Below are 72,089 nucleotides of genomic sequence, written 5' to 3' on the forward strand. Positions count from 1 at the left end.
TCCCGCATTCATCAGGCCCACAAAGCAACAGATTTTGAAAGGTCCTCAAAGAGGAAGATAAATCCCCGTTAAATACAGAATATTAGATAGAACATTGACGCTAATACAGGGTTTCGATTCGAAACGTCGACAATTACTTTAACCTACAGACCATGCTCAATCTGAGTCCTCCTTGAGGTTGTATGCTGCCATGGAAATCTTGACCTTGACCGAGGTATTGCGTCCGATAACAGGCATAGTACCTCAGGAAATACTAGGAAGTTACCGGACTGTATCTTCCGTGGATTCCTGAGAAACGGTGTTCACTTAGTGCAGAGTCAGTACATGACAGATCATACCAACAGAACAAGAAGCATTTGAACGGGTGTAAATCAGATGACGGACCGGACAGCTGGGAATGTGTGAAGTCAGTGGCAGCTGCTGGAAGAAATATCGTGTTCATTGGAAGGTGGAAGGTTTACGGTATCGTGGATAACCTATGGGGAATTGGGCAACCGGTTGAGTTTGGTGGCGAGGTGTAGAGTCATTGGGAAAAGTCGGTATGAATGGGGTCAGTGGGATCTGTTGGGGCTGTGGTCCAGTGTGAAGGTATGGTTTCAATGGAACTATGGCGAATGTGCTGTGTTGGAGGAAGCTGTTGGAGAGGAGGATTCGGAACGGAACATTTTGTCGAAGATTGGGTCAGTAGGAAATATAGTTGGAGGTGTGCTGGTGGAATATCGATCAATGGAGTGGCCGACGTGTAATTGCCCAATCAGGGGTTAATGTGGCGGCGTAACTGTTGGAATATTGGGGTCAGAGGGAAAATCTAATGGGGAGGAATAGAGCCATTGTCATACGTCGATCTTGAAGAAGTGGGTTTTGAAGGTATTTTAAGGGAGGCGGTGTGATAATTGGGCTTGTTTAAAACTTTTGGAGTCCGGAAGTTCAATGGCAAGGACCCGTGGTAATGGAATGGACTCGGTTGCGTCTCACTGGGAAGAGATCTGGCAGTGACGTCTGGTCATTGGGAGTGGGTAGAGGGTGGGTGTGTTCAGTGTGAGAGCGTGGGTCATTGATGGAGGCTTGTTGAAATTTCCGGATCAATGGGTTCCGGTAGGGTGCAAGGCGTTGAGGGATTGGAAGAGGCTTGTGGAGGAGATGTGGTGTCCGTATTGTTAGCTGATGCCGAGGTCTATGTGTCTAGTTGAAAACATATTTCGTCAGTGCAAGAATGTGGTGCAAGAGGCGTGGTTTCTTATCGGGATTCATTATAAAACACTGCTTAATCCTCAGTGTTCAATTTTAAATGCAATATTTCCTGTTACTCTATTACTCGTACTGCATCACTTGGTTATTCAACTCCAGACTTACTCAGCTCTATATTAATGTTAAGAACAACAATGTTCTGCTGCAACTGATCTCTGAGGAAATCGATTGTAACTCTTCCACCAGTCCAGGAAAAGGGAAACATAATAGTGTTCTGTTTTGTTTCTGTACAGAAACAGTTTCTATTATTCCAAGATATTTAATCTTTCTGACACCCAATTAACTTGCATCCTGTTATATACCTTTTGGAAATCAGGACCTAACCCACTTGCTTATTCATCCGCTGTATCATTGGAGGATTCTGTCCCGTTTTGTTTTTAATTTTGGAAGGGATTTCACTTTAGAAATGCAAATTGTCGAAGTGACGACCGATAGACTCCATTCGCGGCATTTCATTCCTCTGTTTCGAATGCTGTTCTGAATCGAGACGCGTTATTTGTATTACCCGAGACTGACCGTTCATATTGCGATCGGAAACAGTCCATGGTTCCTGCGCTTCATTTTTACATATTCACTGACAGATCCCTCACGTCTTCCATCTTTCAAGGATAATCTAATCCCTACCTCTCCAAACCTCTCATATAAATGAAAGTCAAGTGAGTTTAGCAATTGTATTGGAAAATTTTGTTTAATTGGCAAGAAATGAAGGTTTAACATGAGTAGTAAAACTTAATACTGTGATATACCTTACTAAGGCAAAATTGATAGTTTTACGTTAGTTCCGCTGAAGATAATATGAAGTACCCCAAAAATCATTCATCCTCATAACAATGAAAGACTCATGACTACCGCCTTCTGAATAGTTGGAGTATCGCTTGTCCCGCTCGTCCAATGTGGTCACGGGTGACGGGCTCATGCTCGCGCTTCCAATTCACTTCCTTCAGCAGACCGGCAACAGCTACAATCGTAGAATAAGTGGATCAGCTGCAGAACTTCCTGCTGTATCTTTGACACTGTGGAATAGAAACATTTATAAATCCATGTTGTCCGTCCTATTCACGGATCATGGTGGAAATTTGTTTTTATTCCGTCATGTTGTTAATACGCTTGAGTATCGGGGAATCTGTTCATAACTCGACAGCGTTTCCGACAATTGGAATTAAACTAAGTAAACCAATAGAATAACCCTCCCCCCAACACACACACACACACACACACACACACACACACACACAGAGTTGGGAAAGTTAGTTCCACACGAACATGTGGCTGTATATATGTATATATCAGTTGGGTTACTAGGGAGGTTCAGCTGTGTAAATCTACGGTCCGGCCTGTTCCAGGCCATAAAAAACGTAAAGACATTCGCTGCCTACTGACAAGTACAAACAGTTTACTCAGTGCATTTGTAATTAGGCTCTGTGATCGTTGCCGACCCGCTCAGGGATACCGCACCCCGTAATGGGAGATATGGATCAACGGCTTTGCAGTGCAAGGAACCGGAAAAGTAAATGCGGGAGCCCAAATAACTCGGGAGAATCTGAGTTTAATTGATTTCATCTGTTTTCAATGCCGGATTAGCGGTCAGATCGCCATTGCCAATATGATTGTGATACATTCTTCAGGTCTGCTATCAGTTTTAATCGCGGTAAACAGTCATGTAATGGGTTTACGTTTGTTCGCATCACACTGATACTCGCTAGCTTCAAACGCTACTTCCGCGGGTAAACTCTGCGAGAGGGTCTGCATTAACTCCGACAGATCTTTTGATAAAATAGTTCAATATTAAATGAGCATTCATGGCTAAATGACATTTAGCTCCATTGGGCCATTACGCAGCACCATTACAGATCGTGCTCTGCGCATTATACGGGTTGATCACAGAAGGAGTATTATAAAAGGAGCAGCGGGAGAGTCAGCAGCTTCCAGAAGCCACAGCAATATACGTGTGAGATACGTCTTTGTCCGTCAGAGACGGATTCTCACGTTAGGGTCCAAATACGGAAATTCAAATGTCTGAATTTGAAGGCAATCATCAAACAGTGATTGCACCCAGAAGCAGATACGAGTTCCGGATTGCTAAACTGATTTTACGCCAAACACACCCTGTCTAAAACATTTCGTTCAGAAAAGGCTAATGTGAAACAAAGTGGTGCAACCTTTGCAACAATTTCGGGACGGTTGTGATATTTATACAGATGGAAACTGTATAAATTAATAAATTAATAAATTAAACTGTATAAATTAATAAATTAATAAATTAATGTTTTAAAGTGCTGTAGCGATTCTGGATTGTACGGTACGATTCCAGACATCCTGATTTAGACCATTTGAATCGATATGTTCTCCATCAAGCAGCCAGCTCAATATGACATGGGAGACTGATGTGTTCTCAAATTACAGCGATATTGGGCCGAAGCAAAAGCATATCTCATTCAGAGTGTGGGTTCCGATTTGTGCTGAAACTAGAGGGGTCTATTCAGACAGAAAAAAAGGCAGAAAAAAGTCTGCTAGTAAAATGCTGCCTATAGTAAGCAAACTGTAACATTAGGTAAAGGGAAATACCAAGCAATACAGAAAGGGATTGGATGTCGGGATTGGCAGCCACGGCCAGTCCATTCCAAAGGTTCAGCTAATGAACGCTTCGAGAATGGATCGATGCGTTTTCAACATTGGATACTCGGGTGAGATAACGTGCAAGGTAAAATACATTTTACAGAAGGACAGTAAACAAGCAACTGACAGTTATATAACACCCTGGTCAGACCCCACTTGGAGTTCTGTGCTCAGTTCTGTCCCCCTCACTACGGGATGAATGTGGAAACCATGGAAAGGGTGCAGAGATTTACAAGGATATTGCCTGGATTGGGGAGCATGCCTTATGAGAGTAGTTTGAGTGAACTCGGCCTTTTCTCCTGGGACCCGACAGAGGATGAGAGGTGTACAAGTTAATGGCAGGCATTGATAGTCATAGTCAGAGGCTTTTGCCCAGTGTAGAAATGGCTAACACAAAAGGACACAGGTATAAGGTGCTTGGAAGTAGGTACAGAAGAGATTCTAGTCGTAGTTTTTACGTGGTGGCCAGTGCGTGGAATGGGCTTTCGGCGACAGTGTTGGAGGTAGATACGACAGGGTCTTTTAAGAAACCCCGGCATGGCTATATGAAGCCTAGAAAAATTTAGGGCTTTTGGTATCCTGAGGTAATTTCTCAGTAAGTACATGTTCGGCACAGCATTGTGGGTCAAAGGGCTTGTATTGTGCTGTCGGTTTTCTATGTTTCTATGTAAATTATAGCAGGAAATGAGAGTATTTTACTGAAGAAAAGGGAAAGCTGAACTGTTGGGAGCAAAGGTATTGTTTGAGAACAGGAACGTTTTCAGAGAGCCCAATTTATTCATGGCTGATGTGGGATTATTTTGCACGACACCTGCCGGTGACAATAAACCTGATTCTGATTCCGAAACGGGGAAGTTATCTGATGCTTTCTCCTGCGCGGTATCGACTTCCAAAAATCTTCAAAACTAAATTAGCGGGGGAGAGCAGAAGAGCTTTCATCTGCTCTCTGAATCTGGTCTGGGTCACTCCGTAGATAAATGTATTCGTGCAGCTGCTGAAATTCTGAATCACAGAACCCCAAAACTGTGCCTTAAAAAGCCGGACTGACGTTTCCAAGTCTGTGTAGAGGCATCGCATGAGAATGAAGGCCAGAGTGGTTGTCGCCCAACAGAGAAGGAAACTCACCGACAGGCTGAAGAGCAGAATGATGGATTGTCTCCGACTCTGCATCTCCGGATCTCGCTGTTTCCCGCAATTTCCCCGTCCCTTCAGTCCCCTGCGTACTCTGCTCGCCGCCAGTATCTGTCTGACGGTCAGAGCATTGAGGGTCAAAATGAGGAAGAAAGGAAGTAGCGGATTCAACAGACGGTCCACCCAATAAAATCCCTCAAACGATCCCGAAATAAGAAATACAATCCTATCGAAACAGACCCAGTTATCACTCGTCAACCATACTGTTCCTCCCATATATATGAAGTAAAATGGGATGTTTTTTAAACAGAAACCGATAGATATTGCGCCGATCACCAAACTCGCAATTTTGGAGATGCAGTATTTCGTTTTAAATTTAGCGGAGCAAATGGCCACAAAGCGATCGAAAGTGAAAGCGACAGTAAACCAAGCGGAACAGTCAACGGCCACGTGACACAGGGCGTAGTGGACAAGGCAGGACGGAGCGTTGTCCAGGATTCCGAAATGAAATCCGTATGCTCGACTCATCTGGTAAAACAGGACTTCGATAATCACCACCATTAGATCCGCCGCAGCCATCGCCACCAGGTACCGCGTGACGCATTTGGAGAGACCGCAGTTTCCTCGGCTGAGAATGATGATTGCAACAAGGTTAACTGCAGTGAAGCAAAGATGACCAACAATAAGAATAAACAAAATCAAACGTACTTTTTGGCAGAAACACAGCCGTCAATTGTTCTCTTGAAATTAAATCTCTGCTGGACATTATCAGTGGAAGTAAAAAGATACTTTACTTGTTTGAACACGTGACCGCAGCATAAAGCGTTTTACAGTTGCGCATGCTCACATTAATCTCTTCACGTTCACCGATGCAGCAGCGATGAGCAAAGTCAAAGAATGATAGAACACAGAAACGGGTCCTTCGGCCCAATATCTCCATGCCGACCGACGTGGCCATCTGATACAGTTGTTCGTGATTGGATCTGATTCGTCAAACTGTCCACGTGCACTTTAAATATTGTTAACGACTCTGTTTCTCCCATTTCCTTTGTCAGGCTGTTCAATACACAGAGCAACTTCTATGTGAGGAAACGTCGCTGGGAATCCAGCTACATTTCTGCCCTCTGAAAAATCTACCGCCTTTTGTTCACGATTCCCCTACCCCACGGAGTTGAATGGTTTAATTCACCTCGTCCGCCAGTCACCTGCCTTTTGCAATAAAATGCCACTCGGCCGAACTTCTCCCTGCAACTCAATCCCGAGATTCCCTGCAGCAACTCTGTGAATACTGTCGGCACCATTTTTAGCGGACTTCTGCCTTTCCTATAACAGGGCGACCAAAACTGTTCACAGAACTCCAAGCGCGGTATTTCCAAGGAGAGGGGTAGTGTAATTGAAGTGCGCACCTACGCTTCTTTCCGAAAGTCTGAGTTTGATTCGATTGCAAGGTCAGATTCTGAAAACAAGATCTTGCACCGCAGCAACCTACCCTCTCATTTATTTTACTGCTTCGGGGACAAACCGTTGCTCTGAGCAGAACATCGTTACCCGGTCTTAAAAGTGCTCGGCACTTGTAATGTTGTTTAAATCTGTAATATGCAATTCAAACCATGACAAAACATAACACACAAGACGCGTAAACACTGTCAGGCAGTCACAATTGACAGGGAGGATGCAACAGTGAAATGTTCTGACGGGACGGCGATGGTGGTTTCTGAACAGTGAGCGACCGACTTCCATTCTGTCTTCATTGTGACCATTTGTGACAGTGTTGTAACTTGAAACAATGACAATGCACGTTCGCTGAAGCTAAAATGTTTCACTGTAAATGTGGTACGTTTAGTGTTTAGCACATTTATGGATTATATTCATTAATACAGTTAAATTCATCGTTATATTACCAAAGTTTTCGAAAGATTTTCGCAAAATTTCAAAATGATGTTAGCATCGTGTAAAAGAAATTCCAGCTGCTTGTCCACAAATGCCATGTTCGCGGGGGAGTTTCAATTATGACGAGGCTGCGCACCCCCGCATTTTAGAGGGAACTGTGCTGACACCAAGGAACATAGCTCAGAATTTGGTGACGGGAAAAAAAAAGGGATTTGTCAAAGAATAGAAAACAGATTGGCCGTTAATTGAACAGTGCCTGGAGAAAGAGAAGGGGGAAATATGAGTTTACTTTTCAGAAGGAGGGAAGAGAATTTGTTTTTGGGGGGTGGGATTGGTGAAGCAGTCCAGTGACAAGTCTGCACGACCCAGGTTAAAACGACAACAGGGCAGGAGGTTGAGATGAACGGAACAGCATTTTAGGGATTTTTAATAATCACCGATTAAAATCACATCAGCAGTAGCTGAGAGCGGCGTGAGGTCTCTGCTTTCGTATAAATATTCGAAAGGTACTTACCCGGGATACCGACAATTACAATGACTGTGTAACAAATAGCCCTCTCTAGAAACATTGTTGATCCAAGGCTGTTCCGTTTGGAATGTTCCCAATTTCTAATTGTCTTAGAAATTGTAAATAGCTAGTAAATGAACTCAAACAGTTATAAAAAAGCCCGGAGAGCACATTTCCTTTGCGGCTACTGAGTTAAACTCTTCACGGATCACACGTTGTTGAGAGTCCACCGCGTCTGGATGTTTCCGTCCTCAATGTAGCTGAAGCACAAAATGACGTACTTATATAGAAAAATCGGTCACCAAAAATGAAAACAACTTGTACAGTGACTGGTGCTAATTAACGCTAGATAGCAAAAATATCTCTGCTCTAACGAACCGTAATGCCAGTGGGGAAATAACACGCCTTATTTCATTCAACTGAACTCAACACCTGTCATGAAGCCTCAAGAGACGGCCGATGCTGGGCTCGCAACACCAAATGTGATGTTGTCAAACTACTCCGTGTAATGACAGGACATTATCTGACCATCGATGGTGACGACAGTAGTCTGTAATCCTGTGGGTGAGTCCACCTCATCAGCGCTGATTCCACACTCACATTGCGAGTGGAGTCTATGTCTCGTTAATTCCCCGTGATGACACACCGTTCATGTGATTCACTGTCACTTTGCTTGCGGGGATTGAATTTTAATGGACATTAACATGAATGATTTCTGGCGCAAACCCTCACTGTTTGCACTGTTACCGGAGTCAGTCGCAAACACAGATGTTGGCGAGTATGCGGCGCGAAATGCAAACCAGTGAACCCAGCATTACAGACATTGTCCGCTGCTGTACCAGACAGACAAAAACAGAAAATATTGTATCAACACCGGTCTTAATGCAAACAAGTAGCACTGACGATATTAAATATGTTACAGAGTTACTAGATGATATTCGAAGTTGAATTTCAGAAAGAAATTGATTCTGGGAAAAAAGTGCGTATTGAACTGCTAAACAGAGATGAAGTGGGTAATGGGGCATAAATACACGGACACAGTAAAGCATCGGGATAATTAAACCCATCTATTCCTGAAGCACGCTGCTCTCGTGTTTAGATAGTGAAACATGGAGAAGCAGGGGGTCGGGGGTTCTTTGGCATTTCATAAAACATGATTTGCAACAGGCCAATTGCGTCACTTCGGCCACAGCACGTCAGGAGCAGAGCGAGGGTCCAAGGAGAGACGCATTGGAAATAACGCAGCATTATGAATCAGCATCAAGAACTGAGCTTCCGCGCGTGCACTGGCTTCAGATTAGAGCCGCGCAAATATCTGAGTGCCGGGGAAAGCGGATTGATGGTAAATCAGGAAGGATTCTGGCACTAATTGTCGAACCCCTTTCGATGTGCATGAGAATAAAATGGTTAATTGTGCGCAGCGATCCCCTCCTCGAAGATCTGAATACCATGGATTCTATGAAGAGTCGAGATAAAGTGTCTCGACCCGAAAAGGCAACTGTCCATATTCCTCTCCTGATCCTGCCTACATGATAAGTTCTTTCACCATCGTGCCGGTCGCTCAGTGATTCAGTCACCGGAGTTTCTGAGCTTACTCAAGGCCAAATCAAGAGCCGCCAAATTCAGAGGATAATTCCAAATTGCTTTCTGCAATATAATATGTCGTTTTACCAAATTATTGCTGAACTGAGTGAGTAGAATTGCACAAATGTGCGGTAATTATTTCTGCCTACAGCAGACTATGAGAGAAATGGTCAGTGGTCCCATATTGATGCCTCGCCACACCCGGCCTGACGGGAGTACCCTTACCCCGCTGGGGAACATCCCGCAGTGGCATTTGGTCACAGAGTCATCGAGCAGTCCGGCACTGAAACAGGCTCTTCTGCTCATCCTCCAGCGCCGAACTGATCCTTCCCCTAGTCCCGTGGACACTGCACCTGGACCATGCCGTCCATAACCCTCCCATTCGTGTCGGAGCCAACCTCCTCTTCAATGTTGAAATCGGTCCCGCATCCGCCATTTCCGTTGGAAGCCCGTTCCACACTCTCGCTGCCTCAAGAAGATGTTCCGCCGCATATTGCCCGGATATATTTCACCGTTCACCCGTAGCTCACTATTCTAGTCAAACCTCAGTAGAAAATGCCTGCTTGTATTTAAGCTATCTACACCCTTCATAAATTGGAACATCTCTTAAAAACCTTCCCTCTTACACAGACGCTTGGAGTAATACGAACCTATTCCTAACCTACTCAATCCTTCCCTCCAACTCCCCTCCTCATGTCCCCGCATCATCCTTCTAATTTTTCTATGCACTCCGTCAAGATTATTGATATCGTTCATGTAGGTTGGTGACCAGAACACATACAATACTCGATATTAGGCATTTCCAACTGTACAACTTCAGCATAGCATCACAACCCCTGAACTCGTCGCTTCGATATCTGAAGGCTGATGTGCCTATAGTTCTCTTTACAACCCTATCTGCCTGCGACGCCACCTTCAAGGGATTATGGATCAGTCTTCCCAGGTCCCTCTGTAATACCGCAGTACTCAATGCCCTCCCTTTTACAGTGTAAGCCGTCCTCCCAAAGTGATACACCACACACTGACCTGTATTCCAGACCATCAGCCATTCTCGCTGTCTACCACTTATCCAATATCGGGATCATTCGCAAATCTGCAGAGTGAATTTATCAGACTGTTGGTCAGATCGTTGATCTATATAACACACAACACTGGACGCAGAGCAGCACCTGCTGTACACCAGTAACTACAGGCCTCCAGTTAGAGAGGCCACTACCTACTGCCACCCTCTGGATTCTGCATCTAGGAATGGGGCTCCAATATTTTTATTGCATGGAGACCGACGATTGACCGAGGGGTCCGTGGATACAAGGAAGGGAACCCCTGCTGTAAGCCAATGTTGCATCCAATTTACTACCGCATTCACAGTGACAAAAGACAGAACACTCCGGACCAACCTCTCAGGCCCGACATTGACAAAGGCTTTTTCTAAAGTCCAGGCGGACTTGACCCACCGCGATTCCTTCATCATCTTTCCTGGTCACCTCCGCGAAAAACCTTGTAAGATTGGTGAGGCACAAGGTAACACGTACAGACCTAATCAGACCTGGTCTATCCAACAATTTACATATTCGAACTCTTAGAATATCTGCTAATAATGAACCCACTTCTGACGTCGTGTTCAGCGACTCAGACCTAGAATCTATCTTAGCAACAGAATATATTAGCAGCCATCCAGTTCTCAGACACCTGAGCCGTGACAGACCGCGGCAGACCCAAATGCGGTGGAACCAACACGCTGGCAGATTGTGAGAATGAAAGCATGCTGAAATTTGATTTGGAATTATAGACTAAGGAGCCGTTTGCCATTGGTTTTCTAATCTGGGCTTGGACTGCGCTATAAATCTCAGCAATGAGTGCAGTATTGACCGGTTGCATAGCGGCCCGGAATGGGAACATCAATGCCGCAGAACGGAAACACCTGCACAAGGTAGTGGATGCATCCCATCCCATCACAGGAAAAGCCCCGCACACCCGACAGGTGAAAACACAGGAAACTAGCGACACAGCTATAACGTGTGACGTCACAAGGAAGCAGAAGGCATAAACAAGAGCTTCCACCTTTCAGGTGATTCTCTTTTACCCCGGCTTCCATAGGAAAGAGACGCAAGACCAGGTTTAGGAACAGTTCTTCACTCCGACCATCAGGCACCTGCAACAACGCGGATTACTTCACTCATCGCAAAACTAAACAGATTCCACAACCATGGACACACTTTCAATGACTCTGAAAGTCATGTTCTCGTAATATTGATGTGATGTATTCATCTATCAAGTTGTCTATTTTTCTGTCTGTCTAAACCTCTAGTTACCTATATCTATCTATCTATCTATCTATCTATCTATCTATCTATATATCTATCTATCTATCTATCTATCTATCTATCTATCATCTGTCTACGTATGTATGTATGTATTTATTTATTCATTCATTTATTTGTTATTTATTTATTTATTTACTGTTTTCCATTATTATTGACTCCCTCCATTGGCCAGTGTCTACCGTGGATGATGCGACCGAGTTGTCTCCCTGATACACAAGACAATATGAAAGCCATCAGAACAGAATACACAGAGCACGCCGAGCTCACGTATGTATTCCATCTTTTCCTTCTTAATTATTTTAGTTGCATTATGTTGGTTTTTAAAAGGTTCCCAATTCTCTAACTTCCGAGTAATTCTTGCTCTATGCCCTCTCTTTGTTTCTTGTATTCTCTTTAATTTCTCTTATCAGCCACGGCTTTGTCACCTTCAGAATACTACATCTTCTTTGTGATGTATATATCGTGTGCCTTCCTAATTTCTTCCAGAAACTCCAGCTATTGCAGCTCTGTTTTCATCCCTGTCCGTGTTCTTTTCAAATCAATTTTGACCAATTCTTCTGTCTTGCTCTCAAATTCTCAAATTCCACCTCTGACTTTAATGTCAGGGTAATATTAATGTCACCTTCTCTAATGTCAGGGTGAATTTGATCGTATTAAGATCACTGGCCCATAAGGGTTCTTTGAACTTCAGTGACCTAATTAACTCCGGTTCATTACAACACACAATCCAGAACAGCTGATCCCCAAGTGGGCTCAACCACGTGCTGCTCTAAAAATGCATCTTGTAGGCATTCTAGGAATTCCTCCTCTTGAGACCAACACCATCCTGATTTTCCTAATCACCTGTATGACAATCCACCATGACTATTGTAACATTGCCCTTTTGGCACGCATTTTCTATCTCCCATTGTAATCTGTGGACCACATACTTACTACTGTTTGAGGATCTCCATACAATTCCCATCAGGGATTTTTTTCTTCACATTTGTTGTTCCTTAATTCTACCCACAAAGATTCCACACCTTCTAAGCCTTCTACACTTTCTACTGATTTTATTTAATATTTTAACAACACAGCCACACAGCCTTCAACCGGCTTGTTATTTCAAGAGACACATAAGTATTTGGGAAACAGGATGAAGATGTTAGAAATCTAGAAAAATTCACACAATGCGCTGGAGGAGCTCAGCATGTCAGGCAGCATCTATGGATGGGAATCAGCATTTAGGGCCAAGACCCTTCTTTGGGACTCCTGATACCCACGTTTCAAAATAAAATCAACAAGCAAAGAAAATAGAATATAGTGCGACGAAGGGAAAAGTTTGGAGAAAATTTAGTTCAAGGCCGAAAAAATAACCTGCCAAATAGAGCTCAATAGTTAACAAATACAACAAAGGCAATACACACTGTCAGCAATATCGATATTGACTTCTTAATGGAAATATCTTGGTTCTATTTCAATCAGTAAAATTCACAAAGATTAATAAGAACTGAAATGACAACTTTAGGAAAGTCTATTTTCAGTCAGACCCACTTAGATTAGCAACTACCTCGGACAGAAGGAGGAAGAAGAACAACACACATAAGAAACAATCACACAACAGTCAGATGAAACTTTTAAGTATATATTTTCATAAAAAATTAACAGGGTTCCGCACTCCATGTGTGTATATGCAATCGTGAATAGAAATACAGACCAGAAAACTTCAATGAGAGGCCATCTCAGAAAAATAAATCATCACTCTCGAAGAAAACATTAACCAGTCGAAAGAGTATGACCCTCCACGAGAGACATCCCAACGATCTGAGCAGAATCGATGGTGACAAGGAAGCATCAAGCACCTGACTGAGAGTTGTAGACCTCTTCCCAAAAACAGAGGGGTTCATGTGGAAATACAGGACAAGGTGGTCAACAAAAAGAAAAAAATTGCATACAATAAAAAAGAAGGCAATCAATGCAGAAAATGCCAAGAGAAACCAGACGCAGTCCAACATATTCCAGGACCCTGCAGCAGTTTAACTCAATCTGATTACGTATGCAGGTACAATCAAGTGGCAAATATAATTCACCTCAATCTTGCTTTAAAATACAAATTATAAATGACCACCATAACTTCAGTATGGCAACATAAATTCAAGCCTGATCCAGTTCGGGACAGAATCTCACATTTTATATGACAATCAATACATTATTACAGATAGGATAATCTAAAATATCCACACGAATATAATATTATAGGATTACCAAGCAGGAACAACTCCCTCAATAGATATAACCTTTCTCAACACACACATGTGTCTCCAGACAATGGGGCACCTCACCACAGGCATTGTTTGTGTCATCAGTCAGACAAACAAAAGATTTTCTCTGTCAATCTGCTTTCAAATGTTGCTCTTCTTTCATTCGTTGGCACGCCCCGCTGCTGATTCCCTTCTCCTCATCACGTTCTTAACCCGACCATCGTCCAGAACCCCAAACTCTACCTTGTGCGGACCCGCCTCTGGTTTCTGAACCTGGTCCGTTGAACATCCAAACTGAGGGTTTCCCATTCCGATTTCAGTCTTTGGGACAGTGGTGTTCTCTAGCAACCTTTCAGAAGCAGAGAGAATGCCCCATAATGTGCAAATGAGCCACGAATAAGGAGGTTAAATCCCTATGTCATTCTTCCTCGGTCCGGAGATTTGAGGGGCAAACAATATCTCAGACAGAACTGCAGTCAGATCGACTTGTTCAGTCTGCAGCAAATTCTAGGGAATTTCACCCACGGAATGGTGACTGGAACCCGTCACCACAAGAAGCGTGACAGATGAACAACAGGGGAGGATTGATAAAGACTGTCGTGGGACAGAATCCCTGGCCGGGTCCAGCAGGCCTGAGTACACTAGCTGCGTTATAAATTCACTAAGTAGCAAATCCAGAGATTAAAATAAACTGACTTATTTGTCACAGATCCAGAATATTAAACTTCAGTCCCATTAAAGTTGAATGTGCAGCAGAAGAAACTCCTCCCATGCCCAGTGACCAGGGTGCAGAACTGGGTGTGGTGAGCAGCAGAAATAATTGCAGAGTTCATCACCGACAGTCACTCCAGAAATTGCATTCAGCAATGGTGATGGACACATATCCCGCACGCAGCTTACTGAAGCTTTAACGCCAGTGTGAACTCGGCAGTGTGTCACAAGGTTTCACTGCTCACGTAATGGCCTCTCTGTAATGTTTCACTGCTGAGGTAATGGTTTCTCTGTAGCAGCAATGTTTAGGTTACGAGTAGAGATAACAGGCTTTTGGAGTGCGGGGCTTTCCAATGACAGAGGTATTATTTCTTGTGAGTCTGGAAGAGATATTACAGCGGTCCTTTGCGGGGAGCGATGAGCAGATGCAAATGGAGAGAGTCAGCCCTTCTTCTATTCTTTAAATTTTCTTTAATAATGCTATGGTCAAAGTAAGAATTATAAAGCTCAATCGTCTAATCACATATTGTGTACTGTCTGTTATTTCGGGGTACTGATTTGTAACAGGGGACACATCAAGCAGCATCCACCCAAACGATACTGAGAAGCCTCAGTATCTCGAAGAAATTTTACTGGTACCGGGGTTGACCCTTCATTTACCAATACAAACCTATCTGACATAAAATGATCGAATCCCTTCTTAACTCGGTCAGACCTCTCAGTCCGTAACTGAGCCTCATCAGAATGTTCAGAACCCTGTGGGTTTATAGGTGCTTCAACATACTGACCACGGGCATTTGGGACTGCGTCCCATTGCTTTTTCTTCTTCAGGACGGAACAATTAGCCATCATATAACCAGCTTTCTTGCAATCGTAACATGTAAGACCAGAATATGTCTCCTTCAACCGTTTCCCTTCATCCTTACTCTTGCCAGTAGTCACAACTTTAATTTCTGGTTTACCCTGGCTATCCCTGCAACTCTTTTGGAAACTCTTATTCGAGGTAAACTTAATCTTATGAGTTAAAGCAAACTCATCTGCTAATCTACCAGACTCCTGCAAAGTGGCAGCATCCTTTTCATCTAAATACGTCTTTATGTCATCAGGGACACACCTTTTGAATCCTTCAATTAAAACCAACTCTATCAAGCTGTTAAAATTATCATTCACATTTTTATATGTGAAACATTGGGTAATACACATAATCTTCTCATAAGCAAGTTCCATATAAGTCGGGTTCACAGATTTCCTTACATTTCTAAACTTCTGCCTGTATGCTTCTGGGACCAACTCGTAAGCTTTGAGCACAGCCTGTTTCACTATGTCATAATCAGCTGCTTAATCAACTAACAAAGCAGAATAGGCTTGCTGAGCCTACCCCTTAATCACACTTTGTAAGAGAATAGGCCTTTTTTTTATTTGTTAAGAGGAGTTGTGGTTTCATGATTATATTTGTAACAGTGTAACATTCTACTTCAAGTCAAGTCAAGTAACTATTATCGTCATTTCGACCATAACTGCTGACACAGTACATAGTAACAATGAGACAACGTTTTTCAGGACCATGCTGCTACATGACACAGTAAAAAAACTACTTATCTGATTTTCACAATATATACTTTTGTTGCCGTTTATACGTCTTTCGTATTATCTGTTTGCTAAAACCTCCTCTGATTTGTATATATTATTGGAAAATCAATAAAAAGATTGAAAAATGAATGAAATGAGAATAGGCCAACTCTCGTTTGGCCACTTTAAACTCTGAGCAACCTTCTCTAAACGCTGAAAATATTTAACAACCTCTGCCTCGTCAAACGCAGGTTCCAATTTATCTTCCCGACTGGCCTCAAACCTATCACCAGAATACCTTTCCTGCAATCTTTCTATCCTTTCCAGCTCGAGCAGCCTCTGTCTTTTTGCTTCCTCGCTGTGTTTCTGCCTCTCTACCCTCAACTTGCCTCTGTCTTACTGTAGCTTCCATCATTATTTTTTCTAACTTCTACGGGAGCTCAAGCTCACGAGGTTTACTTTCAGGAAACACCTCCAACTCCTCCACTTTAAACACACCCTCAGATACATCATGTTCAGCTATTACACTCTGCATCTGATCCCTCCACATTGTCGATTTCACCCTGGCAAGTTTTAACCTTTTAGCAATACTCAACAACTCAATCCGTCTGGCATCCTCTAATGCCTCAGAGGTTGGCGCTTACACAAACCTAACAGCATCTGCTGCTGCTTTTCCACACACAATTAAATCAAGAGGGATTTCCCCAATGAAATCGATAATAAATCAATCAATACTCCCCAAATGTGTTCATATTTCGGATGCAGGCCCCAATTTTATTACGAACAGTAAAACTTTAGAAACAAACCAGCAGCAATAGAGTTCACACTAGAGTCTGTTTTTTTTTTGTAAAAAAAAACCACTCTCTTTATTAGTATCTACTTATTATATAGAAACTTGAGCAAGATAAACAAAACTTAACAGAGTACTGTGTATATATGTGTGTAAATGTAACTCCCAAACTATTGATATTAGGGGAATCAAGGCTTGGAGTCTTGAGATGGTAAAGTACGAAAGTTCAGTACATTCACGGAATAGGTGATGTGAGAAAGATATTTTTAATCCAGGGTATATGTCGAGAGAAGGCAATAATGTCGAATCCCACAGGATCCACGGTGGTAAAACGAGACAACAGTCGCTGTAGATTTTATCCGTCGTTCCAAATCCACATACAAATGATCACCGAAAGTGACTTGTCACAATAGGCATTGTCTTCAATTAAATTACCACACTACACCCAGGCAAGGGTTAACACATCAGTGATCTTCGCAGGATACCCCAAATCAGATCCACTCCTATGCATCAAACGAGGTTACCACCACACATTCGATGTACTTTACGCTGAATCGATAGTTAACCCACCCTTGTAGGCATAGGAAAGTCACAAATAGTGAACCTTGGCCACTAGTTCCTTTGTTTCTTCTCCTTCTTTTCTGTCTGACTCTAAGTGTCTGTGTCCTCGGTTAAAACTAAACAAGCTGCGAGTCAGACTTTCTCTCTCTCTCTCTCTCTCTCTCTCTCTCTCTCTCTCTCTCTCTCTCTCTCTCTCTCTCTCTCTCTCTCTCTCTCTCTCTCTCTCTCTCTCTCTCTCTCTCTCTCACACACACACACACACACACACACATAAAATACAGTTCATAGCAAAGGAAACGTAGGGATTCATAACAACGACCACTCACTAGTGTGAACTGCCTGTTGTGCCAGTAGTTGGGATGACTGAATGAATCTCTTCCCACATTTTGAGGAGGTGAACGGCTTCTCACCAGTGTGAGCTCGATGATGAACCAATAAGTTGGATGACAGAGTGAATCTCTTCCCACAGAGGGAGCAGATGAACGGCTTCTCCCCGGTGTGAACTCGCTGATGATTCAGTCGGGTGGATGAGTGAGTGAATCCCTTCCCACAGACCGAGCAGATGAACGGCTTCTCCGCACTGTGAACTCGCTGATGACTCTGTAGGTGGGATAACCGAGAGAATCCCTTCCCACAGACTGAGCAGGTGAATGGCCTCTCCCCAGTGTGAACTCGCTGGTGTGTCTGTAGGTTGCATGACAGAGAGAATCTCTTCCCACATTCTGAGCAGGTGAATGGCTTCTCACCAGTGTGACCTCGATGATGTACCAGTAAGTTGAATGACTTAGTGAATCCCTTCCCACAGACAGAGCATGTGAACGGCTTATACCCAGTGTGAACTCGCTGATGACTCTGCAGGTTGGATGATTGAGTGAATCTCTTTCCACAGACTGAGCAGGTGAATGGCCTCTCCCCAGTGTGAACTCGCTGGTGACTCAGTAGGTGAGATGAACGAGTGAATCTTTTCCCACACTCTGAGCAAGTGAACGGCCTCTCCCCAGTGTGAACTCGCTGATGACTCAGTAGGTCGGATGAACGAGTGAATCTCGTCCCACATTCTGAGCATGTGAACGGCTTCTCCCCAGTGTGAACTCTCTGATGACTCTGTAGGTTGGATGACTGAGTGAATCTCCTCCCGCAGTCCGAGCAGGTGAACGGCTTCTCCCCAGTGTGAACTCGCTGATGACCCAGTAGGTCGGATGAACGAGTGAATCTCTTCCCACATTCTGAACATGTAAACGGCTTATCCCCAATGTGAACTCGCAGATGACTCTGTAGGTTGGATGACAGAGTGAATCTCTTCCCACAGACTGAGCAGGTGAATGGCTTCTCCCCAGTGTGAACTCGCTGGTGTCTCTGTAGGTGGGATGACTGAGTGAATCCCTTCCCACAGTCCGAGCAGATGAATGAACTCTCCCCAGTGTGAACTCGCTGGTGTCTCTGTAAATGGGATGAGTGAGTGCATCCCTTCCCACATTCTGAGCAGGTGAACGGCTTTTCCCCAGTGTGATCTCGCTGATGACTCAGTAGGGTGGATGAGTGAGTGAATCCCTTCCCACAGTCCGAGCAGATGAACGGCTTCTCCCCAGTGTGAACTGACTGGTGAGTCAGTAGGTGAGATGACAAAGAGAATCCTTTCCCACATTCTGTGAAGGTGAATGGCCGCTCGCCAGGGTGAGTTGACTGATGACTCACTAGGGTGGATGAGTGAGTGCATCCCTTCCCACATTCTGAGCAGGTGAACGGCTTTTCCCCAGTGTGATCTCGCTGATGACTCAGTAGGGTGGATGAGTGAGTGAATCCCTTCCCACAGTCCGAGCAGGTGAACGGTTTCTCCTCAGTGTGAATTCGGTGGAGAGCCATTAGGTGAGATGACCGAGTAAATCCTTCCCCAAAAATTCAACAGATGACCGGCCTCTGCCCGGTGGAAACTGACTGTTGTGTCCACAGGTGGGATGACCGACTTAATCCCCTCTCACACACAGAACAGGTGAATGGCCTTGCCCAGCGTGAATTTGCTGATGTAGCTTCAATTTAGGTGACCGAGTGAATCTATTCCCTCTGTCTGAGCAGGTGAACGGCCTTTCTCCTGTGGAAAATGACGGGCGTGCCAGTTGGTCAGATGACCTAGTTGATCCCTCCCCACAGTCTGAGCAGGAAGGACGGTCGACTCCACTTTATAAATATCTAGATAGAGATAGCAAAACTGGCGTGTCGTGTTTGAGATTCCTGGAGACAAATTCCTTCTCGTTTTTAACCTGTAAAAAGATTTACAAAATCCATCAATGGGCGTAGGAAAACATTTCAGATGAGATCACTTCAGTTGCCAAGGTGTGATCTGACATCACACTGTTACATTGAGGTTCAACCCAAGTTGGACAGAGAAATCATCTCCTGACTGGGCACAGTGCTGGTATCTGGAATGACCATCAGACTGTCTGATGTCCTTCCTTTCTCTATAAGAATGGGGCATTTCTGCCATCTCCAATTCGTGACGTGGCTCAGTTTGACTCTCTCCATGGATATTATCCCCATTTCCCACTGAGCTGCATGGGTTCCTGGCGCCACAGTAACTGAAACACTCTCCCGGAATTAGACTTTGTTGACATGCAACTGGGATTTTCTTTTACCTGCTGTCAATTTAAAGTTCCAACAGTTTTAAAGCTTTCTGAAGATTTCCTGTCCGGATGAATGGTTGGTCTGCACAGCTGATAAAATGAACTGTATGAATAATAGTATTATTTCATGTTCTTGTCACAGAATCAAGAAAGGTACAACACAGAAACAGGCCCTTTGTTCCATCTAGTTTGTGTTGTTCTATTTAAGCAGTCCGTTCCCATACCCCGACCATCCAGGAACCAATACAATCCTCTTATATGTTGAAGTTGAGCACGCATGCACCAGTTAGGTTGTCTGCTCATTCCACACCTGGATGATCGTCTGTTTCAAGAAGTATCCCCTCATGTTCACCTTAATGTTTCACCTTTCACCCTTAATCCATGGCCTCTGGTTGTATTTCCCCTCAATCTCAGTGGGAAAACCCATTTTTGAAAAGTGAAAAAGCTTCCATTTACCCCATGTATAACTCTCATAATTTTCGTACAGCTTCATCAAATCTTCTCTCAATTCTTCTACATTGCAAGTAATAAAGTCCTGTCCTGTTCAATGTTTCCTAATAACCCAAGTCTTCTAGACCTGGCAACATCCTTGTGAATTTTCTCTGAACTCTTTCAACCGCTTTTATATCTTTCATGTAGGTTCGTGAACAAAACTACACACAATACTCCAAAATGGGCCTCACCAGTGTCTTCGACAAGTCAAGAAAACATCCGTTTATTGTTTTCATTACTTTGGTACTTGAAGACCAATGGGCTGAATTTTTTCCCCATCACTATCTAACTATGATACCAGTTTCAGTGAATTAAGTACATATATTCCCAGGTCCCTTTCTTCTACAAAACTCCTCCGTGCCTGACCATTCACCGTGAGAGACCTCCATTGGTAGATAATACCAAAGTGCAACACCTCACACTTGTCTGCATTAAATACATTTTTCCATTTCTTAACCCATTTTCCCAGCGGGTCCAGATCGCACTGCAAGCCATGATAGTCTTCCTCACTGTCCACTACACGACCAGTCTTGGTGCGATCTACAAATCTACTGATCCGGTTAAACACACCATTATCCAGATTTTTGATATAGATGACAAACAACATCAGATCCAGCACTGATCCCTATGGCTCACCACTAGTCCCTGGCCTCTGGTCAGAGAGGCAACCATCTGCTACCACAACTTGGCTTCTCCCAAAGCCGGTGTCTTATCCAATTTACTATCTCGTCTTGAATGCTGAGTGACCGAACCATCTTGACCAACCTCCCATATGAGACTTTGTCAAGTGCCTTCCTAACGTCCACGTAGACGACATCCACTGCCTTGCCTTCATCTACTTTCCTGAAAACTTCCTCGAGAGACTCTATAAGATTGGTTAGACATGATCTACCTTGCACAAAGCCATGCTGTCTATCCTTAATCAGTCCACATCTATCCAAATACTTTTATCGGTTCCTGCAGATGCTTTCCTATAACTTTCCCACTACTGATGTCAAGCCCACCAATGTACAATTTCATAGATTATTTTTAGAGACTTTCTTGAACAGCTGAACAACATTGGCGTCCTCCAATCCTCCAGTATCTCACCTGTCACTAAGGATGATTTAACTATCTGTGGTAAGGCCCCAATAATTTCTGCACTTGTCTTCCGCAGGGTCCCATGGAACAACTTGTCAGGCTCTGGGGATTGATCCACACTAATTTGCATCAAGACAGCAAATGCCTCCACCTCTGTAATCTGTACAGGGTCCATGAAGTTGATGCGGCTTTGCCTCAATTCTATAGACTCTGTGTCCATCTCCTGAGTAAATACGGATGCAGAAAAAAATCTTCCACATCTATTTTGTCTCCTCATATGGATTACCATTCTGATCTTCCAGAGGAATAATTTTTCCCTTGCAATCTTTTTGCTCATAACATATCTGCAGAATCCATGAGGATTCTCCTTCACCTTGTCTACTTAGGCAACTTCATGTGTTCTTTTATTTTTTTCATAAGAGTTCACTTCAACTTCATGTAATTCATAAGTGCCCCATTTATTCCTCTCTGCCTGTAAATGGTCTGAACATCCTTTTTATTGATCAGGGAGAGGAAAGCCAAAGGGGTGATAGAGTTGCATGCTGGGAGGTGGGGGTAGGTGGGGGTTAACTAAAGGTGCAGGGGCAATGGGAGTCTGAATAACAGAACAGAGAGTGGACAGGTTGTGGAGGCAGTTGTTGTTCAGTCCTCAGACAAAGTCAGGAATGAAAACGTTGAGCATGGTGCAGTGAATATGCTGAGCCCTGAATATTTCAATACAAGGAGCAGCGTAGGAAAGGCGGATGTGTTCATGGCATGGATCAACACCTGGAATCAACACTATGGCCTGGCAACTGTGGACTGGGACAGGCTGCTTTATGGTAAAAGTGTGCTTGGTCAATGAGAGGCCCTCAAAGTGAAATCCTGAAAGTACAAAGCGGGTATGCGCTTGTCAGAATAAAAGGTAAAATAGAAACTGTAGGGAAACTTGGATTTCAAGAGATATTGAGATCCTGGTGAAGCACAAAGTGAATGGAGTTGCATAAAAGGGATAGGAGGGCAGTTTCTTATGGAGCATAGGAAGAGCAAGAGAACACATAAGAAGTAAATCAGGATGTCTAAGATGTGTGGGAGTCCCACACATTGATTGGGACTTTCATACTGTTAAAGGTCTAGATAGGGTAGAGTTTGTGAAATGTGTTCAGAAGTTTTCTAAATCAATATATAGATATACCAACTAGGGAGGATGTAATATTAGATCTCCTATTTGGAAATGAGTTAGGGGAGGTGACGGAATTGTGTTTAGGGGAACACTTTGTTTCCATTGTTCATAACGTCATTAGTTTCAACTTGATCATGGACAAAGATAGATCTGGTCCTCGGGATGAAGTTATAAACTGGAAAAAAGCCAGATTTGAAGAAATGAGAAAGGATCTAAAACGCGTAGATTGGGACAAGTTGTTCTCTGGCACGAATGTGATTGGTAAGTGGGAGGCCTTCAACGAAGAAATTTTGAGAGTGCAGATTTTTTTTTTTGTTCTTGGTAGGGGTAAAGGCAAAACGAATAACTATAAGGAACCTTGGTTCTCGAGGGATATTGGAACTCTGATAAAGAAAAAGACATATATGTATAACATGTATAGGCAACAGGGAGGAAATAAGATGCTTGAGGAGTATAAAAAGAGTAAGAAAGTATTTGAGAAAGAAATCAGGAGGGTTAAAATAGACATGAGATTGCTTTGGCAGTCAGGGTGAAGGATAATCCTAAGAGCTTCTACAGGTATGTTAAGAGCAAAGGGATAGATAAATCCCTTGGACCTGACAGGGTATTCACTCGGACTTTGAAGGAGACTGGTGTTGAAATTGCAGGGGCCCTGAGTGAAATACTTATAATGTCGATATCCACCGGTCAGGTGCCGGAGGATAGCTCTTGTAGTTCCGTTGTTTAAAAGTGGGTCAAAAAGTAAGCCGGGAAATTATAGGCCGATCTGTAGTTGGTACATTATTGGAAGGGGTACTAGGAGATAGAGTGATAGACAGGGACTTAACAGGAAAGTGGATGAAGGGAAGGCAGTGGATGTTGTATACATGGACTTCAGTAAGGCTTCTGACAAGGTCCCGCATGGGAGGTTATTTAGGTTGATTCAGTCGCTAGGTATACATGGAGAGGTAGTAAATTGGATTAGACATTGGCTCAATGGAAGAAGCCAGAGAGTGGTAGTGGAGGATTGCTACGCTGAATGGAGGCCTGTGACTAGTGGTGTGCCACAGGGATCAGTGCTGGGTCCACTGTTCTTTGTCATCTATATCAATGATCTGGATGCTAATGTGGCATTAGCAAATTTGCTGATGATACAAAGATTGGAGGTGCAGTTGACAGTGAGGAAGGCTTTCAAAGCTTGCAGAGGGTTGCAGGAATGGGCTGCAAAAATGGCAGATGGAGTTTAATGCGGACAAGTGTGAGGTATTGTACTTCGGAAGGTCAAACCAAGGTAGAACATACAAGGTAAATGGTCGGACAATGAGGAGTGCAGTAGAGCAAAGGGATCGGGAAGTACAGATTCATAATTCCCTAAAAGTTGCGTCACAAGTAGATAGTGTTGTAAAGAGAGCTTCTGGTACTTTGGGCTTTATGAATCAAAGTGTTGAGCATAAGAGTTGGAATGTAATGTTGAGGTTGTTTAAGACATTGGTGAGACAGAAATTGTGAGACAGAAATTGGTGAGACAGATTGTGTGCAGTTTTGGTCACCTAATTACAGGAAGGATATAAATAAGTTTGAAAGAGTGGAGAGAACGTTTACAAGGATGTTGCCAGGACTTGAGAAACTGAGTTACAGAGCAAGGTTGAATAGGTTAGGACTTTATTCCCTGGAGCATAGGAGAATGAGGGGTGATTTGATAGAGGTGTATAGAATTATGGTGGGTATAGATAGACTGAATGCAAGCAGGCCTTTTCCACTGACGCCAGGGGAGAAAGACAAAGAGAGGTTATGGTTAAAGGGTGAACGGGGAAAAGTTTAAAGGGAACATGGCGGGGGGCTTCTTCACACAGAGACTGTTGGGAGTGTGGAAAGAGCTGCCAGATGAAGTGGTGAATGCAGGTTCACTTTTAACAGTTAAGAAAAACTTGGACAGGTATATGGATGACAGGAGTATGGAGGGATATGGTCCAGTTGCAGGTCCGTGGGACTAGGCAGAAAAATGATTTGGCACAGCCAAGAAAGGCCAAAAGGCCTGTTTCTGCGCTGTAGTGTCCTTTGGTTCTACGGATCTAGCCCGCCAGGAGTATCTTATAAAGAACTTATCGTTTCCAACTCCATCAGCACCATCGACAGCCCATTCCACGCACACCATTTGCGTAAAAGAAACTACCCCTGACATCTCCTCTGTACCTACTTACAAGCTCCTTAAAACTATGCCCTCTCGTGCTATCCATTTCAGCCCTGCGAAAAAGCCTCTGACTATCCACACGATCAATGCCTCTCATTATCTTGTATATCTCTATCAGGTCACCTCTCCTCCCAGGTCGCTCCAAGGAGAAAAGACGGAGTTCACTCAACTAATTCTCATAACGCCTGCTCTTCAAATCCTGGCATCAGCCTTGTAAATCTCCTCTGCACCATTTCTATGGTTTCCACATCCTTCTTGTAGTGAGGCGACCAGAATTGAAAACAAGGCTCCGTGGGGTCTGACCAGGGTCCTATATAGCTGCAACATTACCTCTCAGCTCTTAAACTCAATCCCATGACTGATGAAGGCCCATGCACTGAACGCCTTCTTGAATACAGAGTCTACCTGCGTAACTGCTCTGAGTGCCTTATGGACTCGGACCCCAGGATCCTGCTGATCCTCATATACAAAGACCATTACTGATGATCTGGAACCCAGAAAGATCCCAGTTACAAACGGCACTTGGCATTTCAGTATTGTTGATGTACGTACAGTATGGGATGAGGTGGAGAGCGCTAGGTGTGACGAGAGGGAGGGAGAGAGAGGCAGAGAGGGAGGGAGGGGGGAGAGGGCTGGGTTCAGAGAGAGTGAGAGAGAGCGAAGTGGGGACAGCTTAGGATGAGCGGTGCATTTAGAGGGTGAGAGAGAGAGGAAGACAGTGTGGGATACGGGTGCCAACAGGGAGATTGCATGGGAGAGCAAGGGGAGAGGGTAAGACTGGAAGAGAGATTGAGAGGGAGAGGGTTAGAAATGGAGGAGCTTACAGAGAGGCAGAGGTGAGAGAGACGAGTTTGAGTGAGGTGACAGGGTGCATGAGAGAGGAGGACATGGAGAGGGGAAGACAGAGGGTGACTGAGATTGGGAGTGGGATAGCAGGTGATAGGGGTAGGGACAGGGATTGTGGGATGGGAGAGAGAATGGAAGAGTAAGATGAACAGATGGACAGAGGGGAGAGAGTGTGAGAAATGAAAAGAGGCATGAGAGAGTGAAGAGATGAAGAGAGACGAGAGAGGAGTACGATTTGTTAATAGAGGAGTAGAGGCAGTGGTGAGAGTAGAAAGCGAGGAAAGTGGTGATAGAGAGTGGGAGACTAGTCGAATAGGGTGTAACAGAGGGGTAGAGAAGGGGGGTGAGGGAGAAAGGCGATGAGGAAGCAAGGATGATTGAGAGGGGTGATGATAAGGGAGGGGTGAGGGAGAGGCGAGATGGTGACGGCGAGAGGGAGAATGAAGTAAGGGCTGGGGTAGAGGGCCGGATAATGAAGAGGGACTGGGTGGAGGGAGTGATGAGGGAGCCAGTGTATGTAGCCTGGAGTGAGGGGCAAAGGCGAACAGATGGTGTGCCTGATTAGAATTGTTTGACTATCTTTTTATTCAGTCCTCACTTGCGCGATCGTAAATCATGTATGTTCACAAGTCACCGAACAAATCCACCATGAGATTACGTTTCCACGCCGGGAGTTTGACCACGTACAGTTTGGGTCTCCATTTCCGACAGCGGGGAGTTTGACCACATACGGTTCCGGTCTCCATTTCGGACATCGGGGAGTTTGACCTCATACTGTTCGGGTCTCCATTTCGGACATCGGGGAGTTTGACCGCATACTGTTCGGGTCTCCATTTCGGGCAGTGGGGAGTTTGACCGCATAAGGGGACCTACTGCAGGTCACAGCAGCATGTCAACCGCAGCTAATGCCGGGGTGTTTCCGTTTCAGATGACGTGAGGAAGGAGTTGATCTCGGGTTTGTGTCAGTCGAGGGCTGGTTGCAGTGGGAAAGGGCCGGACCAAGCCGGACAGCAAACAGATAATTGGTAGGAAGCAGAGGGTGAGAGGCTGTTTCTTGAACTCCATTTCCGAGCTTAGTAACGTTCCCTGGGGTTACGCCCATTGTTACTTGTCATCTAGGTCAATAACTTGGTTAAGAAAGTACAGGGTATGGGTGGAGAGTTTGCAGCAAGTTCAAACAATTACTCTTTTTGAAAGACAGTCAGCGTAAATACTCCCCTATCTTTCCCTCTCCCCACTCAGAACTGATCTAAAGCTACTTCAGGAGAGGCAAGATCTTGAACTGAGTAAACTCTGTGAGTGAGATGGACTGGTTTTCAATGGCTGTGCTGCTCGGAGCTTATTACCAGGAGTGATTTTGACTGGGTCTGACAGAGACATAACTGGTTCTTCTGGGCACATTCAGTCTCACTCCAACTATTTCCTACCTTCCTTTGTACAGGCATGTAACGTCTAAAGTGTTTGAGTAAATGACACTCACCAAACTTTCTCCTGACTGAATCCTGGAATCTCCGATTCGGAAGAGTCCTCTCCAGTTGATGCTCTCAGTCCTCGGGCTGGTTCACTTGTTGCTGTTCCCTCGTCTTCAGTCGTGGTTTGTTTCCAGTTGGGGTTCTTCTTCAAATAAATCTCTCACCGCAGGTCTAACTTTAGCATAAAAGATAATGAAGCACATTATCAATAAAAAAGGAGGACCAAGCTTGTCTACTAAATGTTACTAAGAACAAAACTGACTGATATTTAAATTTTGAAGGCAGATATAATGATCTCAGTGAACAACCTTTTATTGACCCTCACACATCACAAAATGATATGGGATAAGAAGGAGCCATCATTCAGTCATGGTAAAACATAAGATACAGGAACACAATTAGGTGATTCCATCCAACTGTTCTGCCCCACCACTCAACCATGGCTGAGAATTATTCCAACAGCATATTCCTGACTTCCTTCTGTAACCCTGACGTGACTTAGCAATCATGAATATATTAATCTATGTCATAAATACACTCAATGGCAGCCTCAACCTACCCCTGCGGCAACAAATTCTACAGATCAGACAGCTTTTGGCCATTGTTGTTCTTATCTCAGTTTTAAACGGAAGCATTTTTATTCTGAGATTGTGCTGTAAGATTACAGACTCTCCGTCTGAAGGAAACATCCTCTCCATGTCCACTGTATCCAGTCTTTTCAGCATTCGGCAGGTTTACTTAACAATATATTGCCCCCACCACCCCCACCGTCACTCTGAAATTCATTGAGAACCATCAAATGCTCCTCATACATAAAGCCGATCATTCCTGAGATTATTTTTGTAATCCTTCTTAGCAATAACCGTACTGAACACATTTCCAGGAAAAACAGACAAATAGGTACCAGGATAATTTACAAGGAAAAGTTCTGCTTTCATCACAGTTCTACTATCACCGAACGAGTCATTTCCATTTGCTTGATTTCCACCGAGTGACAGACAGGTGACAGTGAGGGGGGGGGGGTGGTTTCCAAACACAGTTTGGACACCAAAGCTCACGAGTCTATTTCTACTGTTGTAAAGACGGATCAGCACATTTACTCATAGCCTCTCCCTGTGAGGATGGACTGGTAACCCATCTTCTCCTCAGTAGCAGTCTTTGCTTCCAATGGAACTCCAGGAAAAAAAAACCCCAATAGATCCCAGACCAGGAATACTCTCTCAACACCTCATAAGACCAAGCAGCTCGATCGCCGGGTCCTTTTTACCTGGATCAAAAACTGTGATATCCAGTTCCCAACCTCACAGGGTCAAACAGCTGAACCTCATTTAACAACCCTGACAGTCTCACACATCGCCCCCTCCCCTCCCCACATCTCACATTGGGTAGTGAAATCCCTGATTTCCCCACAACCAATGTCCAGCTGCTCGAAATTTCAGCTTTATTGCAGTAGGATGGCCATCCAGCTCCATCTGTAGAAGCACTAACCAAAGTCAGAGCCAAAACACCGACAGGTCCATATGCCTGGAATGCCGATCACAGGATTATAGCCCAAGCACCAACTCTCCCAGTACACTTTGCTGCCAGTAAAATGCTGCAGTGTGTCAGCCAGTCACAGTTCAATTACCAGCAACTCCACACTAATGCATTCCAGAAAACAAAGAACGATTCTGGAAATGACTCAACGAGGCCAAAGGTACAAAAGAACACTTCACAATGAAGACAACTGTTGCAGGAAAAATTGCTGATGGATAATATTGAGGTGTGGGATACAGGGTGGACAGAAGTTGACTGAGATGGTTGATGTATATCACTGAAGCGGGCGGGGGGTGGGGGTTAGGAGACTGGACAGAGGTTGAACGAGATGGGCCGGGATGAGCAGATGGAACCAGGTTGGAGAAGGGATCAAGGACAATCACTGATGGTCCTCCAGTAACACACAGATACTGAATTAATAGTATATACTACTGCATAAAAGATTCTAAAATGACAAAGTTAGAGCAACCAATAAGAATTTTGCCATATATACTTTGATGCTCACCTATTTTTACATCAACACACCATAGAAGTTTTTTTTTGAAGAAGTTACGAGGAACGTTGACGAGGGTAAGGCAGTGGATGTAGTCTATATGGACTTCAGCAAGGCCTTTTGACAAAGTTCCACATGGAAGGTTAGTTAAGAAGGTTCAGTCGTTAGGTATTAATGCTGGAGTAATAAAATGGATTGAACAGTGGCTAGATGGGAGATGCCAGAGTGTAGTGGTGGATAATTGTTTATCGGGATGGAGGCCAGTGACTAGCGGTGTGCCTCAGGGATCTCTTTTGGGCCCAATGTTGTTTGTAATATACATACATGATCTGGATGATGGGGTGGGAAATTGGATTAGTAAGTATGCCGATGATACTAAGGTAGGAGGTGTTGTGGATAATGAGGTGGGTTTTCAATGCTTGCAGGGAGATTTATGCCGGTTAGAAGAATGGTCTGAACGTTGGCAGATGGAGTATAAAGCTGAGAAATGTGAGGTTCTACATTTTGGCAGGAATAATCCAAATAGAACATACAGGGTAAATGGTAGGGCATTGAGGAATGCAGTGGAACAGAGATCTAGGAATAACAGTTCATAGTTCCCTGAAGATGGAGTCTCATGTAGATAGGGTGGGGAAGAAGGCTTTTGGAATGCTGCCCTTTATAAATCAGAGCATTGAGTACAGAAGTTGGGATGTAATGTTAAAATTGTACAAGGCATTGCTAAGGCCAAATTTGGAATATTGTGTACTGTTCTGGTCACCGAATTATAGGAAAGATATCAATAAATTAGAGAGAGTGCAGGGACGATTTACTAGGATGTTACCTGGGTTTCAGCACTTGTTACAGAGAAAGGTTGAACAGGTTAGGTCTCTATTCATTGGAGCGTAGAAGGTTGAGGGGGGATTTGATCGAGGTATTTAAAATTTTGAGAGGGATAGAGAGAGTTGACGTGAATAGGCTGTTTCCATTGAGAGTAGGGGAGATTCAAACGAGAGCACATGATTTGAGAGTTAGGGGGCAAAAGTTGAAGGGAAACACGAGTGGTTATTTCTTTACTCAGAGAGTGAAGAATGAGTTTCCTGTAGAAGCAGTAGAGGCCAGTTCAGTTATGTCATTTAAGGTAAAATTGGATAGGTATATGGACAGGAAAGGAGTGGATGGTTATGGGCTGAGTGCAGGAAGGTGGGATTAGGTGAGATTAAGAGTTCGGCACGGACTAGGAGAGCCGAGATGGCATGTTTCCGTGCTGTGATTATTATATGGTTATAGAAAATTCCCCATCCAGATACTTCAAGCCTTTGAACGGTAACAGCTCCGCCCGTGACTGTGAGGAACCGCGGAGACCTTTGGATACAGATCAGCACATCACAGAAACCATCCACCCCCCTAGACTTCACAGACGCTCGGTAAAGCAGGCAATGAAATCAAAGATGCCCACAACATGGGACGTTCTCCTTTCTCACCCACCCCAGTCCGGGAGAAGACACAACAGCCAAAAATCTCCAGGTCAAATGCAAGGAGCCTCAGGAAGCGAGGCGAGTTGGGGGAAGTTAACGGGACTCAGGGGCCAACATTAGATTTCCCCAGCACAATAAGAAGGAAGTATCACCACCCATCCGGGAACTTTCAACACACCACGTGATCTTGCATCACAAAGCAAGATCTGCGGCACCCAGCCTCACGTGAGCTGTTGGCGGAAGTTCCATTTCAATTTTACGAAAATAGACAGCCTGGGCTCCTGGTTTGGATCATTCAATGTAGATTAAGTGAAGTCGACACATTATTGACGAGGCCATATAACTGGGTACTAAATGAATTATTGGCTTTCAGTTCGGTGCTCACGACCAACATCAGATCTCCTCGCTCGGGATCGGTCTCAATACTACCGATGGGAAAGTGATATCTCTGGCCTGCAGGTAGTGATCCCGAACCCGGCTCCTCGACCCAGGAGTCGAGGGACCTTTCCCTATACCGCAGACTGATCGCTTCAGCACTGAGCGGAACCGAAAACACAGTCACCCGGAGACAGTTAGCATGCGCGCAGTGATTGTTGCATCATACGGAGGGCGGGGCCTCGGAAACAGACGCATTTCAGGGAGTGATGAACATGGACTCCAAAATCCTTCTGATCATCGACACTGTTCAGGGTTTTGCATTTAAGGGTATCTCTTTGCATTTAACAGTGTATACTGTCTCTCTGAATTCGACCGAACAAGCTGCCGAGATGATCATCACTTATCAAATCTAACAGAATTCGCTCAGGTCTCTCAGGTATTACCAAGTGCACAAGAACGGGAAGGTACTGGAACAGAGAAGGACTGACTTGTAGCAGCAACACAAGCATGTTCACTCAGATAACACACAGAAAATAAATTATACTATTCTGTCAGTAAGAATATAGAAATGTTTTATGTTATTAATAATATATAAAATACATTGTGTCATGATCAATATACAAATGTACATTTTGTGTCAGTAACAGACTTGGAAATGTTGAATTTGGTTCCTCAGTCAAATAGTTGACTCAGTTTGGGAACAACTGGGCTCCTAGCTCCGGCCCTTGCAACACCCACAGGGACATTCCTCAGTGAACAAATCTGCAATTGTCCCTCACACGTAATAAAACCTGATATGGAAAGGGTCATCGTTCAGTCATGGGAAGACACAAGACAGAGGAACAGAATGAGGAAATTCGGTCCATCGAGTCTGCTCCACCATTCAGCCATGCCTGATATTTATTTCAACACCATATCCCCACCTATTCCATTTCGTAACGTTTAAGCTAAAATTGTAATGGCTGCCTTTACCCTTCCTTGTGCTGCATTCAATAAATTATCTGGTATTTCCTGGTAACAAAAAACTATTTCAGAAATAATTCAGTAAGGCAAAATACTTCACAATGAAGACAACGGCAGGAGAAAGATTGTTGATGAATAATCATTGGTGAGATACAGACTGGACAGAAGTTCAACAAGATGGTTGATATATATCATTGAGGTGATGGGATACAGGCTGGACAGAGGTTGAACAAGACGGTTGATATATATCACTGAGTTGGTGGGACAGAGGCTGGACAGAGGTTGACCCAGATCGGCAGGGGATGAGCAGATGGAGCCAGATGGGAGAATGGGATCAAGGGCGATCTCTGATGTTCCTCCCGCAATACACAAATCCTGAAATAATAGTACACACTAGTAGATAACAGATTCCAATATAACAAAGCCAGAACAAACAATAATAATTTTAGTATGTGCCCTTTTCTACTCTACGCACTTTATCAATGCTCCGCAGGAAGTCTCCCATCCTGATCCTTCACATCTTCATACGGCTACTCTCTCTTCCTTTAAATGAATGAAATAGCGAGAACTGTGGGCACAGATGAGTACATCATAGAATCCAATCTCCCCTCCATCGACACAGTCAACACTTCCCACTGCCTCAATAAAGCAGCCTATGCTTTAGTGTGATAGAGTCAGAGATGTTCCTGCCAACACGAACTGACTGTGGTCTCTCTGTCAAGAAATCCAGAAGCCAGCGACACGTGGCAGTGTTAAGGGCAAGCAGCGACAGTTTCTCCACTAGTCTCTGCGGGATGATGGTATTGAACGCTGAACTGAAATCAATGTACCGGATTCTGGCATAAGTGTCCAAGTGAGAGAGAACTGTGTGCAGCGTGGTGGATATTGCGTCCTCCTTAGAGCGATTTTGACGATAAGCAGACTGTAGAGGATCCAGAGATGAGGGGAGGCCGGCTGTGATTTGAGGCTTGACAAGCCGTTCGAAACATTTCATCACAATGTGGGTCAGGCCAACGGGACGGTCATCATTCAGACAGGCTACAACTGATTTCTTTGCCACAGGGTTGATTGTGGAGGTCTTGAAGCATCCGGGGACAATGGCTTGACTAAGGGAGATGTTGAAAATGTCGGACAGGACATCTGCTAATACATCAGCACATTCCTTGAGCACACGTTCTCTCATCGCTGGATCCTGTACAGACTACTTATCGTCCCAACCGCTCTACGGAGGACGCAATATCCACCACACTGCACACAGTTCTCTCTCACTTGGACAACAAAGACCCTTATGCCAGAATCCTGTACATTGATTTCAGTTCAGCGTTCAATACCATCATCCCGCAGAGAAACTGTCGCTGCTTGGCCTTAACTCTGCCATGTGTCGCTGGATTCTGGATTTCTTGACAGCGAAACCACAGTCAGTCCGTTTTGGCAGGAACATCTCTGACTCCATCACACTGAGCACTGGATCCCCACAAGGCTGAGTGCTTAGCGCATTGCTGTTTACACTGCTAACACATGAGTGCAGCCAGATTCAAGGAGAACCTGACGATTAAATTTGCTGATGTTACCACAGTGGTGGGGCTCATCAGCAAAAAAAATGAAACAATGTACAGGGAGGAGGTCAAACACCTGGCGAGCTGGTGCAGTGACAACAACTTGATGCATCATGTCACCAAAACCAAGGAGATGATTGTCGATTTCAGGCGGTCTCAGTCTGAGCACACACCCCTCAGCATCAACGGCTCCACAGTGGAGAGAGTGGAAAACATCAAGTTCCTAGGGGTGCAGATGTCGGACAATATCCCCTGGTACAGGAACAACACTGGGATTGTAAAACGAGCCCAGCAGAGATTGCACTTTCTGAGGAAGCTAAAACAAGCATCACTCCCCACTAACATCTTAACTACATTCTACAGAGGAGTGGTTGAGAGTATGCTGACCTTTTGCATCACAACCTGGTACTCCAGCTGCAGTGCTGCCGACAAGAAAAGCCCTGCAGCGGGTGGTTAGGGGAGCAGAGAAGGTTATTGGGGTCTCCCTACCTTCTGTCCAAGACCTCTTTCAGAGTCGATGCCTCCAGAAGACACGGTACATCATTAAAGGCCCCTCACACCCTCTCCATGAAGTGTTTGTTCTTCTGCCATCAGGCAAACGTTACAGGAACATCAAAACTAAAACCACAAGGCTACTAAACAGCTTCCTCCCACAGGCAGTCAGACTGCTAAATAGCTGCTCCACCTGACTCTGCTGTGGACACGTTTAACTTCAACTGGACACTTATAACTTGATTTTAACTGACATGCGGCTGTTGTGTTTTACTATTTATTGCTGTGTTTATTATTTAGTGTTGCGTTTGTTATGTTATGATTGCACAGTTCCTGGGAAAAGCTGTCTCATCCTGCCCTGGTGTACGGTTAGAATGACAATAAAGTTTCTGAATCTGAAATATGGACAGAAGATGGATGTGAACTTCCCAGTCCCCCGGGAGGACGTGAGAGATCTGGATCTCACTGTCCTGTCTGAATGGGGAAAGATGAATTTCTGATACACGTGGAGGAGCGTCCCGAGGGTTCGATTACTCTGTTTAACCCTCTCTGTCTGCAAGAACACAACAGGCCGAACGGCCGCTTCCAGTATGCTGGAAATTTGTAAAACATTTATCGACCCCAGGAGTCGATCCAGGTGAAGTTTGGATCCGGTACCGGGCCGGGTGATGGAGGTAAAGTTCACCAGGTACATCTTAATGGATGGGTTCAGTCTCCGCATCACCACCTCATCCCGCTCCTGGGACCAGAACACCGGGGACTGAGCGGCGGCTCATCTCAGGCGGTTCGGTGTGACGGGCCCATAACTCGGACCGACCATGACAGGTTGTGTCCAGGAAGCGGGACGAGGCCGCCAGTTCGAGGAGGTTGACGGGACTCTGCCCAACAACAGGGTCCCCTCCCCCGGGATCGGCTTCAGTACTCACCGATGGGAAATTGTCGGTCGCGTTCACCCCTAGTGACCGGCCTCAATACTCACCGATGAGAACTTGATCAATTTGTCCCGCAGACAGCAATCGGTCCTCCGGCTCCCAGCAGACGATCCGCTTCAACACAGAACGGAAAGAAAACCCCGCCCATCCGGAGACTGTGAGAGTGGGGGCGGGGCCTCGGAAACGGAAACATGAGATACTGCAGATCTGCGTTTGAAATGGGAGCGAAAGCCTGGATCACGGGACGGGTGGAGGGTCTCCCGTCTGAACCAGTGACTCTGCTCCTCGCCCCTCACACGCTGCCTGACCTACCTGCCGCATTTTACAACAAGTATATTTTTAATTTTTCCTGCTGTATCTTCCCGTCCACATCTTTCCACCTCCCGGTTCTCAGAGTTACGGGTTCGATTCATATCCCGGTCCGATCCACAATTCCCACACCTGGAGAAATGCAGGTTTCATTGAAGTCGCTTCTATATTTATAAACACTCATTTCTATTCACATTCCTCCGGAGCCTCACTGGACAGGAAAACTGAAACATCAAGTGAGAAACAGGAAGAGGAGGACATTCAGCCCCCAAACCATCAACAAAAAGGCGGCTGCTCTCCCATCTCAGCCAGATGTTTCTGCCCGATCGTCATTTTCTCGATCCCTTCCGTCTCCACACATCCGTCGGCCTCTGTCACTAATCCCACCTTCCCAACTCCCCTTCAACTGGATCCACCTCTCACTCCCCATCTCATGCCCCATCCCCACCCCTCACCTCTTTTCTCAGAAATTTTCCCGTCCACTCTCACTCCAGAGGGAGAGTCTCGGCACGAAATGTTGACGGTTCATTTCCCTCCCCAGATGCTGTCCGACCCATTGAGTTCCTCCGGCAGTTTGTTCTTTGATCTGTATAACCCGTGTTAGTATGGGGAGCGGAATTTTACACCAAATGCTCTGCAGATGCCGGGGTCAACGAAACACGCACATCACGCTGGAGAAACTCAGCAGGTTGGGCAGCATCCGTGAAAACGAATAGTCAATGTTTCGGGCCGAGACCGTTCGGCAGGACTGAGAGGGAGGGGGCAGGGGCCTTATAAAAAAGGTGTGGGGGAGGCTGGCAAAGAGATGGCTGGTAGGTGCCAGGTGAAAAAACGGTAAGGGGAATGATGAAGGGGTGGGGGAGGGGAAGCAGAGAGGTGATAGGCAGGAAAGGTAAAGAAGGAATGTGAGGGGAAAGCACTATGTGTAGCAGAAGAAGGCAGAATGATGACAGAGGTGATAGGCAGCCAGAGGAGGAGGCAGAGTGAAACTGGGATGGGGCCACATGCAAAAATGCTATTCCCTATTCCGATTTCCTCGGTCTCCGCTGCATCTGCTCCCAGGATTCGGCTTTCCGTTCCAAGACATGTCAAATACCCTCTTTCTTTAAGGATCGTGGTTTCCCTTCTGCCGTCATCAATGAGGCCCTCACACGAATCTCCTCCATTTCCCGCACTTCGGCGCTAAACTCACCCTCCCGTCACCACAGCATGGACCGAGTCCTCTTGTCCTGACGTACCACCCCCCAGACTCCGGATCCAGTATATGATCCCACGCAACTTGCGCCACCTTCAACAGGACCCCATCACCAAGCACATCTTTACCTCTCTACCCCTCTCTGCATTTTGCAGGGATCGTTCCCTCCGCGAATGCCTGTTCCACACGTCCTTCCCCACAGATCTCTCACCGGGTACTTATCCCTGCAAGCGTAAGTGCTACACCTGTCCCTACACCTCCTCTCTTACCACCATTCAGGCTCCCAAACAGTCCTTCCAGGTGAGCCGACACTTCACTGGTGAGTCTGTTAGGGTAATCTATTGCACCCGGTGCTCCCGGTGCGGCTCCTCCACATCAGCGAGACCCGACTCAGATTGGGGCACCGCTTCGTCGAGACAGGATCTCCCGGTTCCCATTCACTTCAACTCCGCTTCACGTTCCCATTCGGACATGTCGATACATGGCCTCTTCTACCGCCATGGTTAGGTCAAACTCAGGCTGGAGGAGGAACACCTCATACACCTCATAGGGTAGTCTCCTGCCCCTTGGCATGAACGTTGAATCCAAAGCAACGCGCACAAAATGCAGGAGAATCTCAGCACAACAGGCGGTATGTATGGAAAAGAGTAAACAGTCGACATTTTGGACCCAGCCTTTTTCATTGCTGAGGAGGAGGGGAAGTGATCTGAATGAAAAGGTCGGGATGGAGAAAGAGGGGAGGTGGAAGGTGATTGGTGAAGTCAAGTGGTGGGAAGATTAAGGGCTGGAGAATAAAGAATCGGAGAGTTGTCAATAGGAGAAAGGGAAGGAGGGGACCCGGGGGGAAGTAATAGGCCGGTCAGAAGAAATGGAAGTTCAGAGTGGGGAATAGAGGAATGGGTGGGGGTCGGAATTTGTTTACTGGAAGGAGAATTCAATATTTAGACAATCAGGTTGGAGGGTACCCAGATGGAATACAAAGTGTTGTTTCTCCACCCTCAATAGGAGGCCATTGATCGACACCTCGGAATGGGAATCAGAATTAAAATGTTTGGCAGCAGCCATGTTCACCTTGTGGCAGTTGATACAGAGATGCTGGACAAAACAGTCTCCCAATTTATGTCGGGTCTCACCAGTGTAAATGTGGCCGCAGTGGGAGCACCGGACACAATAGATGACCCCAGCCGATTTGCAGGTGAAGTGTTGTCTCACCTGGAAGGACTGTTTTGTGTCTGAATGGAGCTGAGGGAGGGGATGTACGGGTAGGTGTAGCACTTAGGCCGTATGCAGGGTTAAGTATCTGGAGGAAGATTAGTGAGGAGGGATGAATGAACAAGGGGTGTTTGGAGGGAGTGATCCCTGTTCACCCCTGTTTGTGACATCCTAAGCAGATTTGCATAAATGCAATCCCTACATTCATTAGCTATCTCTTTACTGCAACATATACATCACATATTCCATACAGTGAATTCTGAATGCATGCGGGGCTCCACACCAGTTCCTGAAGCCACTGAGGGGCAGTGACCAGAGAGCGATAAACATATTCAACACTCTGCAGCACTGCTGGGCTGTTACCCTGGTGATGGAGGAAGTGGCTCAGCAGAACTAAGTAAAAATAGGAAATAAGGAACAACCTCGCATACTTTGAGTTTCATTGTGACAAAGATGAATACTGAGCTCTCCGCCATTTTGCAATGGGGAAGCTAACATTCTAATGGCAGTTTAAACCCTGTCTCGAGGTGCCTCCAGTAAATCTATTAGTAGTTTCATCACTACAGAACATCCAGCAGTACCGAGGCTGTTCCAAAATCAAAACACATTTTTGGATGTTCCAAATGTCAGCTATAGGATATTTAAAAAGGACATCACACAATGTATTGTATTGATTATCGCTAAATGTCCTTTTTTGTTCAATTGTGGTTAAAAAAAACCATTAAACTCTTGTGTCTGCGAATAACCTATTACTACGATCAATCTCCGGCATTGATAGAGGTGATATTCAGATCCTGCTACCGGACAGAAGGATGGAATAGAAAGTCCCCAGATACAACTGAATAAATTGAGATTGTGATCTCAGACCCTAGACTCCGCACCTGTTGAAAACATCGCGTCCCTATCAGTCTATCCAGCCCTCAGAGTATCGTTGACATTTCTGGTTCCAGAGTCACCACCCCTCCATTGAGAACAGCCTCAGAGATCCCAACCTTCTCTCATACATACAAACTTTAATTCCAGAAGCACCCTTGTGAAATTTGAAAACAACAACTGTAATGAGCACACGTTCACGCATAACAGGCAAGTTGGCGGCAGGATAATTTACTGCGAGAAACTGTGCTTTCTCTGCCCAGGTACTCTGCAGCTTAATGTGAAAAAGGCTAAGGAGCTGGTGGTGGACCTGAGGAGGGCTAAGGCACCGGTGACCGCTGTTTCCATCCAAGGGGTCAGTGTGGACATGGCGGAGGATTACCAATACCTGAGGATACGAATTGGCAATACACTGGACTTGTCAAAGAACACTGAGGCTGTTTACAAGAAGGGTCAGAACCGTCTGTATTTCCTGAGGAGACTGAGGTCCTTTAACATCTGCCAGATGATGCTGAGGATGTTCTATATGTCTGTGGTGGCCAGTGCTATCATGTTTGCTGTTGTGTGCTGTGGCAGCAGGCTGAGGGTAGCAGACACCAACAGAATCAACAAACACATTCGTCAGGCCAGTGATGTTGGGGGAGTGGAACTGGACTCTCTGACGGTGGTGTCTGAAAAGAGGATGCTGTCCAAATTGCATGCCATCTTGGACAATGTCTCCCATCCACTCCATAATATATTGGTTGGGCACAGGAGTACATTCAGTCAGAGACTCATTCCACCGAGATGTAACACTGAGCGTTAGAGGTAGTCATTCCTCGCTGTGGCCATCAAACTTTAGAACTCCTCCCTCGGAGTGTCAGACACCCTGAGCCAATAGGCTTGTGATGGACTTATTTCCACTTGGCAGGATTAACGTATTATTATCAAATTATTTATGGTTTTATATTGCTATATTTCTACATTATTCTTGGTTGGTGCGGCTGTAACGAAACCCAATTTCCCTCGGGATCAATAAAGTATATCTGCCTTTCTGTCTATCTGTCTGTCTGTCTGTCTGTCTGTCTGTCTGTTTCCTTACTGCCCTGTTAACAGTCACAAAATATCTCCCGGTGTTCGATGTGCCTATCTATGCATGGAGTCGAAAGAGATGGGAGAGATTTTCAACAAATTCTCTGTGCCTGTGTTTCCTTGGGAGACAGGAAGAGACTGTAGAAATGACGATAGCCAGTCAGGTCGTGGATTGTGCACGGATTACACAACAGTTGCTTGCTGTCTTGAGGGGAATTAGGATGGATAAATCCCCAGCAATAAGGTAGAGGCTGCAGGAGCCCTGCCGGACACGGATGTTGCTGGTATTTAAGGAGTAGAGTCACAGGAGCAGGTTTAACAGGTTCGAAATTGTTTCCCTGAAGCAGAGGAGAATGTGAGGAGATGCTAGGAGGGGTTCACAACCTTTTATTTGTCATAGACACCTGCCATTGACGGGAAAGTCTGTGGACCTCTGGTTTGGAAAACCTGCTAGAGGTATACAAAACTAAGATGGTAGAAATAGGATGAATGCCGGTAGGCATTTGCCCTTTATGTTCGGTGTGGTCATGGGTTTGGAGCAAAAAGTGAAATATTTAAGGGGAATCGGAGTAGAAATTATTTCACTCAGAGGGTGGCTCGAATGCGGATGCGGGTTTCAAATGCAGTATATAGGTTAAGTTTGTATGGATGAGGGAGGTATTGGGGGATATTGTCTGGGTGCATGTGGATGGGTCCAGGCAGAGAATGGCACAGACTAGATGGGCCGAAAGGCCTGTTTCTGTGCTGTAAGAGAATGGATTACATTGTGCGTTCTACGCAAGTCTATTTCCCAGGAGCCTTAAAGCATTTCAACGTAATGTTCGAAAACGCTGCAACACAAGAAACACTCTGGAGATAAAGAATATCTGTGGAGAAGAACAAAGTTAATGCTTCAGCTCCAACCCCCTGTAACGGAATGGCTTCAAGCAATTTCTGACCTGATTTCAGGTCTCCAATAACTCGAGTGTTCCTTTAATTTCCAGCTGCTCACAAACAGGCGACAGGTGAGAATACTGAACCCGGGGTAGATAACCAACGATGCAATCAGTACACAGCTTGTTCCAGGTACTCACTAGCTCTGTGTATTGAGACTTCCTCTCTGATCTCTCTGCTCCATTGTATCTGTGCCCTTTGGGTTTGGACTCCCCAACCCTGGGGAATATTCCTTGGTATATTTGACTGGGCATCAACGGCATTGCAGACAACGTTAGGAAAAATAGCTCTGACTGTACCAGTGATGACCTCACACCGCCCCCCCCCACCCCTCACCGTGCTCTAAACAATGCTTCGAGACAAACAACACAAACCAGCTACGAAAGCTACACCTTCCTACATTTCAACGGATTTCAACCGGTACATTTAATGTCAGGGAAATGTGTACGATATTTATCCTGAAACTGTTTTCTTCCCATGAACATCCATCAAAACAGAGGAGTGCCCTAAGGAATGAATGACAGTTAAATGTTAGCACCCCAAAGTCGCCCCCAAGCTCCCCCTCCCATACATGAGCAGCAGCAAAACAGCAACTCCACACCCCCAAAAGCAAAAAAAGCATCGGCGACCCCCACCGAACACTCAAGCATTCTCAAAGCTGCTGCGCAGGTTGACTCTGTGGTTCAGAAAACATGTAGTGTGTTGACCTTCATCAGTCGTGGGATTGAGTTCAAGACCCAAGAGGTAATGTTACAGCTCTAAAGGATCCTCCTGTACTGTGCTCACCTCTGGTCGCCTCACTACAGGAAAGATGTGGAAAACATAGAAAGGGTGCAAAAGAGATTTACAAGGATTTTTCTGGATTGGGAGCAACTCTTATGGGAATAGGTTGGGTGAACTTGGTCCTTTCTTCTTGAAATGGTGGATGAGAGGTGACCTGATAGAGGTGTATTAGATGATGAGAGACATTGATCCTGTGGATTGTCAGAGGCTTTTTCTCAGGGCACAGTTTTAAAATGCTTGGAAGTAGGTACAGAGGCGATGTCAGGGCTCAGTTTCTATTACGCAGACAGTGGTGAGTGCGAGGAATGGGCTGCCGGCGGGGGTGGTGGAGGCGGATACAGTACGATCTTTTAAGAGACTTCTGGATAGCAATGTGAAGCTTAGGAAAATAGAGGGCTGGTAACCCTAGGAAATCGCAGCATCCTTTCCTACCACTATCACTCTGTTGCATTTACTCCCGAGGCCACTCTCCCTGCCCTAAGCGGCGGTAACCACAGAGCGATAAAAATGTGGAACTCTTCTTGCAGCTCTGGTGGGCCGTTACCCTGGAAACGGAGGAAGTGGCTCACCAAAAATAACCGAAAAGGGAATTAACAAACTCAACATCGTATGCTGTGAGTTTAGTTATGACAAAGTTTAACACTGCAGTCATTTTGAAATGAAGAAACTAAAAATTGTGAAGTCCGCCTTTAACGTGCTACATTCAATTAATCGTCTAGTAGCTCTGGCTAACTAAAATGATCAATACTTAGCGATCAAAAATATATGAACCACTGCCGTGAATATACCCAGTAACAGCCTCAATCACCATCTGTTGCAACAAACTCCACAAATCGACAAATAAAGGGGAACATAAATCATTGTTGCTCTGGATCTCATGCAGGAACAAATATCACAAAGAAATAAATATCAGCATTATATAAAATCATGACATAGCTTAAAACATTGGTGATAAGTCCATAAACTGACGTTAGGCACAGGAGTAGCTGTACATATGGTGAGTGCCAGGAAATGGTAAACACGTGGTAATGGAGGTGTGGTGGGGTGAGTTTGTGAGTTGAGGTGTACCCGGCCTTGAGCCCTTCTCTCTCTATGTCATCTCATTGTTATGTGATGGACCCCACAACTGTCGTGACGCTGGCGAACTTGACATTGTGATTCCCCGGGCGTTTAGCCGTGCGGTCATGTGTGAACAGAGTGTACAGCAATGGGCTCAGCAGACAGCCCGTGTTGAGGATAACTGGGAGTGAGGACCGTTCTGCATCCTGACTTTCTGAAGCCTGTTGTTTCAGTAGTCCAACACCCAGTTGAACAGGGCTGTATTTACATGGTAATGCAAATATGTATATTCATTGTTGCATTGCTGCACGCTTAAGTGTTCGGTGGGGGTCCCAGATGTATTTTTTTTTGGTGGGGAGGTTGGTGCTTTAGTTATTCGCAGACACAAGAATTTAATGGAATTTTTAACCACTTAATTGAACAAAGAACAACACTTAACGATAATCACCACAATGTATTGTGTGATGTCCTTTGTAAATATCCTATAGCTGACATTTGAAACAGACAGGCCGCATCCAACAATGTGTTTTGATTTTGGAACAGATTCGGCACTGCTGGAAGTTCTGTAGTGATGAAACTACCAACAGATTTACTGGAGGCACCTCAAGACAGGGTTAAAACTGCCATTAGAATTTCAGCTTCCATATTACAAAATGGCTGAGAGCTCAGTATTCATCTTTGTCACAATGAAACTCAAAGTATGCGAGGTTGTTCCTTATTTCCTATTTTTTACTTAGTTCTGCTCAGCCACTTCCTCCATCACCAGGGTAACAGCCCAGCAGAGTTGCAGAGTGCTGAACATTTTTATCGCTCTCTGGTCATTCACTGTATGAAGTATATGATGTTTATGTTGTAATAAAGAGAGAACTAATGAATGTAGAGATTGCATTTATGCAAATCTGTTTAGGATGTCACAAACAGGGATCACTCCCTCTACAATCCCCTTGTCCATTCATCCCTCCTCACAAATCTTCCTCCAGATATTTATCCTTGCGTACGGCCTAAGTGCTACACCTACCCGTACACCCCCTCCCTCACCTCCATTTAGACACAAAACAGTCCTTGCAGGTGAGGCAACGCTTCACCTGGGAATCGGCTGGGGTCATCTACTGTGTCCGGTGCTCCCGATGCGGCCTCCTTCACACTGGTGAGACCCGCAATAAATTGGGATGTCGTTTAGTCGAGCATCTCTGTATCATCTGCCACAAGGGGTACTTTGCAGTGGCCAAACTTGTTAATTCTGATTCCCATTCCGACTATTGATCTATGGCCTCCTCTTGTGTCAAGATGAAACCGGCCTCAGGGTGGAGGAACAACACTTTATATTCCATCTGGGTACCCTCCAACCTGATTGTATGAATATTGAATTCTCCTTCCAGTAAGCAAATTGACCCCCACCCATTTCTCTATTCCCCACTCTGAACTTCCATTTCTGCTGACCGGCCTATTACTTCCCCCTGGGTCCCCTCCTTCCCTTTATCCTATTGACAACTCTCCGATTCTTTATTCTCCAGCCCTTAATCTTCCCACCACTTGACTTCACCAATCACCTTCCACCTCCCCTTTTTCTCCATCCCGACCTTTTCATTCAGATCACTTCCCCTCCTCCTCAGCAATGAAAAAGGGTCGTGGTCCAAAATGTCGACTGTTTACTCTTTTCCATACACACTGCCTGTTGTGCTGAGATCCGCCAGCATTTTGTATGTGTTGCTTTGGATTCAACGTTCATACCAAGAGGCTGAACATACCAGTCGGTATATGAGGTGTTGCTCCTCCAGCCTGAGTTGGGCCTCATCATGGCGGCAGAAGAGGCCATGTATCGACATGTCCGAATGGGAACGTGTAGCAGAGTTGAAGTGTGTGTGAACTGGGAAATCCTGTCTCGAAGAAGCGGTCCCCAATCTGCGTCGGTTCTCGCCGATGTGGAGGAGGCCGCACCGGGAGCACCGGGTGCAATAGATGACTCCAACAGACTCACCAGTGAATTTTTGCCTCACCTGGAAGGACTGTTCGGGGCCATGATGGTGGTAAGAGAGGAGGTCTATGGACAAGTGTAGCACTTACGCTTGCAAGGATGAGTACTAGGTGGGAGATCTGTGGGGAGGGACGTTTGGACCAGGTAGTCGCGGAGGGAACTATCCCTGCGAAAAGCAGAGAGGGGTCGGGAGGGATAGATGTGCTTAGTGGTGGGGTCCTGTTGAAAGTGGCGAAAGTTGAGGAGGATAATATACTGGATCCGGAGGCTGGTGGGGTGGTAGGTCAGGAAAGGGAAACTCGGTCCCTGTTGTGGTGAAGGGAGGATGGGGTGGGGGCCGAAGTGCGGGAAATGGAGGAGATGCGGGTGAGAGCATCATTGATGACGGCAGAAGGGAAACCACGATTCTTAAATAAAGAGGACATTTGAGATGTCCTGGAATGGAAAGCCTCATCCTGGGAGCAGAGGCAGCGGAAACTGAGGAGCTGGGAATAGGGAATAACATTTTTGCATGTGGCTCCATCCCAGTTTCACTCTGCCTCCTCCTCTAGCTGCCTATCACCTCTCTCATCGTTCTGCCTTCTTCTACAACACATAGTGCTTTACCTTCATTACCTTTCCTGCCTATCACCTCTCTGCTTCCCCATCCCTACCAACTGATCTTTCCCTTTCCTATTTTTTCACCTGGCACCTACCAGCCTTCTCCTTCCCACCCTACCCCCACCTTCTTTATAGGGCCCCTGCCCCCTCCCTCTCAGTCCTCCCGAAGGGTCTCGGCCCGAAACGTTGACTGCTCGTTTCCACGGATGCTGCCCAACCTGCTGAGTTCCTTCAGCGTGTTGTGCGTGTTTCTTTGACCCCAGCACCTACAGAAATCCCGCTCCTCATACTAACACGGGTTATACAGACCAAAGAAAAAACTGCCGGAGGAACTCAGTGGGTTGAGCAGCATCTGTGGAGGGAAATGGACTGTCAACATTTCGGGCCGAGACCATCCCTCTGGACTGAGAGTGGACGGGAAATAGTCAGAGAAAAGAGGTGAGGGGTGGTGACGGGGCTGGAACTGGGGTGTGAGAGGTGGATCCAGGTGAGGGGGAGGTGAGAAGGTGGAAATAGTGACAGAGGCCGGCAGATGCGTGGAGACCGAACGGGATCGAGGAAGTAAGGATTGGATAGAAATACGTGGCTGAGATGGGAGAGTAGCCGCCATCTTGCAGACGGTTTTGGTGCTGCTGTTTCTCAATTGGTGTTTCCGTGTTCCTGTTCAGTGAGGCTCCGGAGGAATGTGAGTAGGAGTTAGTGTTTATAAACATAAAAGCGACTTCAATGAAACCTGCACAAATCGGCTGGGATTTGTGGATTGGACCGGGATATGAATCCAACCCGTAACGCTGAGAACTGGGTGGTGGAGAGATGGGGATGGGAAGATACAGCAGGAAAAATCAAAAATGTAGTTGGTGTAACATGCGGCAGGTAGGTTGGACAGCGTGTGAGAGGCGAGGAGCTGGATCACCGGTTCAGGTGGGAGACCCTCCATCCGTCACGTGATCCAGGTTCTCGAACGCAGATCTGCAGCATCTCAGGTTTACGCTTCCGAGGCCCCGCCCCCGCTCTCACAGACTCCGGATGGGCGGGGTTTTCGTTCCGTTCTCTGTTGAAGCGGATCGTCTGCTGGGTGCGGGTGGTCCGATCGCACTCTCCGGGACAAATTGATCACGTTCTCATCGGTCAGTATTGAGGCCGGTCACTAGGGGTGAACGCGACCGACAATTTCCCATCGGAGAGTACTGAAGCCGATCCCGGGGGAGGGGAACCTCATGTTGGGCAGAAAGTCCCGTCAACTTCCTCGAACTGGCGGCCTCGTCCCGCTTCCTGGACACAACCTGTCGTGGTCGGTCCGGGTTAGGGGACCTTCACACCGAACCGCCTGAGATGAGCCGCCGCTCAGCCCCTGGTGTTCTGGTCCCAGGAGCGGGATGAGGTGGTGATGCCGGGACTGAACCCATCCATTAAGATGTACCTGGGGAACTTTACCTCCATCACCCGGCCCGGTATCGGATCCAAACATCACCTGGATCGACTCCTGGGGTCGATAAATGTTTTACAAATTTCCAGCATACTGGAAGCGGCCGTTCGGCCTGTTGTGTTCTTGCAGACTCGCGGGTTAAACAGAGTAATCGCACTCTCGGGACACTGCTCCACGTGTATGAGAAATTCTTCTTTCCCCCGTTCAGACAGGACAGTGAGATCCAGATCGCTCATGTCCTCCCGGGGGGCTGGAAAGTTTATTTCCATCTTCTTTCCATGACTACGACTTGTCAAAACGCTGACAGCGTTTCCCGATATCTGGCCCTATTAATGCGAGAATTAAGTTTTTTTTTCATTTGTCTGAGTTTCTCTGAAATGTGTACACTCCCATTTGTGGAGTGTAGTGCAGTGCAGTTAGATATGTGGTGCAAGGTCACATCGATTTAGACTGTGAGGTCAAGAGTCCACTCATCACGCTGTTCGCTTCTAACAGCAGAATGGACACCGCCTTGAGCCCGGTGGAATGTTTCTGTTTTATTTTCTCTTCGCCCCTATGGGGCATTAGAAATGAGAAAGGGTTATAGGGATCTTTGGTGTTTGCTTTACTGTGGTAGTGAGAAGTGTAGACAGACTCCATGAAGGGGAGGTTGGTTTCTATGATGTGCTCAACTGAGTCCACAGTTCTCCGCTATTTCATTCAGCTAAAGGAAGGGCAGTAGCCGTATGAAGATGTGAAGTATCGGGATGGGATACTTTCTGCGGTGCATTGATAAAGTTTGTAGAGTAGAAAAGGGCATATACCAAAGTTCTTATTGTTTGTTCTGGTTTTGTTATATTAGAATCTGTTATCCACTAGTGCGTACTGTTATTTAAGGGTCTGTGTATTGCGGGAGGAACATCAGAGATCGCCCTTCATCCCATTCTCCCATCTGACTCCATTTGCTCATCCCCTGCCGATCTGGGTCAACCTCTGTCCAGCATCTGTCCCACCACCTCAATGAGAATTATTAACCATCTTGTTCAACCTCTGTACGGCCTGTATCCCACCACCTTAATGATATATATCAACCATCTTGTTCTATCTCTCTCCAGCCTGTATCCCACCACATCAATGAGAAATATCAACCATCTTGTTCAACCTCTGTCCAGTCTGTATCCCACCACCTCAATGATATACATCAACCATCTTGTTCAGCCATGGTACAGCCTGTATCCCACCATCTCAATGAGAAATAACAACCATCTTGTTCAACCTCTGCCCGAACTTTATCCCATCAACTCACTGATATATATCAATCATCTTGTTCAACCTCTGGCCAGTCTGTATCTCACCTATGATTATTCATCAACAATCTTCCTCCTACCGTTGTCTTCATTGTGAAGTATTTTGCCTTACTGAGCTATTTCTGAAATCTTTTGTTGTTACCAGGAAATACCAGAGAATTTGTTGAATGCAGCACAAGGAATGGTAAAGGCAGCCATTACAATCTTAGCATAAACTTTACGAAATGGAAAAGGTGGGAATATGGTGTTGAAATAAATATAAGCCATGGTTGAATGGTGGAGCAGACTCGATGGACCGAATTCCCTAATTCTGTTCCTCGGTCTTGTGTCTTTCCATGACTGGATGATGGCTCTTTCCATATCAGGTTTTATTACGTGTGAGGGACAATTACAGATTTGTTCACTGAGGGATGTCCCTGTGGGTGTTGTAGAGACCGGTGCCTGGAGCCCAGTTGTACCCAAATTGAGTCAACTATTTGATTGAGGAACCAAATTCAACATTCCCAAGAGCAAACACGAGGTAATCTGCAGATGTTGGAAATTCAAACAATACACACAAAATGCTGGTGGAACACAGCAGGCCAGGTAACATCTATAAGGAAAAGCACTGTCGACGTTTCGGGCCGAGAACCTTCATCAAGACTTTTTGAAAGGAGGGATACTAATAGATTTGAAAGTAGTGAGGGGAGGCAGGAATGCGAAATGATAGAAGGCCGGAGGGGATGGGATGAAGCCAAGAGCTGGAAAGGTGATTGGCGAAAGTGATACAGAGCTGGAGAAGGGAAAGGATCATGGGACGGGAGGGCTCAGGAGAAATAAAGGGGGAGGGGGAGGACCAGAAGGAGATGGGGAACAGGCAGGGCGATGTGCAGAGAGAGAAAAAAAGAACAAACAACTAAGTATGTCAGTGATGTGGTAAGAAGGGGAGGAGGGGCATTAACGGAAGTTAGAGAAATCGATGTTCATGCCATCAGGTTGGAGGCTACCCAGCCGGTATATAAGGTGTTGTTCCTCCAACCTGAGTGTGGATTCATCTGTACAGTAGAGGAGGGCCATAGACAGATATATCAGAATGGGAATGGGACATGGAATTAAAATGTGTAGCCATTGGGAGGAGCCGGAGTCGGGATCACTCTCTGCGGGCCGAAGATATCACTTTCCCATCGGTGAGTATTGAGACCGATCCCGAGCGGGGAGATCTGATGTTGGCCATGAGCCCCGAACTGAGGGCCAATTACTCATTTAGTACCCAGTTATATGGGCTCGTCAAAAATGTGTCGATTCCACTTAATCTGCATTGAATGATCCAAACCAAGAGCCCAGGCTGTCTATTTCCGCAGAATTGAAATGGTACTCCCGCCAACAGGTCACGTGAGGCTGTGTGCCGCAAGCTCCTCGCATTTGTCCTTGTGCTTTATGGCTGTTGTGCCTTCTCCCGGACTGGGGTGGCTGAGAAAAGAGAACGTCCCAGGTTGTGGGGATCTTTGATTTCACTGCCTGCTTTACCGAGGGACTGGGAAGTCTGGGGGGGGAGGGGTGGAGAATGGTTTCTGTGATATGCTGATTTGTATCTAAAAGTCTCTGCAGTTCCTCACAGTCACGGGCAGATGAGTTACCATGCAAAGTCGTGATGTATCTGGATGGGGAATTTTCTATGGTGTGTTGATATAAAAAATTGTTCAGCGTCAAAGTATATCTGACAAAGTTCTTATTGTTTGCTCTAACTTTGTCATTTTAGAATCTTTTATGCAGTAGTATATACTATTAATTCAGTATCTGTGTATTGCTGGAGGACCATCAGTGATCGTCCTTGATTCCTTCACCCACCTGGTTCCATCTGCTCATCCCTGCCCATCTTGTTCAACCTCTGCCCAGTCTCCTAACCTACACCCCGCCCGCATCTGTGATATGCATCAACCATCTGGGTCAACTGCTGTCCACCCTGTATCCCACACCTCAATGTAATACATTAGTAATCTTTCCTCCAACCCTTGTCTTAATTTTTAAGTGTTCTTTTGCACCTTTGGCCTCAATGAGTATTTCCAGAGTCGGTTATTGATAGCTGGAATGCCGGAGGGCCATCAGGTACCAGTCCTGTTGTGCATTGGTATGGAGGTGCTGGTATTTGAACTGTGACTGGCTGACACACTGCGGCATTTTACTGGCAGAAAAGAGTACTGGGAGAGTTGGTGCTTGGGCTATAATCCCGTGATCAGCATTCCAGGCAAATGGAACTGTTGATGATTTAGCTTTGACGTTGGATTGTGCTTCTACAAATGGGGCTGGATGATCGTCCTTCTGCAATAAAGCAGAAATTTCGAACAGCTGGACATTGGTTGTGGGGAAATCCTGGATTGTCAGATGGGAGGGGGGTTCGATGTGTGAGACTCTCAGGGTTGTTAAATGACAGGTTCAGCTGTTTGATCCTGTGAGGTTGGGAACTGGATATCACAGTTTTTGATCTTGGTAAAAAAGGACCCGGGCATCAAGCTGCTTGGACTTATGAGGTGTTGAGAGAGTATTCCTGGTCTGGGATCAGATTTTTTTTTCTGGAGTTCCTTTGGAAGCAAAGACTGCTGCTGAGGAAGTGATGGGTTCCCAGTCCTTCCTCACAGGGAGAGGCTATGAGTGAATGTGCTGATCCGTGTTTACAACAATAGAAATAGACTCGTGAGTTTTGGTGTTCAAACTGTGTTTGGAAATCCCCCCCCCCTCACTGTCACCTGTCTGTCCTCGGTGGAAATCAGGCAGAATTTCGCGTTGCTGGAGATCTTAACTAAAAACTGTAAATGTTTGAAGTCATTCTGATGAAACGTTATTACCTGAATGGTAAAGTTTGTTCCTCTCCCCACAGTTGTTCCTTACCTGCTGAGCGTTTCAGGTAATTCCAGCTTCTTTTTATTACATTCATTCTGGACTGGTTTATATTTTCCGAAATGGACCTGATTTAACCTGGGAATGGAAATGACTCGTTCTGTGATAGGAGAACAGTAAAGAAAGCACAACTTTTCCCTGTCAATTATCCCATCACATACCTGTACAAAGGAAGGTAGGAAATAGTTGGAGTGAGACTGAATGTGCCCAGAAGTAACAGTTATGCCTCAGTCAGACCCAGTTCCAATCACTTCAGGTCTGGTAATAAGCTGCGAGCAGCACAGCCGTTTAAAACCAGTCCCTCTCACCCACAGTGTTTACTCAGATCAAGATCCTGCATCTCCTGAAGTAGCTTTTGGTCAGTTCTGAGTGAGGAGAGGGAAAGAGAGGGGAGTGTTTATACTGACTGCCTTTCAAAAAGAGTAATTATTTGAACTTGCTGCAAACTCTCTACCCATACCCTATACTTTCTCAGCTAAGTTATTGACATAGATGAAGAGTAGCAATGGGCAGAACGTCAGGAAATGACACTAAGCTCGGGACTCGAGTTCGAGAAACAGCCTCTCACCCTCTGTTTGCAGACCCTGGGGCTCTGTAACAAACTCAATTGTAATAGGAAGATTAGTCAGTGATTAAGATGATGAGAGAATTGTGGCCTCCTGAAAGGATATGCGAGCTGAGCTGCCTGATTCATTGGACCAGATCCACCCTCGGGTTGACAACGTAATTTACCCCTTGCCCATCCACCCAGGTCATGTTACTTCCGATTACTCACAGTACCCCAACCACCCTCAGTCCCACCAGTGGCCCCACAGCCTTCTGACCATTCACCCCATACCGATACATAATCAGGCCCCCTTCACCAACGTCCACCCTCCCAGCTTGGGGAACCAGAGCAAACTGATCCCGCAATCCTGACTCAGTGCAAAACTAAAACCAGGGATGCAAGACTGGAGAGCCCGGAGCCTCCCGCTGTCCGGCTCGGTCCCGACCCGTTCCCACTGCAACCAGCCCTCGATTTACAAAAAACCAGATCAACCCCTTCCTCACGTCATCTGAACAGGAAACACCCCGGTATTAGCTGCGGTTGACATCGTGCTGCGACTTACAGTAGGTCCCCTTATGTGGTTAAACTCCCCACTGTCGGAAATGGAGACCCGAACCGTATGTGGTCAAACTCCCCGCTGTCAGAAATGGAGACCGGAACCGTACGCGGTCAGACTCCCGGCGTGGAAATGAAATCGCTCGGTGGATTGGTTCGGAGACTTGTGAACATACGTGATTAACGACCCTGCAACTAGGGACTGAATAAATATTTAGTCTAATAATTCTAATCAGACACACTATCTCCTCGCCTTTCTCTCTCATCCCTAGCTACTTACCACATCTCCCTCACCACTCCCTCCTCCCAGTCCCTCTTCATTATGCCGCCCTCTACCCCAGCCCTTACTTCTTTCTCCCTCTCGTCCGCACCGTCTTGCCTCTCCCTCACCCCTTCCTTATCATCACCCCTCTCAATCATCCTTGGCTCTTCATCGCCTTTCTCCCTCTCCCGCTTCTCTACCCCTCTGTTACACCCCTATTCGACCAGTCTCCCACTCTCTGTCACCCCTTTCCTCGCTTTCTACTCTCACCACTGTCTCTATCCTCTAATCACAAGTCGTACTCCACTCTCTTCATCTCTTCACTATCTCATGCCTCTTTTAATTTCTCTCACACTCTCTCCCCTCTATCTATCTGTTTATCTTACTCTTCCATTCTCTCTCCCATCCCACAATCCCTGTCCCTACCCCTTTCACCTGTCATCCCACTCCCAATCTCAGTCACCGTCTGTCTTCCCCTCTCCATGTCCTCCTCTCTCATGCACGCTGTCACCTCACTCAAACTCGTCTCTCTCACTCACTCACCTCTGCCTCTCTGTAACCTCCATTTCTAACCCTCTCCCTCGCTATCTCTCTCCCAATGTCCCACACTCTCCCCCTTGCTCTCCCAAACAATCTTCCTGCTGGCACCCGTATCCCACACTGTCTACCGCTCTCTCTCACCCTCTAAATGCACCGCTCATCCAAAGCGTTCCCCGTCTTCGCTCTCTCTCACTCTCTCTCAACACACCCCTGTTCCTCTCTCCCTTCCTCCCTCTCTCCCTCCCTCTCGTCACACCCTGCGCTCTCCACCTCATCCCATACATCAACAATACTGAAATGCCAAGTGCCGTTTGTAACTGGGATCTTTCTGGGTTCCAGATCCTCGGTAATGGTCTTTGTATATGAGGATCAGCAGGATCCTGGGATCCGAGTCCATAAGGCACTCAGAGCAGTTACACAGGTTGACTCTGTGGTTAAGAAGACATACAACACATTAGCTTTCATCAGCCATAAGATTCAGTTTAAAAGCCGAGTGCTAATGTTGCAGCTATATGGGACCCTGGTCAGACCCCACTTGGAGTACTGTTTTCAATTCTGGTCGCCTCACTACAAGAAGGATGTGGAAACCATAGAAATGGTGCAGAGGAGATTTACAAGGATGTTGCCTTGATCGGAGAGCAGGCCTTATGAGAATTGTTTGAGTGAACTCAGCCTTTTCTCTTTGGAGCGACCGAGGAGGAGAGGTGACCTAATAGAGGTGTACAAGATAATGAGAAGCATTGATCGAGTGGATAGTTAGCGGCTTTTTCGCAGGGCTGCAATGGCTAGCACGAGAGGGCATAGTTTTAAGGAACTTGTAAGTAGGTACAGAGGAGATGTCAGGGGTAGTTTCTTTTACGCAATGGTGTGCGTGGAATGGGCTGTCAATGGCCTTGATGGAGGTGGAAACGATAGGGTCTTTTTAAGATATTCCTGCATATTTAGATCCATAGAAACAAAGAACACCTCAACACAGAAACAGGCCTTTTGGCCTTTCATGGCTGTGCCGAATCAGTTTTTCTGCCTAGTCCTACTGACCTGCAACTGGACAATATCCCTCCATACCCTTCTCATCCATGTACCCGTCCAAGATTTTCTTAAATGTTAAAAGTGAACCTGCATTCACCACTTAATCTGGCAGCTCATTCCACACTCCCAACAGTCTCTGTGTGAAGAAGCACCCACCCCCGCCATGTTTCCTTTAAACTTTTCCCCGTTCACCCTTTAACCATGAGCTCTGTTTTTTTTCTTCCCTGACATCAGTGGAAAAAGCCTGTTTGCATCCCCTCTATCTATACCCATCATAATTTTATACACCTCTATCAAATCACCCCTCATTCTCCTACGCTCCAGGGAATAAAGTCCTAAACTATTCAACCTTTCTCTGTAACTCAGTTTCTCAAGTCCCGGCAACATCCTTGTAAAAGTTTTCTGCACTCTTTCAACCTTATTAATATCCTTCCTGTAATTAGGTGACCAAAACTGCACACAATACTCCAAATTCGGTCTCACCAATGTCGTATACAACCTCACCATTACATTCCAACTCTTATAATACTTTGCTTCATAAAGGCCAATGTACCAGAAGCTCTATTTACAACCCTATCTACTGGTGACGCAACTTTTAGGGAATTATGAATCTATACTTCCAGATCCCTCTGTGCTACTGCACTCCTCAGTGTCCTACCATTTACCTTGTATGTTCTACCTTGGTTTGCCCTTCCGAAGTACAATACCTCACACTTGTCCGCATTAAACTCCATCTGCTATTTTTGCAGCCCATTCCTGCAACCCTCTGCAAGCTTTGAAAACCTTCCTCGCTGTCCACTACACCTCCAACCTTTGTATCATCAGCAAATTTACAATCCAATTTGCCACATTAGCATCCAGATCATTGATATAGATGGCAAATAACAATGGACCCAGCACTGATCCCTGTGGCACACTACTAGTCACAGGCCTCCATTCAGCATAGCAATCCTCCACTACCTCTCTCTGGCTTCTTCCATTGAGCCAATGTCTAATCCAATTTACTACCTCTCCATGTATACCGAGCGAATGAATCTTCCTAACTAAACTCCCATGCGGGACCTTGTCAAACGCCTTACTGAAGTCCATGTATTCAACATCCACTGCCTTCCCTTCATCCACTTTCCTGGTAACTTCCTCGAAAAAGGCTAATAGTTCGGTTAAACATGACCGACCAAGCACAAAGCCATGCAGACATTTTCTAATAAGTTCCTGTCTATCCAAATACTTGTAGACTCTATCTCCTAGTACCCCTTCCAATAATTTACCTACTACTGATGTCAAACTTACCGGCCTATAATTTCCCTGCTTACTTTTTGACCCACTTTTAAACAACGGAACTACAAAAGCTATCCTCCGGCACCTGACCCGTGGATATCGACATTATAAATATTTCACCCAGGGCCCCTGCAATTTCAACACCAGTCTCCTTTAAAGTCCGAGTGAATAACCTGTCAGGTCCAGGGGATTTATCTACTCTGATTTGCCTCAAGAAAGCAAGCACCTCCTCCTCTTCAATCTATATGTTCCATGACCTTCCTACTTGTTTGCCTTGTTTCCATAGACTCCAATCCAGTTTCCTTAAGAAATGCAGATGCAAAAAAAAACACATTTAATATCTCTCCCATTTCCATTGGTTCCATACATAGCCGACGACTCTGATCTTCAGGAGATCAATTTTATCCCTTACTACCCCTTTGCTCTTAACATACCTGTAGAAGCTCTTAGGATTATCCTTCACCCTGACTGCCAAAGCAACCTCATTTCTTCTTTTAACCTCCTGATTTCTTTCTTAAGTATTTTCTTCTCTTTTATACTCCTCAAGTAGCTTATTTCATCCCTGTTGCCTTTTCATGTTATACATATATCTCCTCTTCTTTATCAGAGTTCCACTATCCCTCGAGAACCAAGGTTCCTTATAGTTATTCATTTTGCCTTTAACCCTAACAGGAACAAAAAAAATCTGCACTCTCAAAATTTCTCCTTTGAAGGTCTCCCACTTACCAATCACATCCGTGCCAGAGAACAACTTGTCCCAATCTACGCGTTTTAGATCCTTTCTCTTTTCTTCAAATTTGGCTTTTTTTCCAGTTTATAACTTCATCCCGAGGACCAGATCTATCTTTATCCATGATCAAGTTGAAAGTAATGACGTTATGAACAATGGAAACAAAGTGTTCCCCTACACACACTTCCGTCACCTGCCCTAGATCATTTCCTAATAGGAGATCTAATATTACATCCTCCCTAGTTGGTATATCTATATATTGATTTAAAAAAACTTTGCTGAACACATTTCACAAACTCTAACCCATCCAGACCTTTAACAGTATGGAAGTCCCAATCAATGTAGGGACTCCCACACATTTTAGACATCCTCTTTCAGAGATCCTGATTTACTTCTTATGTGTTCTCCTGCTTCTTTTATGCTCCAGAAGAAACTGCCTGCCTATCCCTGTTATGCAACTCCATTCATTTTGTGCTTCACCAGGGTCTCAATATCTCTTGAAATCCAAGTTTCCCTACAGTTTCTATTTTACCTTTTATTCTGACAAGCACATACCCGCTTTGTACTTCCAAGATTTCACTTTGAAGGCCTCCCATTTACCAAGCACAACTTTGCCATAAAGCAGCCTGTCCCAGTCCACAGTTACCAGATCCTAGTGTAGATTCCAGGTGTTGATCCATGTCCTGAACACATCCACCTTTCCTACGCTGCTCTTTGTATTGAAATATACAGGTCTCAGCATATTCACTGCACCATGCTCAACGTTTTCATTCCTGACTTTCTCTGAGGACTGAACAACAACTGTCTCCACAACCTGTCCACTCTCTGTTCTGTTATTCAGACTCCCATTCCCCTGCAACTTTAGTTTACCCCCACCTACCCCAGCTCCCAGCATGTAGCTCTATCACCCCTTTGGCTTTCCTCTCCCAGATCAATAAAAGGACATTCAGACCATGTAGAGGCAAAGAGGAATAAATGAGCTACTTATGAACTACATGAAATTCAATTGAACTCTTATGAAAGAAATAAAAGAAGGCATGAGGTTGCCCCAGCAGACAAGGTGAAGGAGAATCCTCATGGATTCCGCAGAAATGTTATGAGCAAAAGGATTGCAAGGGAAAAAATTATTCCTCTGGAAGATCAGAATGGTAATCCATATGAGGAGACAAAACAGATGTGGGGGAGCTTTTTCGCATCCGTATTTACACAGGAGATGGACACAGAGTCTATAGAAGTGAGGCAAAGCTGCATGAACTTCATGGACCCTGTACAGATTTCAGAGGTGGAGGCGTTTGCTGTCTTAAGGCAAATTCAGTTGCAAGATCAGTTCCTGAAGGTTGGAGAGTGGCTAATGTTATCCCACTTTTCAAGAAGGGAGGGAAGGAGAAAACGGAGAACTATCGCCCTGTTAGCCTAACGTCAGTCGTGGGGAAGATGCTTGAGTCCATTATTAAGGACGAAATAGTGGCAACATCTAGATGGCAGAAAAAGGATTAGGCCGAGCCAGCAAGGATTTACCAAGGGCAAATCATGCTTGACTAATCTGTTGGAGTTTTTTGAGGGTGTAACAAGGATGTTAGACGAGGGTAAGCCAGTGGATGTTGTATACCTAGATTTTCAGAAGGCATTCGATAAGGTGCCACATAGGAGATTGGTGAGTAAAATCAGAGCACATGGCATTGGGGGCAGGGTTTCAACATGGATAGAAAACTGGTTGGCAGATAGAAAGCAAAGGGTAGCAGTGAATGGGTGTTTCTCGGACTGGCTGGAGGTGACTAGTGGGGTACCACAGGGCTCTGTATTGAGACCACAGCTCTTTACGATTTATGTCAATGATTTAGATGAGGGCATTGAAAACTATATCAGCAAGTTTGCTGACGATACTAAACTGGGTGGCAGTGTGACATGCGAAGAGGACGTTAGGAGAATACAGGGAGAATTGGATAGGCTGGGTGAGTGGGCAGACACTTGGCAGATGTCATTCAATGTGAATAAATGTGAAGTTATCCACTTTGGAAGCAGGAACAAGGGGGCAGAGTATTGTCTGAACGGTGTAGAGTTAGGTAAGGGAGAAATGCAAAGAGACCTAGGAGTCCTAGTTCACCAGTCAATGAAGGTGAATGAGCAAGTGCAACAGGCAGTGAAGAGGGCAAATGGAATGTTGGCCTTTGTTACAAGGGGAATTGAATACAAGAGCAAGGATGTCCTTTTGCATTTGTACAGGGCCCTGGTGAGACCACACCTGGAATATTGTGTACAGTTTTGGTCTCCAGGTTTAAGGAAGGATATTCTGGCAGTTGAGGAAGTGCAGCGTAGATTCACTAGGTTGATTCCTGGGATGGCAGGGCTGTCTTACGCAGAGAGATTGGAGAGATTGGGCTTGTACACGCTGGAATTGAGGAGATTGAGAGGGGATCTGATTGAAACGTTTAAGATAATTAAAGGATTTGATCGGATTGAGGCAGGAAATATGTTCCAGATGTTGGGAGAGTCCAGTACCAGAGGGCATGGATTGAGAATAAGAGGTCAGTTATTTAAAACAGAGTTGAGGAAGAGCTTCTTCTCCCAGAGAGTTGTGCAGGTGTGGAATGCACTACCTCGGAAGACGGTGGAGGCCAATTCTCTGGATGCTCTCAAGAAGGAGCTAGATAGATATCTGATGAATAGGGGAATCAAGGGATATGGGGACAAGGCAGGGACTGGGTATTGATAGTGAATGATCAGCCATGATCTCAGAATGGCGGTGCAGACTCGAGGGGCCGAATGGTCTACTTCTGCCCCTATTGTCTATTGTCTATTGTCTAAATTAGTGTGGATCAATCCCCAGGGCCTGACAAGTTGTTCCCTGTGACCGTGCGGAAGACAAGTGCAGAAATTGTAGCGGCCCAAGCACAGATATTTAAATAATCCTTAGTGACAGGTGTGCTACTGGAGGATTGGAGGACAGCCAATGTTCTTCTGCTGTTCAGGAAAGACGCTAAAAATAATCTATGAAATTGTACATTGGTGAGCTTGACATCAGTAATGGGAAAGTTATAGAAAAGTATATGCAGGAACCAGATAAAGGTATTTGGACAGATGTGGGCTGATTAAAGATAGACAGCATGGCTTTGTGCATGGTAGGTCATGTCTAGCCAATCTTATAGAGTCTCTCGAGGAAGTTATCGGGAATGTAGATGAAGGCAAGGCAGTGGGTTTTGTCTACATGGACGTTAGGAAGGCACTTCACAAAGTCTCATATGGGAGGTTGATCAAGAAGGTTCGGTCACTCAGCATTCAAGACGAGATAGTAAATTGGATGAGACACTGTCTTTGGGAGAAGACCGAGTGTGGTAGCAGATTGTTGCCTCTCTGACCGGAGGCCAGGGACTAGTGGTGAGCCATAGGGATCAGTGCTGGGTCTGATGTTGTTTGTCATCTATATCAAGAATCTGGATAATGGTGTGTTTAACCGGATCAGTAGATTTGTAGATGACACCAAGACTAGTGGTGTAGTGGACAGTGAGGAAGACTATCATGGCTTGCAGTGCGATCTGGACCCGCTGGGAAAATGGATTAAGTAATGGAAAAAGGTATTTACTGCAGACAAGTGTGAGGTTTTGCATTTTGGTATAATCTACCAATGGAGGTCTCTCACAGTGACTGGTCAGGCACGGAGGAGTTTTGTAGAAGAAAGGGACCTGGGAATAGAAGTTCTGAATTCACTGAAACTGGTATCATAGTTAGCTAGTGATGGGATAAAAAAAAATCAGCCCATTGGCCTTCATGAACCAAAGAACTGAAAACAATAAATGGATGTTATGTTGACTTGAAGAAGACATTGGTGAGCCCTAATTTGGAGCAGTGTGTGCAGTTCTGTTCACGTACCTACATGAAAGATGTAAAAGAGGTTGAAAGAGTTTAGAGAAAATTCACAAGGATGTTGCCAGGTCGAGAAGACTTGGGTTATTAGGAAAGATTGAACAGGTCAGGACTTTATTCCTTGGAATGTAGAAGAATTGTGAGAAGATTTGATGGAGGTGTATCAAAATTATGAGGTTTATACATAGGGTAAATGGAAGCTTTTTCATTTTTCAAAAATGGCTTTTCCAACTGAGATTGGGTGGAACGATAACCAGAGGCCATGGATTAAGGGAGAAAGGTGAAACATTAAGGTGAATATGAGGGGATACTTCTTTAAACATCGATCATCCATGTGTGGAATGAGCAGACAACCTAACTGGTGCATGCGTGCTCAACTTCAACATATAAGAGGATTGTATAGGTACCTGGATGGTAGGGGTATGGGAACAGACAGCTTAAGTAGATCATCACAAACTAGATGGAACAAAGGGCCTGTTTCTGTGTTGTACCTTTCTATGATTCTGTGACAAGAACATGAAATAATGCTATTATTCTTCTAAATCATTTTATCAGCTGTGCGGACCAACCATTCATCCGGGCAGGAAATCTTCAGATGGCTTTAAACCTGTTGGAACTTTAAATTGACAGCAGGTAAAAGGAAATCCCAGCTGTATGTCAACAAAGTCTAATTCCGGGAGAGTGTTTCAGTTACTGTGGCGCCAGGAACCCATGCAACAGTGGGAAATGGGGATAATACCAACTGAGAGAGTCAATCTGAGCCACGTCACGAATTGGAGATGGCAGAAATGCCCCATTCTTATCGAGACAGGAAGGACATCAGACAGTTTGATGGTCATTCCAGATACCAGCACGGTGCCCAGTCAGGAGATGATTTCTCTGTCCAACTTGGGTTGAACCTCACTGTAACAGTGTGATGTCAGATCATACCTTGGAAACTAAAGTGATCTCATCTGAAATATTGTTCTACACCCATTGATGGATTTTGTAAATCTTTTTTTAGGTTAAAAGCGAGAAGGAATTTATCTCCAGGAATCTCAAACACGGCACGCCAATTTTGCTGTCTCTATCTTGATATTTATAAAGTGAAGTTGACCGTCCTTCCTGCTCAGACTGTGGGGAGGCTTCAACTAGGTCATCTGACCAACTGGCACGCCCGTCATTTTACACAGGAGAAAGGCCGTTCACCTGCTCTCCCAGTGGGAATGGATTCACTCGGTCACCTCAATTGAAGTTACATCAGCAAATTCACGCTGGGCAAGAACATTCACCTGTTCTTTGTGTGAGAGGAGATTCAGTCTGTCATCCCACCTGTGGACAGAACAGTCCGTTTCCACCGGGCAGAGGCCGGTCATCTGCTGAATTTGTGGGGAGGGATTTACACGGTCATCTCACCTAATGGCGCTCCAGCGAGTTCACACCGGGGAGCGGCCGTTCACCTGCTCGGACTGTGGGAAGGGATTTACTCGGTCTTCCAGCCTACTGAGTCATCAGAGAATTCACACTGGGGAAAAGCCGTTCATCTGTTCGGTCTGTGGGAAGGGATTCACTCACTCATCCACCCTACTGAGTCATCAGCGTGTTCACACTGGGGAGAGGCCATTCACCTGCTCGGACTGCGGAAAGAGATTCACTCAGTCATCCAACCTACTGAGTCATCAGCGAGTTCACACTGGGGAGAGGCCATTCACCTGCTCGGAATGTGGGAAGAGATTCACTCGTTCATCCGACCTACTCTGTCATCAGCGAGTTCACACTGGAGAGAGGCCATTCACCTGCTCGGACTGCGGGAGGAGATTCACTCAGTCATCCAACCTATAGAGTCATCAGCGAGTTCACACTGGGGAGAAGCCGTTCACCTGCTCAGAATGTGGGAAGAGATTCACTCGTTCATCCGACCTACTCTGTCATCAGCGAGTTCACACTGGGGAGAGGCCGTTCACCTGCTCAGAATGTGGGAAGAGATTCACTCGTTCATCCCACCTACTGAGTCATCAGCGAGTTCACACTGGGGAGAGGCCGTTCACCTGCTCAGTCTGTGGGAAGAGATTCACTCAGTCATCCCACCTACGGAGTCATCAGCGAGTTCACTCTGTGGATAAGCCGTTCACCTGCTCCGTCTGTGGGAAGAGATTCACTCTATCATCCAACTTACTGGTTCATCATCGAGCTCACACTGGTGAGAAGCCGTTCACCTGCTCAGAATGTGGGAAGAGGTTCACTCTGTCATGCAACCTGCAGACACACCAGCGAGTTCACACTGGGGAGAGGCCATTCACCTGCTCAGTCTGTGGGAAAGGATTCACTCGGTTATCCCACCTACAGAGTCATCAGAGAACTCACACTGGGGAGAAGCCGTTCACCTGCTCGGTCTGTGGGAAGGGATTCACTCACTCATCCACCCGACTGAGTCATCAGCGAGTTCACACTGGGGAGAAGCCGTTCATTTGCTCCGTCTGTGGAAAGAGATTCACTAAGTCATCCAACTTACTGGTTCATCATCGAGCTCACAGTGGTGAGAAGTCGTTCATCTGCTAAGAATGTGGGAAAGGATTCATTCAGTCATCCCAACTACTGGCACAACAGTCAGGTCACACTAGGGAGTGGTCGTTGTTATGAATCCCTAGGTTTCGTTTGCTGTGGTCTGTTATTTTATGAGAGAGAGAGAGAGAGAGAGAGAGAGAGAGAGAGAGTCTGACTTGTAGCTTGTTTAACTCGCTCGCAGCTTGATTAGTATTAACCGAGGACACAGACACTCAGAGTCAGACAGAAATGAAGGAGGATAAAATGGAACAGTCGAAACAAAGGAGCTTGTGGCCAAGGGTCACTATTTGTGATTTTCCTATGCCCACAAGGATGGGTTAATTATCGATTCAGTCTAATATACATCGAATGTGTGGATGTCACCTCGTTTGATCCATAGGAGCGGATCTGATTTGGGTTATCCTGTGAAGACCACTGTTGTGTTAACCCTTGCCTGGCTGTGGTGTGGTAATTCACTTGAAGACAAAACGCCTTGTGACAAGTCACTTTCCGTGATCATTTGTATGTGGATTTGGAATTACGATGGATTAAATCTACAGTGATTGTTCTCTCGTTTTACCACCACGGAACCTGTAGAATTCGACATAATTGCCTTCTCTCGACATTTACCCTGGATTGCAAATATCTCTCACATCACCTATTCCATGAATGAACTAAACTTTGATACTTTACCATCTCAAGACTCCAAGCCTTGATTCCCCTAAACTCAATAGTTTGGGACTTACATTTACACACATATATACACATTACTCTGTTAACTTTTATTTATCTTGCTCAAGTTGCTATATAGTAAGTAAATACTAATAAAGAAAGTATTTTTTACATACAATCCACACTCCAGTGTGAACTCTATTGCAGCTGGTTTGTTTCTAAAGTGTTATGGTTCGTAATAAAATCGGGGCCTGCATCCGAAATATGAACAAATTTGGGGCGTATTGATTGATTTATTATCGATTTCATTGGGGAAATCCCACTTGATTTATTTGTGTGTGGAAAATCAGCAGCGGATGATGATAGGTTTGTGGAAGCGCCAACCTCTGAGGCATTGGAGGATGCCAGACGGATTGAGTTGTTCAGTATTGCTAAAAAGTTAAAACTTTTAAGGTGAAATTGACAATGAGGAGGGAACAGATGCAGAGAATAATAGCTGAACATTATGTATCTGAGGGTGTGTTTAAAGTGGAGGAGTTGGAGGTGTTTCCTGAAAGTAAACCTCGTGAGCTTGAGCTCCAGTACAAGTGAGAAAAATTAAAGATGGAAGCTACAGTAAGGCAGAGGCAATTTGAGGATAGAGAGGCAGAAAAACAGAGCGAGGAAGCAGAAAGACAGAGGCTGCCGAGCTGGAAAGGATAGAAAGATTGCAGGAAAGGTATTCTGGTGATAAGTTTGAGGCCAGTCGGGAAGTTAAATTGGTACCTGCGTTTGACGAGGCAGAGGTTGTTAAATACTTTCAGCGGTTTGAGAAGGTTGATCAGAGTTTAAAGTGGCCAAGAGGGTTGGCCTATTCTCATTTCATTCATTTTTCAATCTTTTTATTGATTTTCCAATAAAAAATATAAATCAGAGGAGGTGTTAGGAATCAGATAACACAAAAGACGTATAAACAGCAAATAAAAGTATATATTGTGAAAATCAGATAAGTTTTTTTTACTGTGTCATGTAACACCATGGTCCTGAAAAACGTTGTCTCATTTTCACTATGTACTGTACCAGCAGTTATGGTCGAAATGACAATAAAAGTGACTTGACGAAGTATAAAGTTACGCTGTTATAAATATAATCAAAAAACCACAACTCCTCTTAACAAGACAAAAAAAAATTGGCCTAATCTCTTACAAAGTGTGATTAAGGGGGAGGCTCGGCAAACCTATTCTGCTTTGATTGTTGATGAAGCAGCTGATTATGACAAAGTGAAACAGGTTGTGCTCAAAGCTTATGAGTTGGTCCCAGAATCATACAGGCAAACGTTCATAAATTTGAGGAAATCTGTGAACCGGACTTATATGGAATTTGCTTATGAGAAGTTTGTGTGTATTACCCACTGGTGCACATGTAAAAATATAAATGATGATTTTAACAGCTTGAAAGAGTTGGTTTTAATTGATGAATTCTAAGGCTGCGTCCCTGATGACATACAGACGTATTTAGATGAAAAGGATGCTGCCACTTTGCAGGAGTCTGCTAGATTAGCAAATGTTTGCTTTAACCCACAAGGTCAAGTTTACCCAGAGTAAGAAAGCTGGACATATGATGGCTAATTGTTCCGTCCTGATGAAGAAACAGGAACAGGAGGCAGTCCCAAATGCCTGTATTCAATATGTTGAAGCACCTATAAACCCACAGGGTTCTGAACATTCTGTTGAGGCTCAGTTAAGGACTGAGTTCTGACCGAGTTAAGAAGGGATTCGATCATTTTATGTCAGATGGGTTTTTATTAGTAAAGGAAGGGTCAACCCCGGTACCAGTGAAAATTCTTCCAGTTGCTGGGGCTTCTCAGTCACTTATATTAGACAGCGTTCGAAAGTTTGGTGAATAGACTGACATTAGTGAGGTAAATCTTATTAAAGCAATTGGGGACGGCGTGGTTTCTGTGCCGTTGTACAAGGTAACATTACAGTCAGGGTTGGTTTTGGGACCTGTTGAGATCGGATTGTGCTCCAGTTTACCGGTGGAAGATGTTACTTTGCTGTTAGGGAATGACCTGGCAGATGGTAAAGTTGTTCCTGCATTGTAGTTGACAAATAAGCCAACCACCGACGAACCACATATGGATTTTAACGTTTATCCTTCCTGCGCAGTAACTCGAAGTATGGCTAAAAAGTCTGCCGACGCAGCCGGTTCTGTGCAGCATGATTCTGATACCCATGAGAGCCAAAATCGGGATTCAGGTTATGATGACTCGTCAGGGACTTTTCTGCCTTCATTGTTTCAACAGGATTCAGGTAGTAAGCCTGATGAGGAAGATTTATGCCCGCCTCGGAAGGAGTTTATAGCAGAACAGAACCGAGACCCTGAGATTGAAGCTTTGAAAGAAACAGCTGTCTCAGATGATGAGATTAAGGAAGTGTCAGTAGGGTATTATCTCAAGGACGGAGTGTTAATGAGGAGGTGAGGGCCTCCTGCTATTCCAGCGAGTGAGGAATGGGGAATTGTTCACCAAGTTGTAGTTCCTAAAGTTTATAAGGCTGAAGTTTTTATGTGGCCCACAGTATGCCCTTAGGTCGCCTTTTTGGAGTGAATAAAACTGTAAACAGGATTATGAAATAATTCTACTAATTCCTAATTTGAGAAAGATGTTGTGACCTTTTGCAGAACTTGTCACATTTGTCAAGTTGTGTGTAAACCTAATCAGGTCACCCTGTGGCCCCACTGTGGTTTATATCTGCATTCAGGCGAAATTCAATAGACCGTATGTAATAGTCTCTCAAATTAATGTTGTGAATTATGTTATTAAAACACCCGACCGACGTAAACTAATACAGGTAGTACGCATAGATATGATAAAGCCTTATTTTGACAGGCAGGCACCATCTGTGAGTGTTGTTGTCAAAACATATGAATCTGGTAACCCTGAGAATGAAACAATCGACTCGTCTGAGAATTTTCACAAGCCAAACGTGGTCCCAGTTAGGCTAATGAACACGGTTGTTCTGGAAAACATTGATAACAAGTTGGCTCAGCTGCAGCCGAAGCAACAACAACAGCTGAAGGAAGTAATCCTGATGTTTAAAGATTTATTTCACGATGTTCCCAAGCAAACAGTCGCAGTACATGATGTAGATATTGGTCAAGCCAAACCGATTAAACAACACCCATATTGCATGAACGTCGAAAAGTGTAAATTGGCTGAGCAAGGAATTGAATATATGCTGAAAAATAGTCCTTCAGCATCAGATTGGAGCTCACCCTGCGTTATTGTGCCCAAACCTGACGGTTGTGTTAGATTTTGCACTGATTATAGGAAGGTAAATGCAGTAACAAAAACAGATGCCTATTTTATTGCTAGGGTAGATGATTGCATCGATAAGGTTGGAATAGATAATTTCTTACAAAGATATATCTGTTGAAAGGGTATTGGTGTGTTCCATGGATGGACAGAGGTAGAGAAATTTCTGTATTTGCGACACCATCTGGTTTGTGTAAATACAGTGTTTTGACTTTTGGAAGGAAAAATTCTCCAGGAACATTCCAGAGAATGATTGATTCTGTAATTCGAGGGTTAGAACACACAGATGCCTATATTGATGACTTAGTCACAGGGAGTGACACTTGGGAAGAGCATATCTCTGTAGTAGAAAAGCTGTTTGACAGGCTTTCCCAAGCCAGCCTTACAGTTAACTTGGCTAAGAGTGAATTTGGCCATGCCACTGTGACCTGTCTTGGCTATTTTGTTGGTCAAAGCAAGTTGGCTCCTGTTGGGGCAAAAGTCCAGGCAATTTCTCAAGTTCCTATTCTGACTGCTAAAAAGGCTCTTAGAGGGTTTCTGGGAATGGATGGATATTATAGGACGAACTTTGCAGCCCTCGCTCTTCCTCTGACTAATCTCCTGAAGTTATATATAAAAAGAAGGAGAAAACAATAACTCCATCTAATTCCGAACAAAACCCACTAACTACAAAAAAGGAAAAACCAATCCATTAGGAATCTTTTACGTACCTCTTAACTGGGTGTCCAATCAGCAATGAAAGAAGAATTCGTTGGAGTCTGGTGGTACTATACTGAAGGTGCTTATTAATAAAAAAAATAAGCAAAAGCATATCAATAATGCTAATATACATATAAAACAAGTTAGCAGCATTAAACCTAAAACTGTAGGAATAATAATAATCAATAATAAACAAGTTCTATCGTTGTCTTGGGGTAAATAAATTGTCATAGAAAAGTATTAAGTTAATTTCAGTTCTTAAGTGCTGATGTAGTTATGGTTGTTATATTGTAATCGTGAGAGAGAGAGAGAGAGAGAGAGAGAGAGAGAGAGAGAGAGAGAGAAAGAGAGAAAAAAGAGAGAGAAAGAGAGAGAAAGAGAGAGAAAGAGAGAGAAAGAGAGAGAGAGAGAGAAAGAGAGAGAGAGAGAGAGAGAGAGAGAGAGAGAGAGAGAGAGAGAGAGAGAGAGAGAGAGATGTCACAGCTACAGTCAGGCAAATCTTCCTTTGCTTTCTTAATCCGTCGTATCGGTGTGGTCATTCAGTTATGACCTCTCCGTCCTTCTGCTAGACCGTTCTTCTGTGGTGGACTCGTCACTCTGGCATGAATGGACACACACACAAGTTCCCACCGGCCCTGCTTTAACACTGTGAGCTTTACTGACCGATCTCCTGTTTCGGTCTCTGAAGCCCCCACCATTCTTGTGGGTTCCAACACTCAATCATTGTTCACTGACGTGTCTGGAGGGCGTCTCTCCAGACCTGTCTTTTATCCCTACTCACGGGGACTCAGCTATCCATCACTCCTGAATGACTGTGTCCATGAAATAAGGCCACTCCTTCAATCCACTGAGGAATGTTTATGAGCAAATTATTGTCCTAGCAGCGAAAGAGTAAATAATTCAAAAAAGGAGTCACAATACGGTTAATCAGCAGTTTCCACCTCTCTCTTATTTGTCGCCGATGTTCTTGTTTTTTCCGTCTCTCTTTCTCATGGTCAGCATAGCAACAGTAATAGTTCGTGGTTCTCAGGAGGGGGTTGTTAACACTGTACCCCATTGTCCATCAGGTCTGTTCATCACTCATAGCAAATCAAACCCCCAAGCGATACGTTTGACCATCATCTAAATATAAATTAAATCATCAACCGCCATTTCATATTTATGAAAAAATAAAATTGGAAGGAACCCTATATAAAGTAATTCAAATTAAATGATAATATTTGGCAAAAGAACCTCATCTTCTTTCAAAATCGAATCGAGGATCAGAAGTTCTACTTTTAATTTTTTCCAAGCTAAGACATAACATTCCTTGAGATAACCATTCAATTAATGTAGGGGAAGAAATATCTTTCCAGTTTAATAAAATAGCCCTTCTTGTCAGTAGTGTAACAAATGCAATTACATATTGATCTGAAGATGAAAAACCCTGAATATGATGTGGAACTATTCCAAAATTCCAAATAGAACAGTCAATCTATTAGGTTATAAATTAATTTTCAGAGCTTTAGAAATTGAAGAAAATAAAGATTTCCAAAACGATTTTAATGAAAACATGACCAAAACATATGTGACAAAGTAGCTACTTCAGTTATACATCTATCACAGCATTTATCTATACTAGGAAATATTTTCGATAGTCTCTCCTTTGTTAAATAATAACGGTGAACGATTTTAAATTGAACTAAACAATGGTTGGCACATATAGAAGAAGTATTTACGTTGTTCAAGACTCGAAGCCAATCTTCATTAACAAAGGTCATATTAAGTTCTCTCTCCCAATCTTGTTTAATCTTTAGTGATAGGTTCTCTTCTTGCATCAAAAATAAATTATAAATTCTGCTAATGGAACCTTTCACTAAGGGATTCAATTTCAAAATGGTATCCAACAAATCAGATTCTTGTAAATGTGGTAACTTAGGTAAACATTGTTGTAAAAAATGTTTCACCTGAACATATTGCAAAAAATGTGTATGGGCGAGAGAAAATTAACTCTTCAAAGGTCATCAATCGACCATCACAAAATAAATGTAAAAGAATGGATCCCTTTCTTTTTCCATAGGAGAAAAATGGGTTCAGTTGTTGAAGGTTTAAATGAAAGGTTTCGATATAAATACTATACAACGTAAATTGATTAAACTTTTTAAAACAATTACGAAACTGAACCCAAATCCGTAGGGATAGTTTAATAACCGGGTTATGATTTAAATTTGGAATTTTAGAGAGCTGTAAAGGTAATGGAGCTCCTAAAATAAAAGTTAAATAAAATTGTTTAACAGCTTCTAATTCCAAATCATCCCATAATGATTTTTGGTTCTTATCAAGCCAATATAACCAAAAATATAATTGTGTAATATTCACAGCCCAATAATACAGTCTTAAAATAGCAAGTGCAAGTCCACCATCTTTTTTAGATTTGTGTAAATGATACTTATTAATTCTTGGTCTCTTATTGTTCCAAATAAAGGAAGAAATAAGAGAGTCAATTTGATCTAAATTTGTTTTAGTTAAAAAGATATGTATATTTTGGAAAATATATAAAATCAAAAGTTGTTTCATGGAGTCCATTAAAGGAACTATATTCGCTTTATAGAGATCTTTATATTTTTTAGTAATTATAATACCTAAATATCTAAATGTATTAACAATTCTAAAAGGAGTATCATCATATATACTAACAGGGACATTTAATGGAAACAATTCGCTTTTATTCGTTAAGTTTATATTCTGAAAATTTACCGAAATCTTTTAAGTGTTTCCAAACAATTAGGAATTGATTCCTCAAGATTTGAAATAAAAACCAAACGGTCATCTGCATAAAGAAAAATCTTATGTATGGTTCCATTCATAGAGATACCATCAATACTTTTCGCTTCACGTAGTGTTATAGCTGAAGGCTCCAATACAAGATTAAATAATAAAGGGGTCAATGGACGTCCCTGTCTAGTGCCACGAGAAAGTGTGAAAAAAGAAGAGCTGCAGTTATTAGCAATGACAAGCTCAAGGACGGCTTCCTGTCTACAGTTACAAGCCAAATGAATGATAAAATGGAATCGGCCTCACAGTGTAACTTGACGTGACCCTGCACCATATGTCTATCTGCACTGCACTTTCTGTGCAGCCATAATGCTTTGTTACAGTTATTGTTCTGTCGTATATCAGCTCAATGTACTGTTGTAATGTATCGATCTGTGTGGATGATACGTCAGGCAAGATTTTCACTGGAAGTTCAGTACATGATAAGAATAAACAAATTTCCCATTTTAATTGTGTGGAAATATTAGACAGACTGAGCTTCTGCTCTGAAACCTCAGAAGGAAACTGAACTGTTGTCATTTCTGTGGAATGCACATAAATGGAGAAGGCTTCAATCTCACATTACGATCTGCGGGAACTGGGATCAGGTGACCGGTGGTGGATCTCCCATATCAATATCAGAATCAGGTTTAATAGCACCGGAACATGTTATGAAATTCGTTGTCCCTACGGCAGCAGTAGAACCTAAATCATAACAATAGATTTTAACAATTGTGATTTAATATAAGAAATAAAAGTATTACATAGTTAAATGATATAAATGGTACAAAATGAAAAAAAAAAGATGTAATAAACTATTTTAATTCTGTCGACTATTTGACTGACTGGGTTGCTACTTTGGAAATTGTGGAGTGAAGCTTAACTGAACTGTACACATTTATGAGAAGCTCAGATAAACAGAAAAGGCTTAATTGTCACATAAATGGGTCAGACAACGAGAAACATCGGCTGCACTTAGCAGGTAAACACAGTGGAATGAAACATGCTGAAAATATCGCAGAAAAAAACATATTCTCCACCACAACGAGAGGACATGACAGATCCGGATCACATTGCCTTGTTTGTACGGGCGAAAGATGAAGCTACCCGTACATGTAGAGCAGTGACCCGCAGATGCTGCAGATCTGCGGAAAAACGTGAGGAGGAAACTGGATCACGTGACCGGTTTGGTCTCCCACCGCAGGCAGTGACTCCAGTTACCCACTACTCTGTGCCGCTCACACCTCCTCTCACCTTAAATGTATTAGACATTTCAACCCCCAGGAAAAATATATCGTCTGTCCACTCTATCTATTCCTCTCGTAATCTTATAAACGTCCATCCAGTCTCACCCCAGCCTGCGCCGCTCTGGAGAAAACAGCGCAAGTTTGTCCAGCCTCTCGTTACAGTTCATGCCCTCTAATCCGGGCAGTATTCTGCTAAACCTCTTCTGCGCCCTCTCCAATGCCCCGACATCCTTACGGGAATGGGGGCGACCAGAACTGTATGAAACACTCCAGATGTGGTCTAACTAGTTTTATAAAACTGTGTTACGAACTGTAACGTTTTAGAAACGAACCAGCAGCAATAGAGTTCACACTGGAGTCTGGTTTTGATGTTAAAACCACTCTCTTTATTAGTATCTACTTACAAAATTGTAACTTAACGAAATAAAGGAAAGTTACCAGTGTTATGTGTATATATGTGTAAATATAACACCCAGACTATCGAGCCTGAGGGAACAAAGCTCAGAGTCTTGAGATGGTAAAGTAGGAAAGTTCAGTAATCCACGGAATAAGTGATGGAACAGAGATATTTGTAATCCAGTGTGAAACGTACAGAAAAGGCCGTTGAATCCGTCACATACGAGTTATCATCGAAAGTGACCTGTCACAGGAATACCAGAGGTTGCCACACAACATACCCAGGCAAGGGTTAACACAAGATATTCCACAATCCACTCCTATGGATTATACGAAGTGACAGCCACACACGTTCGTTGAGGTTCCGTGTACCGATGATCAACCCACTCTTGTGGGCAGAGGAGAATTATAAGCCTCGGCTGCGCCTAACTGAAGCGATCAGCTTTTCCAGTCTCCCGCTCTCTCTTTAGACTGGCCGACTGCCTGTCTGCAGATCTCTCTCTCCCTCTCTCTCTCTCTCTCTCTTATGGTTCAGTCCACAGTCAGCGCTGTCAGCCTGTGACTGACGTCATAGTCCCGCCTCCTCACGCCGGTGCTCTTAAAGAAACAGTCACAGTACGACCGCAGGCTCGTAACAGCCACAACACAACTTCCCGACTTTTGAACTCAATGCTTCAAATAATAAAGACATTTGCCTTCTTAACCACCCGATCAATCTGTGCAGTCTCTCTCAGGGAGCGATGAAACTGGAGTCTAAGATCCCTCTGATCATCAACACTGTTCAGGGTTTTGCATTTAACAGTGTACTGTCTCATACATTCGACCTACTGAGCTGCCAAGGTGATCATCACTAATCAAATCTCGCTGAGATTTCTCAGGTCCTGTTGCACAAGTGCGGGAAGGTACAGGTACAGAGAAACACTGACTTGTGGCAGCATCACAGGCAAGTACATTCAGATAACACACGGAACACAAATCATACGATTCTCTGTCAGTGACAATCTATAAAAATATGTTTTATGTCATTAACAATATTTAAAATACATTGTGTCATGATCAATATTAAAATGTGCATTTTGTGTCAATAACAGACTTGGAAATGTTGAATTTGCTCCCTGTCTCCATTCCTCCTATAATCCACAACCAGCTCATTTGTTTTTTGTCACAATGAGGGAGAGGTTGTTTTCTTGACAGCACTGTGTCGGGGTGCCCTCGTTATTGTTTGGGATTCGTGCGATCAAAGTGGT

General features: G+C 44.6%; 1 protein-coding gene across 4 annotated transcripts; it reads right to left on the reverse strand.

The window, feature by feature from the left end:
* Nucleotides 1-1,957: 1,957 nt before the first annotated feature.
* Nucleotides 1,958-34,957, reverse strand: LOC132389375 (gastrula zinc finger protein XlCGF57.1-like). 4 transcript variants are annotated; one of them, XM_059961897.1, is made up of 4 exons: nucleotides 34,867-34,957; nucleotides 27,021-27,187; nucleotides 17,499-19,430; nucleotides 1,958-2,261 (listed from the first exon to the last, which is right to left on the reverse strand). In XM_059961897.1, the coding sequence occupies exons 3-4, from the start codon at nucleotides 19,033-19,035 to the stop codon at nucleotides 2,161-2,163; spliced, it is 1,638 nt and encodes a 545-aa protein (XP_059817880.1). In that variant the 5' UTR covers nucleotides 19,036-19,430; nucleotides 27,021-27,187; nucleotides 34,867-34,957; the 3' UTR covers nucleotides 1,958-2,160. The 4 variants fall into 4 exon arrangements, 3 of the variants coding, with proteins under 3 accessions (XP_059817880.1, XP_059817881.1, XP_059817882.1); XM_059961898.1 differs by having other exon boundaries at nucleotides 34,814-34,934; XM_059961899.1 differs by having other exon boundaries at nucleotides 27,021-27,183; nucleotides 34,867-34,904.
* Between the last annotated feature and the right edge of the window lie 37,132 nt (nucleotides 34,958-72,089).

Source organism: Hypanus sabinus, unplaced genomic scaffold (assembly GCF_030144855.1).
Source record: "Hypanus sabinus isolate sHypSab1 unplaced genomic scaffold, sHypSab1.hap1 scaffold_550, whole genome shotgun sequence".
In the NCBI taxonomy this organism is placed as follows: Eukaryota; Metazoa; Chordata; class Chondrichthyes; order Myliobatiformes; family Dasyatidae; genus Hypanus; species Hypanus sabinus.

What these genes read in the sequence shown, in the direction of transcription:
- LOC132389375 (XM_059961897.1), bottom strand. Translation starts at nt 19,035, where the DNA reads ATGGCTCTCCACCGAATTCACACTGAGGAGAAACCGTTCACCTGCTCG. An exon ending in ACAACAGGCAGTTCACACTA is followed by an intron (nt 2,262 to 17,498) that starts GTGAGTGGTCGT and finishes TCTATTCCACAG; the next exon opens with TGTCAAAGATACAGCAGGAA.